Here is a 72,089-nt window from a genome sequence, read left to right as displayed (position 1 = left end):
CAAAGGCCGCTTAAAGACACGGGGCTAAGTTTTGAAAGGGGACATCAAGACACAACTTCTTAGTAAACGGTTTTTAAGACAATACCCTACTTCACAAGAATGCCACCTCCCACCACTCTTATTTGACCTCGATACCAGCAAAGATATTTGTGCAATAGCTAGATCAATGATGGGCCAAAAAAAAAATCACAGGGAAAATGCACCACACATAGGTCACAATCACTGCACCTAGGGGTCCTCAAGTTAGAAACGTCCAGTGGCTTCTATCGGCTGGCTCCATCCCTAACCCCCTAGCCCATTTTGATTCCCCACATCACGCTTAGGGCACATCAAGAGCAAGACATACCTAGGGAAGTTACCCACACCTATGGTTAGACCTATCTCCCTAAGCTACACTCACCACACTAGCCTTATGCACAAACTAGGTCCTCAAGTGTGGAACAACACCCAGGCTTTTAACTGTGGTTCTCGACCCAACTCCCAATTCCACTAACACGAGCACAATGCACCACATGATAAGTAGACACACCCTCACATAGTGCACCTTCTTTTCTTTTCAAGTAAATACAAATGTTGTAACCCACCAACTTTGGAGGCCCCATCATCCAGCCAATTCACTCTCAGCTCTGCCACCTCAACCAGTTCCTCAGTTTCTTACCAAGACCAATCCCCACCACGAGACCCCATCATCATCGACTCACACAACCACCTTTTAAATCAACAAATCTTCATCAACTCAAAATCGCAAAAGTGCCATGGAATTGACACTCGTCTAGGAGGGGGGTAATGTTACATGACATATCACCATGCAGCCAAAATGAATCAGAGGAGGACCAAACCCAAGTCAAAAAGTGAATGAAGAAGCTCATTTTGCCCAGGCAGAAAAAGTGGAGGAGTAGGCAAGCTCAGAAAAAATGAAAGAGAGCACCAAAGATTCTAGAAAGGCACTCTCAAGGACAAAGGAGAGCACCAAATATTCCAGCAAGGTGCTTGGAAAGAATGTGGGGAAGCACCGAATATTATAGCAAGGCTCTCTTAAGGATGAGAGAGAACCTCCAAGGGCTCTCGCAGGAAAGTGTGGGGCACAATGTAATTCATTTTATAAGAGCACCAAGTTCCCTCTTGTGCAAATTGTAAAGTCTAAACAAACAAAGGTAAAGGGATAAGTCAACTTGAAGGGAATAGGGGAAAGCCAGGTTAAGATCACATCATATCAACCTCAAAGGGTAAGAGAAGGGATTTGTCCAACACCATCCTCAATTTCAAATACAGATCCGCCCATCTGCCATTCTCCAACAGGGACCTGTCCAACACCATCTTCAATTTCAAAGGACCAATGTACCCTATCAACATCAGGGAAGGAACCACCCCAACTTCATCTTTAATTTCAAGGGTAGATCCATCCAACACCATCTTCAGCAAGGATTTGTATACAAACTCAAAAAGCCATGTGGCTACACCCATCTTACCTTCCAACTACTACCCACCATCAGTGCCATGGGATTGGCACTCAATTACGAGGGGACTAATGTTAACCTCAACAAAAGAAAAAGTGAAAAAAGTGGAAAAGCACAAGTCATGAGCTGAAAGAGGCAGCCTAGAAGGAAATCAAACACAACGGAAGAAGCATGAATGGAAATGGCTGAAAGCGCAAGGGTGGCCTCAAAAGCTAAGTCAAAGGAAAAAATGCATTTTTAAATGCAAGGCACCCCTGAAACTTTTGTAAAAGAGCACCAAGCTCCCTCTGTGCAAATTGTAAGGGTAGATGGGCAGTAGAAAGGAAGCTAGGAAGATATAAGGACAATAGGAAAGAGGGCCTACGCCACGACCGGCCATGTAAAAAAGGGGATGACCATCCAAAAGGGATTAGGTTTGGCATATAAACCCAAAAAGTGAATGAGAAGCTCATTGTTTGGTGTGTGGCAAAAGTGATCTCTCCTTCTTGCTTGCTTATGTGTGCTTGAGAGAGGGAGCATGAGAGTGTGAGGCAGTGACTGTGTGAGGGTGAGGGATCAAGGAGAAGAAGCTCTCCATCGTCTCCTCTCTTCGTCTTCTCTCTTCTTCTTCTCTCTTCTCACATGCGACTATGGAGGATGGAGCCTGAAGGTGGAGGCTTGAGGTTTCTTGAGCTCGCATCTAGAATTGTGGAGCTATCAGGTTGCTTGAGGGAGGAGGCTACTCATTTGGGCATCAAGGTAAGCTCACTACACCCCGTAGGATCAAACACGCATTGGCTAGTTGAGAGATAGCCATTTGTGCTCACTTGAAACGCTTGAAAGAATAAGCAGTCTGTGGGTCTTGGTGGTTGAGCGTGAGCTCCCATTACACTTCTCCTTGCCCTTGCTCGAGCTTTTCTCTCTTTTTTCTATCTTTTTCCCCAACCTCATAATCTACTCCTCTTCTCTTCTCCTTATATACTCTATAAGGGATTCTTTAATGCCTTATCCTCAAAAGTTTCCCTAAGAGCTTGATAGAGGTCTTTTGTGTACTTAGATTTCTTCTTCTCATAACCTCCTCCTCTTCATACATATTCTGAGGGTTTAATATCCTTATCCATCCCTCTTCCTCTTGTCTCCATATTCATATTCATCACCCTCATTTGAGGTGGCCTAATCCAAGATTTCCTATTCATTTTCTCGGTCTTCATCAACTTGGTTGTGTGTGTTGCATCACCTATTTGATGGGACTAAATTGTGGTTGAACCAATGGGATTAATGGTAGCATCCACTAGGGCATCAAGAGGAGTCCTGATTAGTTTGGTGAGGGTGTAAACATGCACTATTATTCTAGCCTTGTTATCTATGTTGGATTTTTTGCTTGCCACTTGTTTTAGGATGTCTTGGGCTTTGATGATTAATTCAATGAAGGACTCAAGCTAGAGGTCATTCAAGTTTTGTTTTGTGATGGCTCTTGTCTCATCAAATCTTTCATTAGGCTTTTTGGGATCCCGTTGATTGAGGCATTGGGCCAAATGTATATGAACATGTTGTGAAAATCTAAATTATGACCCTTAGATCCTCATCAGTGATGGCAATGAAGAGCAATCATGATTATTCAGATCCTTGCTATCCCTCCTAGGTGTTCATCATTGTTGTGGCTTTTTGAATCTATCATAACCCCTCATTTTGTCTCCTCAAGCCCAAGGCTTGCTTTACTAGTTTTAGGGTGAGCTTGACTTAAGTGATTCTTAGATTACCTTGCTAATGATGCACATCATAGTGGATAGAAGAGGTTGGGTTTGTTCTCTTCTTTTTCTTCGCATTTCCTCTTGTAGATTGAGTGCTTGCAGATTGGGTCAAGAGATATGGAGCAAAGGAGGTGGATTGAGGACCATAATATGTATCATGGAGGTACAATCGAGCTTTCACTTCATGATATCAAGAAGAAGGTAAGGTGGTGAGCTCATTACCTTTTTGATTCATTCGTACTTACTTTAATGTGGTTATGAGATGAACATATAGATTAGTGAGCCTAAGAGATATATCAGCTATGTGAGATAGCCATTACCAAAATAGGGAAGCACTTCAATCAATAAGCATTCTTTCACGTCCGACGTCAAGCTTGCAAAAGCTTCAATATTTTGATTTCGGTTCTAGGACATGATGGAATGGATTGTTACAACATACATTCTCTCCAATGTGTGCCAAAAGAGGAGTGCATTATGTGAAATAGAATAGGGGTTCAGACTCCAAAATGGAAAAGATGTGTGAAATCCAAAATGCACCAAAGTATAGTTTAGGATGAATGGATTAGAAATATACAATTTTTTTAAAAATGTTTGCTAGATTATATGATGGTAGAATATGATTTCATTAATAACCTTAAACCTCAAAAAATGTTGAAAGGAAAAAAAGGGAGAGATAAAAAGAAACCTATGAGTCTTTGTCGTTCCATGTGAGATAGAAATTAAGCCCTTTTGAGTTGTGGTTTTGGGGTTAAAGAAGAGGGTGCAGTGCTAGAGATTGCAAGGGGGAAGAGGAAGACTCTGATTTTAGTATATGCCAAGGCAAACATCTAATATGACCAATTCAAAGGAGTCTATGGTGGAAGCACATTGGATGCATAGCATTGGTACTCATGGTTTTTCTATTGAAGAAATAACGAACTATGTACTAAGGAATCTATCTAAAGTAAAATGCATTTATGGATTGAAAAGAAAAATGAAAAGGAAGAGGAATAGAAGGAAGAACATGATGTATTTTGAATCCTCACCTCATTTGGTTCTCAGCCTACACAACAAGTGCCCCTTGATCGAGAGTGTGAATGATAAGCAAGGGTTTGTGTTTATGATTGATCAAAATGTATACCAACCTAAGTATGTTTGGAAGACAAAAAATTAGGTATAGAGGGAAATGTTGTACCTAATGACTTGAAGGATGAGCTAAGTATATGTGTGCTTGAAAAGCCATTGGGTGGATACACCAAGGATAGCTTGGTTTCAAGCTCCTTGCAATAAAAGTGTTAAGGTGGAGGACATTGTGTCATTGTTTAGAGAGGCATTAGTCCCACCTTGTGCAAAAATGTGCAATGATTATGTAGAAAGGGGTGTGGACCCAATTGTGATTTTAAGTCACAAATTGATATTGATCCTTACACATATGATTTTTATAAACCAGTATACTTGGAATCGAGGAAAAAATGTAAATTTTAGCCAAGAGAATGTATCATGCGAATTGGCACCCTTCTTTATGGAAGTAAAAGCATAGAGGCCCAAGCAGCCTAACCCTTGGTAGAGGGATTGCGCATTAGCAAAGTTTTGTAGGGATCAAGGGAATGGTTTCAGCATTGTGTTGCTAAATGTTGTGCTATATAGATATATTTCCTTTGGCCAAGAGGAATCTTTCATTCCCTTCTTGATGTGGGTGCTTTTAACCAATGGGTTGTTTGTTAGTGTTGTTTTGCAAGTTATTTCATTTGCAGACAAGGAGGGTTCAAGTGTTGTAGTACAAATTCTTCTTAATACTAGATGTCTCTATCACCTTGTCTTTGGTTTGTCTGTTACTATATTTCTTAAGAGGAAGGGGTAGGGATCATATGTATTGTTTTCCATGGATCTGAGGCCAAGACTTGGGCTAAGGATTGAGTGACCTTCATAAGTGGGGTACCTTAATTGCTTGTTTCTTGCTTAAGGGTGCTCATAACTAGATCTTAAGGGTTATTCTTGTCACTTTGATGGTCAATAGGTGGCTATCTTTCTTTCATGAGATAGTTAGTCTAGAAAGGAGTCCCTAGCTTGATTTCCTTTCATGGTAAAGTCCCCTAGTGGGGGAGGGGTTGGGTTTTGAGTGTGGCCTATGGGCTTTAAATGAATTAAGAGTCCCTCATGAAGAAAAATGAAAATATAATTGCTAAAAGATACTTATTTCCTTGCGAGGGCTTGGTAGGTTCCTAGCTTTGAGTCAGGCCTAGAGTCAATGCCCTATCCTCCTTGGGATGAGACCTTGCCATGAGGTTTAAAGCAAATAAAGAAGAGTCATAAGGAAAAGCTATGTGATGCTTGCGAGATTCTCATAGGTTCTTGGGTACGAGTTAGGCCTAAGGCTCCTTGGGTCAGTATAGGCAAAGAAATTGCTGATGAGCCATCCCCATTGAAGAAAAAACCACATGATGATGGACTGCAATAAAAACTTAAAGGGTAGCAGGGGCTTAGTAGTTTATCTTTTGCACTAGAGGTCCTAAGTGGTAGGGAGTCAACTTGGGATTCTTGCTAGTGTTGTAAGCTTTATGTGAGGGAGGATTGTTCCATAACTATCCATCTTGTTTGGATGGGTTGTCCTTAGGGTCACCTCAGGTAGCATAGTTATGGAGTATTATTTCCTTTGGTGGGGGTGGGGGTTGGGGGGGGGGGGGGGGGGGGCGGGGGACCCTCATTTCTTGGTTCTAGTTTTGGTTCTTGGATTTATGTTGTGGGGTTGAGCATTTAATTATTTGTCCATTTCTTTGTAACCATAGTTCCTCTTTTCAATGCACTTTCACTTGGTGCTTTGTTTTGGCGAGTTTAGGGTTGGGTCGCCCTATCCCATGGTTGCCAATAAGAAAAGCATTTAAAGGCATATTTTGTGAGATTTTAGAGATTTTCAGGTGGATCCACCAGAAGTTTAAGTGAAAAATGAAGATTCAAGGCTCAAATGTGGTCCATTTTGTAAAGTGACCAAGGTGTAAGACATGGGACATTTTAAAGCTAAAGGTAAGGTAGAGCACAAAGTCACATTGGAAAGTAGCATTGGAGTCTCTAGCCATCAAATTTGAGCCAAAACTATGTTTTTATATGCAAAGTTGATGTTAACATGATATTTGTTTGTATGGAGAGTGGTGGGATAGCCCATAGGACATTTAAATTTCCCAATAATGGCCAAAATTGAAATTGCATGACTGTAGGACTAAAGGGGGCCAAAAAAAGAGGGAGAGTCGTGTGACAAAGAAGAGAAGACGGAAGGAAAGATAAGCTAGGGTTTTTGTAGAGAAATCACTGAATGTACAAACATGACTCAAAAACAATAACTCAAACAAAAACACAAACATACAAGAAAGATAACATTGAAGTAAATGAATGAATGTATGTATAAGATGCTCAAAGATAGATCCCTATAGCCGACAACTCTCATGGGAGTGGGCTATGGGAGTAGTTGGAGAGTGATGTCCACCAAAGATGGAACTTGAGGACTACAATCACTAAAGTTGGATGTTGAAAATGGAAGAGCAATAGATTAGAAACAAAAACACAATAGTGTGGATGGTTCGAATTGGTAAACACAACAATGTACCACTTGAAAGAGTGCAAAACTAGTCACGTGTAGCAGTATGCAATTGGGTGACAGCTAACAGAGGATAGTCGAATGCTAGGTTGCCTTTGTGGTACCTAGATATAGGTTGGAAACTATTATCTAGTGTGCTAGAAAACATGGCAACTTGCTATATTAGTAAACACAACAATCTAGAGTAGTAGCAAAATGAAGGTATTAGAACTGAAGAAGTGGTCTCCTAATTGTATGACAATAATCAAAGTAGACAATAACAAAAAATCGGGTGCCTTTGGACTAATGATGGTGTGGCAAAAATGGCCTAATGGGCAAAACCCTGCAAAAGAAGGGATGAACAAAGTGGTTGGGTAGCCTCTTATTTATATATGTAGATCCTTCTAAAATTAGGGTTTTGGCTTATGGAACATATAAAATTTAGTAATCCATGAGTTTTGAGGTTTTTTTAAAGAGATAATGAATATTTAATCTGTAACGAATCTTTTTTAGCTTAACACCCTCCTAGGCCCAAAATTGGAACTAGAAAGGGACTACAAGTGTAGCTCACCCCGTGTTTTTGCCCCAAGCTATCCCTCCTAAAGCAACCAAGGAATCCATCGATGGATGCATGTCAATTGCCCTAGAACCTAGCAACATTGATGGTTATCTTACCTTGGAAGTCCAATGGGCCACCCCAAAGAGGCCAAGGCATCATATATAGGTTACTCATGGCATGCTACCCAATGGCCTACGAAGACATCCAAATGCAACTTTAAACCACTTTGAACTTCTTCTTCACAAAACCCCCCCCCCCCCCCCCCTTTTTTTTTGGAATAACTATGCCCATGGGGGAAAATGAAAGGATGATTGGATCCAACATCACAAAATAGAAGACTAGTTGAACCAACCATCTTGGGTGTTGGTGACAAAGTGAAGGGGTAAAGAAGTATGAAAGTGTGGTGGTTATAGAACCATTTGTATTAGATAGCTTAGGATCTACTTGGGGGTGCTCTAGACAATGAGACACATAAATGAATGCTACATAATGAGAATGCACATGCAATAAGGTGTTGGTTGGATAGTATCTCTTGTGGGGAAATTGTTCACTTGCCCCAAGTGCCCTTTACAAGAAGATGATGACCATGTAATACAAAGTGTGACTACACAAGGAAGGGAGGTTGATGTCAAAGACAAATGCCAAAACCTATATGTACCAAGTGAAAGGTTAGGAACCCCCACTCAACCATGGATGTTGATGCCAAAGGAGAAAGAGGAAATGGATGTTGGTCTTTATGTTGTATCAAGAACCCTAAAGAAGGATGAAGATGAAGCACCCTAGCTAGAGCAACTAAGGAGAAGTAGTCATTAGTATGGTAGCATTGAGAGGTGTTGCACATTTTGCCTCAGGAGGGGAATCCTCCATGCTAGTAGAAGAGTAAGTCTCTAGGAATGATGGAACCAGAAAGGAACATCAAGCAACCCTTGTCTCTAGCCCAAGAAGGATCATTGCAAACCTGCATGTGTTATACCTAAGATGAATACAAAGCCCTAAAAAGAGACTAGCATTTGCAAACCAAAGTTTTGTAGTGAGATGCTTCAATGTTGAATAAAACAAAAGTAAACCTAAAATGAATAAAGAACAAAAGTAAGGAAATGTGTGAATGCCTAAATGCTATGGAAGACAAAAGAAGGAGGATCTTAAAGCTTACATAGCCTAATGACAAATTGGCCTATGGGTCCAACTCATTAGCCTAAGGAATTAGGAGTGCTAAGGAAAAGCTAGACTAGCCTAAAGTACCCTAAGGGTGCTAGCCTAAGTGTGTGGCCACCATCTTGTACATCAATCAGTAGGTCTCTGCCAATGAAATGACAGTGAAGTGGGGAAGTTGTATAAGCTAGAGGTAAATGAGGAGACCTCAAAATGATGGCTAGAAGTTATTGTGGTAAAAAGCCTGATGGAGTGGGGTTAGCAAACCACTCACCCAAAACTTAATGAGACTTATAAGGCTGGGGAGGAAGGGGCTGTCCATATGCTATATATCCAATGCATGCAACATAGGTGGTTGTGTATCAAAGGGAGAAGGAGTAATGGGTGCAACAATTGGAGGTGTACCCCTGTTCGATTGTCCAAGGATTGTGCCACATGTGCATGCAATCATAACTTGTTGTGGTATCTTAGTTAGAAGACCTTGGGTCTTAGTTCAATCTCATCTACATGGCCCAAGCATTGACACTATGTGCAAAACCTATTCTCTTTAAGGAATTTCTAGCAAAGGGGTTTAGATTCTTTGGTTTTGTCTAAGGAAGGGTGTCATCCTTGTTTCAGGTTGCCTTCTCATCTTGAGAGTTCTTGCCACCTCTAGATTTCCCCTTTGAAGAAGTGGTTACTAGATCTCCCTCTAAAAGTGAGAACGAAGAAGAGGACTTCTTATGGATTTGATCATGCAACCTTACATAATGCAAGAACTGGCATTTGAACTTGTAGAAGGTTGGCAATTAGGGTTGTAGGAATGGCCTATGTAGTAGCCAAATGCAAATTGGTAACTATCGAGTGTTGGGACAATAGGGTGTCCTATTGCAACAACATACATGTCAACTTAGAGTAGCAACAACGAAGGTGCTAGTTAAAGAAGAGATTGTAGGATTGTAGGTTACTACTAATCGAAGGAGTCAAATGCCAAAAATAACGGCCTTTTGAGAATAAACGTGTTATTATTTAGAAAAGCGCCCATTAAAATTTAGGCCTTAGGAGTGGTGCATGCTTTGATCTAGTTCAAGAAGTAGAAGCATGATGATGCAAAAGTGGATTGAGATTTGAAGAGTATATGGAGGAAGAGTGAGAGAGTCATTCATGATGAAGGAAGGATAGATCAAATTGCATTACTTTGTGCATCTTTATATAGGCAAATAGTTATAGCTGGTACATTGCATGTGGCCACTCTTTGGTGCCAACTCATCCATCCACTTTAAATCGAGTAGGGAAAATGACTTGGCAAATCAAGGATAGATTTACCTCCCCATTACAAACCAACAATGTAGACATGAGAAGGGAAATAAAACGTTGTTTTAGAAAGGAAAGCAAGATTCAGATTGGTTATGCTATTTAAACTTCTTATCATCTCTCTATGGATGTATTGTAACTAACCCCAACTAGACTAGAGGAGGCAACATTTAGTGGTCACATAGACACCTTTCCATGAGCAATACTATCTAAATCCCATAGGATTGACAGACAACTAGTTGGGAAGTCTCCAAGTCTACCTCATAGCAAAGAGTTAAGGGCAAAAGGATTGACTTGAGAGTCCCTATATTGGTAGAGTCTTCCTAAAACAACAATGTAACACCCATCCTAAAGAAACTACTTCCTAGCCTCTCAATGACGAGAGTAGCCAACATTGCACTTCATTTGATAGAGAGTGTGGTAGTCTTTTAATCTTCTAGAGCCTTGAGACTTAGTACTCTACCACACAACATTTGATAGAGAGTGTGGTAGTCTTTTAATCTTCTAGAGCCTTGAGACCTAGTACTCTACCACACACCATTCTCTAAAACAATGTTGGTTTGGGTTTGAACCTATCACTTAAGCACTCATGATCGATTACCTCTAGCCCTAAATAATCTTATAGAAAGCCATTTGACTAATTTCATCCACCCATTCTTAGATAGGATTGCTGAGACCACCATCCATGTACTTTTCACACATGCACTCAATATCTTTTGTTTTCTAATTAAGCATCCTATCGTGTTATGAGAGCATATATAAATAGCTTCCTTAATTAGCCCATTACGTAAGGTTCATTAGACATCCTTTAGGAATGTACAAAACAACACTTGAAAACAATCCTTTTAAAAAGAATTATTAGAAATAAAAAGTGTAGTATCTATAGGCTACCCCTCAAAGATAGATACCTATAGATACTCCAATCCTTTTCAGGCTCATATTCCTATCATCTTTTGATTAACACCCACTTAACTAAAATGAAGTCTTCCAACATCCTTGGGTGTTGGGCCATGAAGATTTTATCCATATTGTAGGACCAATGTGAATGTTTAGAGTGCTCTTGGTTCTCAAGCTACCATAGGTGCAAATCTATGCTCATGGTAGCTTCTTCACTACTCGATTAGTGTCCTAAGTAGTGCCCTCCTAGGATTTATCATTGATACATTGACATCATGGTGATGGGCCTTGAGGGTGAGTCCATCGCCATGCAACCGAGTCCACTCATCTGATCCATTCATAATCTTTTGGCCAAGTAAATATGATCTCTTCAAGGACTCGCTCTAATCATCATAAGTAGCAACCAAGAACAACCAAGCGAATTCGAAAATCAATCCTTTCAAAGTACTTAATCCACATCAAGATATTGCAATTGCACAATTCCAATCATTTCATAACAATGCATTCTTACAAGCACCAGGTGCTATTCAACCAATCAACATCCTTATCATGAAGGAGTAAGTATATGCGTTAATCTTAATGGTCTACCTCTAGAGGGTCTAAAAATAGCATTTAAGATACCCTTCAACAACTTAGTAAGGTCCTCGTTGGGGGTACATTATCCTAGGCTCATTTTGTTAACCTACTAACATGTGTTTCAAACTTCCTAGCTTTTCATTGATCATTTTAGGTTTTGTTATGCTACTCTCAAATTCCTTTTATGCTAACTAGAGTACTTTTCAATATATCAATCGTATTAACTTGGAAACTTAAATCTCCGATTACAAAGAACATGGAATGGCGGGAGGGATTACATGTGTTGTGTTTGATGGCAAGCCAATTGGTGCAAATTCCATGGTTGGCATGTGTTAGTGCCATGATTTCATGGGAAGAGAAGCTAAGTCAAATGCTCCATGTGAACAACCATGGGTGGATTATGATGCTTAGTTTATGGGTTTTGCCTATGTGAAGGTGGCATGGTGAGAAAATGACTTTTCTTGTCTACATATGTGCCTTACTAGAGCGACCCAATGAGGGTGAATAACGATGTTGATGGTGACAATGGTGATGAAGATGTAGAGAGGATACTCATTCACTCACTCTATTATTATTCCTAGGGGGAGTGAGGTGGCAACATGAGAGTGAATGGAGGGTGAGTTGTTGAGTGGGGAATGAGGGGTGAGGTTTTTTTTTGGGGGGGGAGGGGTCGTGAAGGGCAATGGTTGATGGTTTGAATGATTGTTAGTCCTTTTTCCCTCTCTTTTTCAATAAAGGGAGGGGGCACCGCCAGGGGGGGGGGGGGGGGGTGGGGTGGGGGTGGGGGGTGGGATCTTATAGCTATCTAATGATGTGGGTGAGGAGAACTCCTTGTCCTGAATAGTTCATTGTCATTCGATAACAAGAGGTGCAAAGCAAGTTGGTTGTGTTTGTGCTTGGTGCGTAAGCTCATAGTACCTTGACCCTCCATCTAATTGGTTGCTTTTTCCTTCCTTAGAGGTTTACAAGTCAGTGTGCAACAAACCTCATTATAAAATTGAAATAAAACAATAAGGATGGTTAAACACCGAGTGGATAGACATGCAAGAGAAAACAAACCAATTGGATGTGAAGGTGTGGGTGGTAGGGATTCCACAACTTGCGCCTTGCGCATGGACAAAGATGAGCTTATGAAAGTGCATTCGATGCTCTCATTGCCCATCGTTTCTAAGTGGGGCAACCCTCACCCAATATTGGCTTAAGAAGCTCCAACTAATGAAATTTTTTTGAAGGGCCCCACTCCCACTCCAACTCCAACGTCTGTGCAGACTTTGATGCACGTTTGTCAATTGAAGTACACATGTTGCGTTTGCCCTTGTGTATATAGGTGGGTCACGTGCAAGGACGGACGCTATCTAGCAAACACCATTATCCACCACCTAGGCGCAGCTTGGGCGGGCAGTGGCGGTGTGAAACCAGGCTAAGTAAAATGCGTGAATAACAAACAGCAGCGGCGCATCAACTCGCACTCTATGTCGGGAACCAGCTTCACAATCTTCATTTGCGCGTGCGTGTGAAAACCGATTGGAGCTGTATCAAACAGGCAGCCATGGCAGCTGATCAGCCTATGAAGGTGGGGTTCGTTCCTGGAACGGGACGCATGGGTAAGCTGATCGCCAGCCACTTGGCCAAATCCGCCAGCGTCCAGATATTCCTGGGTTCCAGGGATCCTGCCAAGGCCGTTGCCGCTGCTTCTTCTATCTCTTCTAATTCTAAGAATAAGGTCGAAGCTGGTTCCAATGCCGAAGCTGCTGCATGGGCCACTGTAATCTTCTGGAGCCCCAAGGTAAGGATATTCTCTAATTGCCACACAGAGAGAGAGAGAGAGAGAGAGAGAGAGAGAGAGAGAGAGAGAGAGAGAGAGAGAGAGAGAGAGAGAGAGAGAGAGATGTGTGCTTTGGCCATCAACCTTGGGTCTCCATTACTTGCTTTTTCCTTGAAGATAGCAGTATTGTGCATGGAAATACTAAAATACATGGTTCCTCGTGGCATGTGTTCGATGTTGATCAGCCCATTAATATACAATTTTCAGATTTGCTGACTCATTTGGTCTGTTCGTGGAAAGTTGTGCGTCAGAAATCGAGTTGGCATCTAGCAGACAATAGATTGCATGCCAATTCTCCGCAGACTGAAGTGCTTGTGGTTTCTAAGATAGTTTCATGGGAAGGAAAACAAGATGCTTGACCTAGGTTTAATTGGATGGCACGACCTGGATTACTTTCTATTGTTGATGCAACATTGCAGCATGGTGTGTATCGATGTCCTTTGCACAATTTGATGGAATTTTCATGTTTCTTGAGAAAACTATGATCTGTGGGGCACACTTTCCTGGGCGTTGCGTGATTGGCAAGCCTTTTCTGAACTCATTTGGATAATCCCTAGCAAGATTGGAGACTTATGAGGTGGTTGCATTTGGAGTGTGTTTCAGTTAATTAGATTTATCGCTTGCTTATTGGGGATTGTCATTGGTTGGTAGCCAAGGGTAATTTTTTTTGGAGCCTTTGTAAAAGTAGGACATGGTGTCACCATCCACTGGCAGGGGGTGGGCAGAAGGGGAGGCTATGGTGCTCACCATGGCAAGGAACTCGATAAGCATTCTTTGTCTATGTGGGTCTGCATATGCTTCTCTCCTATCTAGGGAGGGTCCCTTTGGGGCATTGAAGCTTGAGTAAGAACCAGGATATGCTGCTCTCCTCTCTCTCAAAAGGGTCTCTCCATAGTATTAAAGCTCAAGTAAGGGTTCTTCTCCATGATCTAGCATAGTTGTTTGAAGTCCTCTTAAAAGAAGCAATGGCATGCTCTCTAATCTCATAGGACAATGTGTAATGGCATGTGTAATGCTCCTCTATCTCTACCTCCATTCTACATAGCTAGTAGATGTGATCTTCTAGTACAATACCCTTGTATCTCATTGTCTCTGTTCATAGCTCATTTGATGAGGTGCATATTTGGCCAATGGCACCTTTAGTTCTATTTAAGAGACTTTGTCTATGTATGCTAGGCGTGTGACAAATCCATCATGAAGGAGGTATAAGATGTTGAGAAATGGTAGGGTTTATGAGGAGGAACACAAAGTGTGTATGTCAAACACTTTGATAAAGAACTCAGTAACATAAAAGAAGAATGAAAATAAATGCTGGACATTGAATCATGTTGAATGAATTTGCTAATACAATGGAGCGAGAGTGAGTGAACCTCAGGTTGTGGTTGTGTCTCTAGGACCTGTATTGAGGTAAGTCAATCTCAAAGATGTTTGCATTGCCTTGGCTAATCAGACGGCAGTACCTATGGTGGAAGATGCTTTTTGTAGGGAGCAAAATGTAGTCCTTTAGGCAACGGGTGTTAATAGTGTACATCTCTTGGGTGATAAGAGTCTATTGTCAAAGTGCATTTCATTTTCGAGTGAGGAACATTTTAGTTGGGCAGCCTGTATTTTTGGCCTCTACAAATGCTGGCTGACTGGTCATTCTTTGTTGTATTGTATCATTCTTGCCTGCCCCTCTCCCACTACTGATCACGTATCCTAATACTCATCCATTTAGCACACCTACTTCCTGTTGGAGAGAGGGAGACTACAGCACATTGCTAGTTGCCCACAGCTTGTGCCATTGCACTACTCTTGAGCTTTGGTATATGGATCATTTCTCAAGTCTATTCATTGCGTTCTTGTTGTTCCTTTGTGTTCTTTGTGTTTGTAGTAGTTTCTATCAGCAATGTCTCTTTGCTTCCATTGCTCCACAGTTTTCTAACATGGTACTAGAGCCTATGTCCCTTGGTTCTAGATGGCTACTATGTTTGACTAGTGCTTTTAGGTTTGATTGTTTGTAAACTGCTTCAGATTTTTTCCTTTATTGCTATCCTGATTCGGGCAGGCTTGGGTGACAGTCTTCAGCCGTAAGGCGGCCTATTCCAGCTTGCACTTTTTGCTGCCATTCGTCTGTTTTGACTGTTTATGCTTGCGTTTTGCCTGTCCAGCTGCCGTTTCAGCATTAAGTGTCGACATTTTCACCTTTTTTTTTCCACAGGCTTGATCATCTTTAGCTTGCATTTTGCTCTAGTTTGCATGTCATCTTGATTTGGACACACTTAGAGGAAGGATCACACATGTAAGTTGTTGTCTTTGTCACTACACTCTCTTCATGTCTTTTCCTCTCTTTGTTCTAGACTGTTTTTTGCTTGAACTGTTGAACTTGTGGTGTTGGGATGTGCATCGGAAAGTGCCTCTCTCTCTCTCTCTCTCTCTCTCTCTCTCTCTCTCTCTCTCTCTCTCTCATACCCCTTACCTTTCTTTATCTTCTTTGTATCTCATCCAAAGGGCTCTTACATGTGGCAATATTTTTGAAAAGCTCAAGAGACCTAATTATCTCACCTAGAGTGTGATGCACTAGGAGTGTGTAGAGTACTTTCCCCAACTTTGTGTTCATCACCGATGGTTGGCACCGTGATCCCCTGCAGTCAAACCACCACCTTTGCTTGCAAGAAGGCACTTTGCTAGAAAAGAGAATAGAATGTAAGAGAGCTTTGAGAGTGAAAGAGAGTAGTTGTATTATGTTGGCGCAAAGCCTGGGTGGAGGGAGGAACACCCAGACGTTTGCAAGATGATAGCTTGTTACAATGCTTGTTTGCGCACTCTTGAGCTTCCTCATACACTCCTATCTCATCCAAATGGCTCTTACATGTGGCAATATTGATGAAAAGCTCAAGAGACCTAACTATGTCACCTAGAGTGTAGTTTTGAAAGCTTGGTTTGTACAGAAGCAACTTTGGTACATTGTTTTAGGATTGGTCTTGTGTCATTGGAAGGCCTCTCCTCTTATAGATGATAGTGATGATGACAACTGCGAGGAAGTAGTCCTTGATGGGGACAATGACCGGACAATGACGATGCCAAGGTATATTCCACTCTTCTTTGGGGCATCTCAAAAGCTATGCTTCCTATGGTTACCTTTTGTAGGACATCTCTAGAGGTGTGGGAGAAGTTATAGCTTATTTATAAGGCTTTGTTTGACTATGCGAGGTGTGATCCTCTATGGGCAGTTATAGAATATCAGGTTTTAGGCGACTTATATGATTCTATCATTTCCTCTTAGGATGATATAGATCCCGGATTAGCTTCATGACATGTGGTCTACCCTTCTCGAAGCTCATCTTGTGGGGGTTGTGCTCTACAAGCTACCTCGAGAGTTTGATGGTGTGGCTAATGTCTTATGACCTTAGATATTAACAACACTTGTTAGCTTTGATCATATGACCTCAATGTTGCTCAAGAATGAGGCCACTTTGCATTTATAGGGGAGGGGTTTGGCAGCAAGACCAATGCTTTTACTGCTTTAGAGAGACGATAAGTAGCAAAAGAAAAAAGTTAGTGCTACCATTGTGGTAAGAAGGGGCATCTCCACAAGGATTGCAAGAAACTAGTGGCATTGTAAAATGAGGAGAAAAACAAGTAGAGGATAAGGACTCATCTGATGAGTCATTGTTCTTAGGTTCTGACTCTGACTTAGGCCAAGTAGCAAAGGCCATGCCAGTCTTTGTAGCTTTCAAGCTCTAGTGGTGCTATCATTCCTCACAGACTCTCTAGTGCCAAAGAGAGTGTGAGAGGGTGGTGTGTCAGAGTGCAGCGGTGCGGAAGCGTAGGACTGAGAGAGAGAGAACGCAGAGAGAAAAGGGAGAGAAAGAGACAGTGTACAATGAAGATCTGCTGTATAAAGAATGCTGAATACAAAGATATACACGGGCGCAGTGCGCTGGACTGCGTGTCTCCACCTCGACGATGCGACCTGCTGTCCACCTCGAAGTCTGCTGCAGTCTGCACTGTCTGCTGTCTGAAATCTGTGAACAGAGACAGAAATCTGCACGGCACCGGTCTGTAATCTGCGACAGAGAAGAATGGGCAGACTGCTGGAAATGTCGGCAATAAATAGCCGAAAAACTGCCTGGAATGGGGCGCCAAAAATAGGGCGCAGCCTGGAGTAAGTCGGCTGCAGGCAGTCGGACTGCCACGTGGCAGTCCGACTGCACAGTCCGACTGTGCAGCAGCCTGCTGGTCTGACTGTGCAGGCCTGCCTGCCCACCAAACAGGCTATGATCTCTAACACCCCCTTTCAGAGCCTGGACAGGGCAGAAGCCTGAGGGATCTGGAATGTTGCCGAAGTAGAGCCTGAGGAAGCGCCTTCGTAAACAAATCCGCAAGATTATCCTCCGTCTTGCAATACTCCACAGTGATGGTCTCATCCAGAAGCTTTTCGCGGATGAAATGGTACTGAATCTCAATGTGCTTCGTCCGGGCATGAAAAACAGGGTTCCTCGCCAAGGCAATGCAACTCTCATTGTCACATCGCAGCAATGTAGGACGAGTCTGGGGGCACCCAAGCTCCTCCAACAATCTCCGAAGCCACACAACCTCGCATGTGGTGGAAGACGCGGCCCGATACTCCGCCTCAGTAGACGAAAGGGCTACCGTGGGCTGCTTCTTGCTACTCCATGAAATAACACCTGCACCCAAAGTAAAACAGTAACCTGTTGTAGACCGCCTGTGGTCCACGTCACCGGCCCAATCCGAGTCGCTCCAACCTGCAAGTACAAGATCTGACCCATCGGTCCCTGCGGGGTAATGAATCCCCAAATCAGACGTCCCCCTCAGATACCGAAGTATCCTCTGAGCAGCCTGCCAATGCACCGTCTTAGGTTCACTCATGAACCCTGCCAAGAGCCCAACAGCAAAACATAGATCAACCCTGGTGTTGAGAAGCCAAATCAAAGACCCTATCAACTGTCGATAGCAGGACGCATCCGCCAAAGGAGAAGCTGAATGGGAAGTGGCCTTCCAGTTCGAATCCATAGGAGTAGAGAGGGCCCGACAATCTTCCATCTCAAAAGACACCAAGAGCTCCTGTACATATCTCTGTTGGGAGAGAAAAATCCCCCTCTGAGACTGATAAATCTCATGTCCTAAAAAGAAATGGAGTAGCCCCAAATCCGTCATCTCGAACGTCCGATGTAAAGCTGACTTTGTCTCCTGGACCTTCTGTGCATCATCACCTGTGACAATCAAATCATCAACATATAAGACAAACAGCACACAACCATCCTCGGAAGTGTGAACATACAGCTGCGGATCGGCCTTTGACCGCCGATATCCCAACTGAGTCTGGAGGAACGAATCAATCTTCTCGTTCCAAGCTCGCGGGGCCTGCTTGAGGCCATACAGGGCCTTCTTCAACCTGTAGACTTTCCCATCCGAAGAACCAAAGCCAGGAGGCTGCTCAACGTAGATCTCCTCCTTCAAATCACCATTCAGAAAGGCCGACTTCACATCCAACTGATAAACAGGCCATCTCCTATGGCCAGCCAAAGCAAGAACAGCTCTAATGGTTGCCATACGAGCTGTAGGGGCAAAGGTGTCATGACAGTCAATCCCTGGGCGCTGGGCAAAACCCTTAGCAACAAGGCGAGCCTTGTGCTTATCCAAAGTACCATCACTGAGATATTTGGTCTTGAAGACCCACTTGACTCCAATCACCTTCTTCGTCGGGGGGTGTGGCACAAGTGACCAAGTGCCATTCCTCTCAATAGCCTCCAACTCAGCTTCCATAGCTTTCTTCCATGGGGCGGACTGTAAAGCCTCCTTCACGGAGGTGGGCTCTCGATCCTGCATAACACGGGACATCAAACAATAATTGGAGCAAACAAGCTCCGAAGAATGCGCCTGGTGCCTCCGTGACCGCCGCGGACCATCCTGCGGTCCCCACTCCTCAGGAACCCCCTCGATCCCTGAATCACGGAGTGTGTCACGGGCCCAGCGAGGAGGAGGCCGAACCTCCCCTCGTCGTTCTCCATCAGTAGAAGACTCTGGAATGTCCACCGGTGGTAACTCCGCAGAAGGATCCGGTGGAACAGTAGACTCTGTGTCAGAAACAGAATCATAATCAAACGGCACAGGCTCCAGTGGAACTGTAGAAGGAGCCAAACTCTCCCCTGGATCTCCAAGAACGGGGTGCTCCTCACCCGTTGAAGAAGCCGGAACCTCCACAAACCGCACATCACGGCTAGTATATACATTCCGCTTGACGGGATCATACAGTCGGTAGCCTTGGGACTGGGAGCTGTAGCCAACAAATACCTGTTTGCGGGAAGCCGCTTCAAATTTGTCACGGTGAGCCTTGGGAATGTGAACATAGGCATCACACCCAAAGACCCGAAAGTAAGAAACATCTGGCTTCGTCCCAAAATAAGCCTCAAATGGAGTCATCCCTTCCACGGCCGAAGTAGGGGATCGATTAAGGATGTGGACTGCAGTAGCCACAGCCTCGGCCCACAGAACCTGAGGGGTCTGTCGGTGCTCCATCATGGTGCGCGCCATCTCGATCACACTGCGGTTCTTCCGTTCTAGAATACCATTTTCTTGAGGAGTATTGGTATTGGCAAACTCCTGGTGAATTCCTCTATCTGCACAAAACCGAGCAAATTCATTAGACACAAATTCACCTCCCTTGTCGGATCGCAAGGTCTTCAACTTCCGGCCTGATCGGTTCTCCTCAAAGAGAAGCCAATCCTTGAAGTGCGAGAAAGCTTCTGACTTTAGTGCCAAAAAGTAGGCCCATGTCATCCTGCTGTAGTCATCCACGATCAGCATGAAGTACGAGCTCCCACGCAGGGACTCATTCCTCATAGGGCCACATAGATCCGTAGATACTAGCTCCATCAGTGAAGTAGACCGCCGCGAAGCTGTGTGGGGAATGACATCCCTATGCTGCTTCCCCCGTATGCAGGAGACACATGGCTGCTGGCTCACCACTATATCCGGCAACCCTCGAACAAGCTGTCCACGTGACGCCCTCCGAAGATAGTCATAGTTCAGGTGACCAAACCGAGCATGCCATAATTCAGACTGTGACTGTGAGGTAAGAAGAAGAGTAGAGAGGGCAGTGGAAGACTTCAGTTTGTAAATGCCGTTCTCCTCATATCCAGATGATAGAACCTTCCTCGATTCACGATCAAGGACTCGCACAGTAGAACTGTCAAACTCCACCAAAAGACCAAGGGAGCAAATCTTATGAACTGAAAGGAGATGGTACCCTAATCCTGGTATATGCAAAACCTCTGAGGTATGGGTGCCACCTCGTCCATCCGGAATAAGCTGCATCTTACCCCGACCTGCAATAGAAACTGAAGAGCTGTCTCCAATGAGAACCTGCCCAGGCGAAGGGCACAGCTGGGCAACACCATCTGATAAAGGAGTCATGTGCCGTGAGGCACCACTGTCAACAATCCACTCTCGAGCTTGGGGAGCCGTCATCGCAGCATCAGAAGCATTCGGTGAAGCGTCCTCAATGACAACTAGATGTAGAAATGCAGCTGATGAGGGTGCAGCCACCGCTCCAGAATCCTTGGTTTCCTTCTTCTTGGTGTCCTTCGAGTCTTTGTCAGGGCAATCCTTCTTCCAATGGCCAGTCTTTCCACAAATATGACATGTGGAGTCTTTGTCCTTGTCCTTCTCCTTGTCCTTCTTGGACTTGTTATCCCCCTTCTTCTTCTTTTGGTCCTTCCCCTTCTTCTGAGAGGCTTGACCTGTCAACGCCTCCGTCTTGGAAGCATTCTGTCCCTTTAACTGTTCCTCTTGGTCCAAGACCATAGGAACCAACTCTTCCCACCGAAGAGTAGACTCTCGCCCCGAAGCAATAAGGACAGAGTAAAATGTACCGAATCGTGGCGGCAACTGGGACAATAGTGTGATCGCCATGTCTTCGGAGGAAATCGGCTTCCCCGCATTCTGAACCTGCATCTGTAGCTGCCTTAGCTTGTTAATGTGTTCCCTTAGCGAAGAAGACTTATTGACGGACAAAGTCCGCATCTGGACCTCCAAAGAAACCCTCTTCATCAGGGTCATCCGATTGTACATTTGATCAAGCTCCAGCCATATCTCACGAGCCACCGTCAAGTGCTCGATGTGAGCGATCACGGCTGTAGTGCATGATAGAAAGAGAAAGGATCGAATCCTGGCATTCAGTTTGTCCCAATGAGACTGAGCCCTGGCCAACTCCGCACGAGCATCGGAAGAGAGTTTGGACTCATCTCTTACCGAAGGCCGGTCAATATCTTCCTGTACCAACTCCGCCAAATCATAGGACTCAAGAATGGCCAACATCATAACGCGCCAAATGCGGTAGTTGTCGCCGTCGAGCTTCTGATCTGTAGGAAGAGCCGGTAAAACAGGCACCTTCCGGTCCATAATCGCCTGGAACTCCAAGTCCATCTCTGTAGACATCTTCACCTGCAATGCCTTCTCAAACGCAAAAGCAGCCCCCTCTGACTGAGTAAACTCAGCCTGCTAAGGCTCTTCTGCGTCCCGAAGCTTCTTCACCCGCCGGAGGCGATGAAAAAGCAAAACCTGCACTTTTAGGTTGAAAACTCAAACTTTCTCCGCGTCAAACAGCAGTAAACAGCAGCAAATCCACCACCTGTACTCCTTTCCTGTGCGCCCACACTCGTTTCAGCCTTGTTCCAAGGCGCAGCCCTCCTGTCTGCCCTTAAACGCAAAAAACGCAAATTTGTGTCGCGATGGAAACTCCTCTTCAGGTTGATTCTGCGCTCAGTCAGCCCTCAAACACTGCTCTGATACCATGTCAGAGTGCAGCGGTGCGGAAGCGTAGGACTGAGAGAGAGAGAACGCAAAGAGAAAAGGGAGAGAAAGACAATGAAGATCTGCTGTATAAAGAATGCTGAATACAAAGATATACACGGGCGCAGTGCGCTGGACTGCGTGTCTCCACCTCGACGATGCGACCTGCTGTCCACCTCGAAGTCTGCTGCAGTCTGCACTGTCTGCTGTCTGAAATCTGTGAACTGAGACAGAAATCTGCACGGCACCGGTCTGTAATCTGCGACAGAGAAGAATGGGCAGACTGCTGGAAACGTCGGCAATAAATAGCCGAAAAACTGCCTGGAATGGGGCGCCAGAAATAGGGCGCAGCCTGGAGTAAGTCGGCTGCAGGCAGTCGGACTGCCACGTGGCAGTCCGACTGCACAGTCCGACTGTGCAGCAGCCTGCTGGTCCGACTGTGCAGGCCTGCCTGCCCACCAAACAGGCTATGATCTCTAACATGGTGGTGGTGGGGTATTTGAGCCTCATCCATATGTAGGTGTGATGAACCCTAATTGTGGCTTTCCATAGCATTGACCAAGTCTAATAGATTCAAATCTTGGAAATCTGCAGTGAAGAATGCTGTATAAGGATGTAGAATTATACACAGGTGCAGAGAGAATATCTGCGTGTGTCTCCGCCTTGAGGACCTTGATCTCCGTCAGCCCCGAGTGCCGTCTCTGTCACCAGCAGGCTGAAATCTATCAAATACAAGTATGGATGTCTATTGGAAACTGAACCTTAAAAAGGTCGAAAAAGAATGCGTGAAAAATACCCGAAATAACCAGGTCGGCTGCATTTAATGCAGCCGACTGCAGTCGGTAGATAGTCTCCGATTGCAGCCACATAGCAAAACTACCACGTGGCAGGATATGACTCTCAATACCCCCTCCTAAATCTTGGACAAGGCAGCAGATGTAGGGATTTGGAATGTCAATGAAGTAAAGCCTAGTGTAGTGCCTTTGTAAACAAATCTGCAAGATTGTCTTCAATCTTACAGTACTCCACATCAATGGTCGCATCGAAAAGCTTCTCCTTGATGAAGTGATACTGGATCTCTATATGCTTCGTCCGGGCATGGAATATGGGATTCCAAGCCAAAGCAATGCAACTCTCATTGTCGCACTGCAAGATAGTAGGATGAGTCTGGGGGCAACCAAGCTCCTTCAACAACCGCCAAAGCCACACAGTCTCACATGTGGTAGAAGATGTAGCTCGATACTTTGCCTCATTCGAAGATAGGGCTACCATGGGCTGCTTCTTACTACTCCAAGAGATAGCACCAACACCCAAGGTAAAACAATAACTTGTAGTAGACCGCCGTTGATCTATATCGCCAGCCCAATCTAAATCACTCCAACCTGCAAGAATAAGATCAGAAGCACCTGTACCTGACTGCAAGATAGCAAAGCCCAAGGTTGGAGGTCCCCCCAAGAAATCGAAGTATCCTCTGAGTAGCCTACCAATGCACCTGTTGAGGGGCACTCATGAACCCAACCAAGAGACCTACAACAAAAATAGATCAACCCGTGTGTTGAGGAGCCAAATCAATCTAATCAGGTGACGGTAGCGAGTAGCATCGGCCAAAGGAGAATCTACATGTGAAATGGCCTTCTAGTTTGGATCCATAAGAGTAGAAATGGACCGACAATTCTCCATCTCAAAAGTCATCAAGAGCTCCTGTACATATCTCTACTAAGAGATGAAAATCCCCCTCTGAGATTGATAAATCTCATGGCCCAAAAAGAAATGGAGAATCTTAAATCTGTAACCTCGAACTTCTGGTGTAGAGTTGCCTTCGTCTCTTCGACCTTGTAGGTATGAGCACCTGCAATAATCAAGTCATCAATATACAAAACAAACAATACACGACCTCCCTTGGAAGTGTGTACATAAAGCTGCGGATCGGCCCTGGAGCGCCGATATCCCAACTTGGCCTAGAGAAACGAATCAATCTTCTCGTTCCAAGCACGTGGAGCCTGCTTTAGGCCATACAAGGCTTTCTTTAACCTGTAAACCTATTCATCTGAGGAACCAAAGTTAGGAGGTTGCTCTATATAGATCTCCTCCTGCAAATCACCATTTAAGAAGGCCAACTTCACATCCAATTGAAAAACAAGCCATCTCCTATGACTAGCCAAGGCAAGAATAGCACGGATAGTTGCCATGCGAGCTGTAGGGGCAAAAGTATCATGGAAGTCAACACCTAGGCACTATGCAAAACCTTTAGCAACAAGGTGAGCCTTGTGCTTGTCCAACGAGCCATCGCTATGGTACTTGGACATGAAGACCCATTTGACACCAATCACCTTATGAGAGGGACAAGGCACAAGAAACCAAGTGCCATTCCGCTCAATAGCCTCCAACTCAGCTTCCATCGCCTTCCGCTAATAATTAGACTGTAAAGCCTCCTTCATTGATGTAGGCTCTCTATCCTGTGTAACACGGGACATTAAACAGTAGTTAGAGCAAACAAGCTCCGTAGAATGTGCCTGGTGCCTCTGTGACCTCCGCGGTCCATCCTGCGGTTTCTACTCCTCAGGGAACCCCTCGATCCCTGAATCACGGAGTGTGTTACGGGCCCAATGAGGAGGAGGTCGGATCTCTCCTCGGCGCTCCCCATCTATTGAAGGCTCGGGTACATCCACCGGTGGGATCTCCACTGGGGTAGCCGGTGGAAGGGAAGACTCGGAATTTGAAGAAGAATCTCCATTAAGAGGCTCGGCTCCAAAGGAACTGTCTCAGGAGCCCAACTCTCCTGTGGATCTCCAAGTACGGGGTGCTCCTCATTCTCCTTTGTGGCTGCAACTTCCACGAACCACACATCTCAGCTCGTGTAGACATCCCACTTTATGGGATCATACAAGCAATAACCTTGGGATTGAGAGTTGTAGCCAACAAAGGCCTATTGTCAGGAAGCCGCCTCAAATTTGTCACGATGCGTCTTCGGGATGTGCACATAGGTGTGACACCCAAAGATCCTGAAATAAGAGACATCAGGCTTAGTCCCAAAGTAAGCCTCAAAAGGTGTCATCCTATCAACGACCAAAGTGGGGGATTGATTTAGGATGTGGACTGTAGTAGCCACCACTGCCTCGGCCCACAAAGACTGAGGTATCTGCACAAAAACGAGCAAACTCATTAGAAACAAATTCACCACCCTTGTTTGATTGCAAGGTCTTCAATCACCGGCCCGATCAGTCCTCCTCGAAGAGAAGCCAATCCTTGAAGTGGAAGAAAGCCTCCGACTTCCGCGTCAAGAAGTAGGCCCATGTCATCCTATTGTAGTCATCTACGATCAACATGAAGTACAAGCTCCCCTTCAAGGACTCATTCCTCATTGAGCCACAAAGATCTGTAGATACAAGCTCCATAGGTGAAGTAGACCACCTCGAAGCTTTGTGGGGAATCGCATCGCTATGCTGCTTTCCACGAATGCAGGAGACACATGGTTGCTGGCTCACCACTACGTCTAGCAAATCTCGAAAAAGTGATCCTCGCGACGCCTTCTGAAGATACTCATAGTTCAGGTGGCCAAACCAAGCATGCCATAGCTCGGAGTGTGTCTGAGAGGTAAGAAGAAGAGAGGTAAGAGCGGAAGAAGACTTCAATTTGTAGATGCCATTCTTCTCGTACCCTAAAGAGAGAACCCTCCTCGACTCACGATCAAGAACTCGAATAGCATCATTGTCAAACTCCACCAAGAGACCAAGAGAACAAAACTTATGTACCGAAAGCAAATGATAAACCTGGTACATGCAACACCTTGGAAGTGTGGGTATCACCACGTCCATCTGGAATCAGCTGCATCTTACCCTGTGCAGCAATAGACACAGAAGAGCTATCTCCTATGAGAATCTGCCCACGCGAGGGTCACAAATGGGCAATGCCAGCTGTCGATGGAGTCATGTGCTATGAGGCACCACTGTCCACGATCCACTCTCAAGCCTGGGGAGATGCCATCGTAGCATAAGAAGTCTTGTGTAGAGTCCTCAATGACTGCTAAGTGAAGAAAAGCAGTTGATGAGGGTGCAACTACCACTTCAGAATCCTTTGTGTCCTTCTTGGTGTCTTCTTGTCCTTGTTACGGCAATCCTTCTTTCAATGGCCGGTCTTACCATAAGTATGGCATGTCGATTCTTTCTATTTGTCCTTCTTGGATTTGTTGTTCTCCTTCTTCTTTTGGTCCTTCCCCTTCTTCTGAGAGGCTTGACCAAGCAATTCCTCCGATTTGGAAGTATTCTGTCCCTTCAACTGTTCCTCTTGGTCCAAGACCATAGGAACTAACTCTTCCCAACAAAGAGTCGACTCCCGCCCTGAAGCAATGAGAGTGGAATAAAAAGTACTGAATCATGATGGCAACTGGGACAATAAAGTGATCGCCTTGTTTTCGGAGGAGACGGGCTTCCCCGCATTTTGAACTTGCATCTAAAGCTGCTGAAGCTTGTTGATGCGTTCCTGAAGCGAAAAAGACTTATTCATGGATAGAGTCTGCATCTACACCTCCAAAGAAACCCTCTTCATAAGGGTCATCCTGTTGTACATCTGGTTAAGATCCACTGTCAAGTGCTCTATATGGGTTATCACGGCTGTTGTACAAGACAAAAAAAGAAAAAGAACGAATCATGGCATTCAGCTTGTCCCAATGAGATTGGGCCTTGGTAAACTCCGCACGAGCATTTGAGGAGAGTTTGGACTCATCTCTCATCGAGGGCCGGTTGATCTCCATTACAAGCTCCGCCAAATCGTAAGACTCCAACATTATCATACACCAAATGCGGTAATTGTCACCATCGAGCTTTTGATTTGATGGAAGAGCCGGTAAGACAGTCGCGTGGAACTCTATGTCAATCTCTGTAGACGTCTTCATCTGCAATGCCTACACAAACGCAAATAAATCCCCTCTGGCTATGAAAACGCAGCCTGCTATGGCTCTTGTCTCCGTGTCCCGAACCTTATTCAGCTGCCGGAGGTGATGAAAATGTAAAATATGCACTTGAAGGCCAAAAAATGCAGCCTTCTTCCTTCTCTAACAGCAGAAAAACAACAACAGCTTCAGCAAATCTTCTCTTTTCTCGCACACCCACACTTCCCTCAGCCTTTTTCTAATTCGCAGCCCACCTGCTCGCACTTAAATGCTGAAAACGCAGAAAGAGACAATGAAATGCAGAAAATTTGTAGTGAAGAATGTTGTATAAGGATGTAGAATTATACACGGGTTTAAAGAGAATATCAAATACAAGTATGGAAGTCTGTTGGAAACTTAGCCTTAAAAAGGTTGAAAAGAATGCTTAAAAAATACTTGAAATAACCAGGTCGGCTGGACAATCCTATTGCAGCCACATGGCACTACTGACGTGGCAGAAGATGACTCTCAACACATAGCCCTGCCTATCAAGCATATGCTTTCCCTTGTAACATGATTTGTATTTGCTCGATATGTTGAGCGTCATTGAATCGATACAAATAAAAATGCGCCGTCCATTTGGCTAGCTATGAAAAAATGTTTGTCTCATCACATTCCTTCTCCTGTTTTAAGGGATCATGTTGGAACTGAAGGGGCAATGTTCTCATGGTTGCGGGCACAAATGGAAAATGGGGAGTGCGTTGCTCAGTCAACTACTGTTGCATGTCCTTGACTTGAGCTTGGAGAATCACTACAAGTGATGAATCTCCATCAGATTTGAAGGAAGAAGAAGCTTCGAGATATTACATAGCAGGAAGCCATGACCGTAAGGGAGAATGTATAATCTGAGAGAAAATAAAAAGATTGAAAGAGTGGGCGAGAATGTGCACTGAGATTAAAATTGAGAGAGAGACAAGGTATTGTAGAGAGTAGGACTGCAAACAGAATGCATTTAATGTAGATTTGTTTAGTCCCCTTTTTTTTGGGACAAGCAAGGGGGGTAGGTTAAGGGCCAAATAAATACAAAATCCGTTTCGAGGCTGTAAATGGAGACCAAAATTAGGAATTAATACAATGCAATTATTTGTTAATGCACTTGATGACTTTGGTTACTCAACACCCTTCTCAGGCCCAAATAGGTGTCTGAAGAGGGGGGAGCTAGTCAAGGATGAAGAAAACACTGGTAATCCAAGTACTCCACCTGAAAGGAAACATGTAAAGAAGAACAAAAGACAAGGTGATCTCATGGTGCTTGATGCATGTGTTCAGGATTGGACAGGCATTCTACATGTGTTGAGGTTCAGAAGGAACATGTGCATTGAAAGGAGAGAGAGAAGACACTATCCTTGTCACTATGCTAGGCAAGTTCCGAATGCAGAGCCACCAAGTCATGGCTAAAACATCCAAGCTCGGATTTGGGTAGAATCTTTAGATTGTGGGTGATCTATGAGAGTGTGCAACGGAAGAGGAATACAAACATGGAGAGAACAGGAGAAGAGAAAAGACAGCAGAAAGAGAAGAGAGATCTGCACTGAATCTGAAATGAATGCTGAATACAAGGGTGGACTGATCAGTCTCTACACGCAGCCCAAAGCGTTAGTGAGGGCATTGGATCAGGCTGGAATTGATGACAGCACCGGAGATAGTGACAGTGACAGGGATGGAGAGTGTGCTGCCAGTAGTCTTCGAAGGAGTCAGAGAAGAATGTTACAACCCGTCAAAGCACTTGTAGAAGATAGAAAAGAATAAATCTGTCCATGCCTGATAGTGGCTATAAATAGCCACAAAATGCTGAATCTGGTCGAGTGCAGCCTGGCTGTGCAGTTCAACTGCATTTAATGCAGTGCACAATGATGGTTTGGCAGATCAAGGGCTGATCACAGCCACGTGGGACAAAATCATTGATAGATAGGCTACATAGCCTTTGGTAGGGCATAGGGAATGGCTGCAAACAGCGTGTGAACACACTTGGCACTGTTTGGGAAAAGAAATGCACACAAAGCTGAATGGGAAACACACCCAGAGCTCCAATGTTTCTGTTAGACTTTGCATGTAGCATGGTTGGACAACAGTGCACAATGTTGTGATTGTGATGCCTTGTGGAAATTCCAGTGTACTATGCTTTTCTTTTGGCACAATGCAGTGCAATCAAGGATGATTGTAGGGATTTCAAGAGGAAGGTCTTTCATAGGGACATGAAATTTTTAGATGCTTTAATCTTGTCAATAACATTTGATAATGTTATTAATTAAATGTTATCAATCAAATGTGCAAGGTTGTCTAGCACATGTGATGCACACGACTGTTATTTCATGGTAATAGGCCAAGGATCGTGAGGATGCAGTGGGTGCCAAAGGCAACATTTGTAATAAGTTATGTGTGATAGTAGGTACGTCGTGATACCCGATGTCAAATTTGGGCATAGACCAATTTATTAGCCACTAATGTTAGTGGTGATATTCGAGACTAAACATTAATTAATTAATTAATTAATTCATGTCTAAGGGCTAATAATTGCTCAGGGTTACTTGGAAGACAAATTGGTCTAGCCAATTTAATTATTGATTGGTGAAATTAATTTTTTGAGTACTAGAATAATTATTAAATTAATTTTCAAAATTAATATTTTAAAAATTAACTTAATAAGCTAGATAATGTTGGAAAATGGGATTAGAAGGCTGCCACTTGGCAAAACTTATCCATGCAAGTGGGAAAAACTTTTTTAGGGGCTGGTGGAGTTTATTCCAACCATTGCGAGAGAGAATGAAGCTGTTAGAGCAAGGAGATGTTGGTGATGTGGTTTGCAGCCACCATGGACTAGTCCTACGACAAGTGAATAATTTGGAGCCCTCCAAGAGTAAGTGGCAGTAGGCCAAGGTCCTTCTAGTGTAGATGACAACATACAGGAGGAGGCAACAGTCTTTCTGGTGGTTCTAAGCTGTAGGTGACAGCTTCCATGGTTGTTTGAGTAGGGCAACGGTAGTTTTTTAGTGTTTCTCGCAATAAAACTCTGAAATTTCTCTCTCAATAGCATTCTCTCGCATCCCTCAACCATCTCTCAAGTTATCTCAGCATTTTCTAGCAGTTTGAGCCATCAGAGGAAGAGATTTCAGTAAATCTATGTTGTAAACCCTAATTTACAGCAAAAATTAGGGTTTTGACAGCCTCCTCGAGATGAATGCTCAGAATTGAGGACCTAAGACTTGAATTTCAATAGCTGAAATTAGGCAATTTTAGGGAGATTCAAGAGGCCAGCCAGCCAATATCAGATTTGGGGCTGAATTTGTCTTTCAAGGAACAGGGTAAAGGCCGATCCCCAAGCAAACCAAGGGGCAAATTGGTTTGAAGGCTTGTTGATCATTTGTGGTAGCAAGGGGCATTTGGATCAGCGGAGGAGATTAAGGAATCTCAGTTGTACTTCATTCAATTTCAATATAAGTTAAAGAAATACTGAAAGGGACGCCGGTTTTGGGGCTTGAAGTTGTCCAATGTCCAAGATTGTATGGTAAAGTGTGCATTTCAGTTTTGTGAATTTGTTAATTGCTGTAATTAGTGCTTAATTAGATTATTTACCACCCTATCGGAGGAGGAAGGCTGGTTACACATAGACTACTTCCAAAGTTTGTAGCATACGAGCAGATCATGGCGGCGAGTTTACTTCTAACCTTTTTTCTCAATTTTGCAAGGATCACGACATTCAGATGGAGTATACCTATTGAAACGCACCTTCGGAGAATGGTGTGGTGGAGCATGCAAATTGGACCATGCTAGTGATGACATGATAGATGTTGGAGCATTGGGGTCTTCCTTGTACCCTTTGGGGTGAGGCGGTGGTTGTTGCGGTACACATCCACAACCGCTCTCCAACTTCTGTACTACTGGACATGACTCCTTATGAGGCTTTCTTCGGTCAAAATCCTTTCATGTCTCATTTTCGCATCTTTGGTTGTGATGCATTTGTCCATATGGACAAGAAAAAGAGGAAGACAAAGCTTGACTTGAAGTCAAGGAAACTCATCTTTGTGGGCTACAATACTACTATGAAGGGCTATCGACTCTATGACCTAACGACACGGAAGCTTAAGGTGAGCAGGGATGTAATCTTTGATGAGGCTTTGGCCTTCATGGATCCGATTAATGGTTCTATTGTAGGTGATTCTTTGTCATCGAGACCGACTCCCCTCCACCCTCAGTTTTGTTTTTGCCTTTTAAGTTGCCTCTTCGCACCTCTTCTTTGTCTTCAGCTCCTTCCCCTTCTCCTTCCTCTGCTCTGGCTTCCCTACCACCATTGACAGATGCGACTACTTCGTCGCATACTTCCAACCCTATTGCTTCCCCTCTGGAGTCTTCTAGGGGTGCTCAACTGTCGGAGGGGGAGCCTTCTTTAGATGAGGAGCATTTTTCTTCCCTAGTTGAGGGGGAGTCCCTTCCCTAGATAGGTGCATTACAGGTGTCGGAGAGCCTCCCTTCAATAGGATGAGTCTCTTCGGATTCCTTGTTTATACCGACAGCTCATGCAGGATTCAGGTGTTTCTCACTTTCGTGCTTCTCCTTCAAGTCCACGTAGATCAACTCGCTTACTGGCCCAGTAGAATAGTTAACTTTGTGTGAACTATGCTCTTATGTCAGATTCTTCATGATAGTGAGCCTAGTGTTAGCAGAGTGTGTGAGGATTGAGACACATGATGTTGTGATTCGGACAGTGAGAAAGAGTGAGTGTAGAGTAGAGAGTGAGAGAGAGAGAGAGAGCACAAGACTTGATGTGGATATAATCTCCAAAGTACCACTTATATGTGTGTGTGTGTGTGTGTGTGTGTGTGTGTGTGTGTGTGTATGTGTGTGTGCGTAAGAGTGCATGCACACGTGAACACCGTAAAAGGCACAATGACCCTTTATTTCCAACAACCTCCCACCTTAAGGCAACATGCCTGAAGGTAGAGGAAAGAATTAGCCATTCTCTATGTATATACAAAGCTGAAATACACATATACTATCCAACCCCCATCATCTGGCGGCAATGAGCAAACCGCTCTGCTGGAAGACCCTTCGTGAGAAGGTCTGCAGGGTTATCATCGGCCAAAGCAGCTCAAGCTCGTGAGAAGTCTATGCAACAAGGGCAAATCTTGAGTACCTATCCAAAGAATAGAACTTGTGGAAAAATCCTCAATGGTCACAACATCCTGAGTAAAGACTACATGAGTACCCAGTTGTGTCAAACTATGGACAAAAAGAACGTTAAAGTTCAAATCCAGTACATAAAGGACTTTGGCTATGGAAACCTAACGATTCGGTAAAAGGGGAATAGTCCCCACTTCACAAACTGGCACGTAAGAGTTGTCACCAATGGTGACAGAACCCCCTTTGGAATAAAGATTCTGAAGCCAATCCTATTGAAAGGGCATGTGAAAAGTGGCTCCATTGTCAATGAGCCATGGCTTCTCCTCAATGAAGGAGGCAAGGGTTATATCCTCAACCTCAAATAGATACACAAAAATAGACTTGGTTGTATGGCAAGGGTAGCCTTTGAGTTTTTCGAACCATCCTGTTAATAGTATGTTGCGAATGATAAAGTCAAAGAAGGTCAAAGCAAGTCAAAGTACAAGTGCTAGATTTATTTGATGGTGGATTATTATTTTGCGGAGTTTTAGTATATTATTTTGGGCACTTGTATATTATTGTTGTATTCACGGACACCAGATTATCATGGATGCATTATTTTGTGAGAGCCTGTGCACATTGTATTTATCACTTATAGTTGTGTTTATTGCATTTGCAACCGTTGTGTGAGTTGCGCACATGTATTTATCATAGTATTAGCATAGGCTTGGTCTATTTAGACTAAGGTTCAAGCATGCTATGAGGATTGACTAGCCTAGATCTCACAAAGTAGGTAGAACACCCAAAAGAGGGCGCAAGCCCTAATTCACAGTGGTGGAAACCCTAAAACGCAAAGTGGGACGCAAACCCTAACCCTAAAAAGGTGTACTGTCCTAAAGAGGTGACCTAAGCCTAACCCTAATTTGTGTCTATATAAGGGTGGGAGGTCTCAGTTTTATTTAACTCTTTTGGTGTATCCATGCTATGGAAGCTCTATCAGTGCAACTATTGAAGCTTTCTATTCTATTATCTTACCTCCATTGTTGAGAGTGAATGAGAGAGAGAGTGTAAGAGGTGTGTTCAGTGGGAGGGACTAAGGGAAGGTGAAGCTCTTCGTTGTCTTCTTTCTCTTATTCTTTTTCTCTACTAGCTTCTCGACTTGGTGGTGTGCTTGGTGTTGGATGCGAAGGAGCGATGGTATTGGATCGTGTTGATCATGATCGCGGAACCATCTTTGAGCCTTCAAGCTTTTGGACTACAACGTGGAAAGGTAGGTTGGTGAGTTCACTACACCTCGAAGCTAGTCTTGTGTTCTTGCTTTCTTGGTTTGGAGAGAAGGATGCTTGGTTAGTTAGAGCCGAGTGTTGAGAGACAAGGTGAGAGATTGTCGCCAAAGTGAGTTGCAGCTTCTGAAACAATGGAGGTCCATTCAAAGTCCTGATTGCTGTGCATTTGGCTCAACACATCCTTTGGCTTCAAATAGGGGTACTTTTGTCAACACTTTTTGAGAAGAGCCCCCTTTCCACAGTGTAGGCACTTGGGCTTGGACTTCTTCTCATCCTTCTTGTTTTCCTGTTTCTTGTTGTTGTTTGCCTTCTTATTCCCCTTCTTGTTTTCCCCTCCTGCACTTGTAGTAAAAGCTTTGGTTGAGTCGAATCCACTGGCTCCTAACTCTTTGAGATGCTTGTTATGCTCCAAGACATGCAGGGCTAACTCTTCCCAAAGAAGAGTCTCACGTATTGTTGATGTCGGAAGACTAGTATAGAAAACATCATATTTAAGAGATGGCAATTGGGTAAGAAGAACCATTGCCATATCCTCCAAAGATATCATCTATTCAAGGGAAGCAAGCTTATCCCTCATATCCTCCATTTTGTTGACGTAGTCCTTCATAGAAGGAGAGTCATCAACCAAGAGCATGTGAAGCTTCTTCTCCAAGGTGATACGGTGGGCAAAAGTCTTTTAATGGTAGAGAGAAGAGAGCTTTGTCCACACTTTTGTGATCGTCTTTAACCTGTGCAGGTGAGCAAGGACACAGTCCTATAGGCTCATAAAGGGAAAGGACCGGACTTGAGAGTTGAACCTATCCCAAAGGGCTGCACAATCCATAGATGAACCAATAGTGGCCTCCATAGGCCAAGGAATAGGGGTAGTCACAAAACCCCAAAGATCAAATGTATCAAGAATACACTCCACTTTGTAGGACCAAGGGAGTAATTAGATCCATCTAAACGATCTTCTTTGAGTAGTGAAGGAACAATGGACACTTGTACAAATGGTGTCATCATAGTCATCCTAGAGACAGAAGGACGGATCCTATGGGAGGAGAGAGGGGGGAGGAGATGGCTACTCCGATCTTTGTGACCTATCAAGTGATGGCTTCCATGTAGAATGAGATTTCGACCTCCAATCTTCGCAATGATCACACCACCTATCAAAGGGAGTATGAATAGACTCCTCATTTGAGTCAGCAAAGCCTTAGAATTGGAGGAATTTCATGTCTCTAGACTTGCAAACAGAGAAAATATTGTGTGTTTTATTTTTAGAAGAGACCAAACGGAGAGAATAAACAGCAACACTTGCAAAAGATCAATTGTAGATGTCCCATCTTTGTCAAAAGCACCTCTTGAATGCAGAAAATCTGTGTTTTTATGCAGCAAACAGCAGGCTGAAAATTTGCATTTCCAGCAGTAGGATGATCTTCTCGATAGGAAACCTACGTGTTTTCACTTAGATGATGATACCATGTGAGCGTGTGCAATGGAAGATGAACACAAACACGAAGAGAAAAGGAGAAGAGAAAGACAGCATGAATGGAAGAGAAATCTGCACTTAATCTAGGAAGAAAGCTGAATACAGTGATAGAATGATCAGTCCCTGCACACAGTCAAGGCACCGGATCAGGTTGAAGATGATGGCAGCATCAGAGACGGAGACCGGATGTGCAACCTATAGCAAATCAATTGGAGTGGGAATATTGTTAGAGTGATGTGATTCTTCACAGGGGATGTCTTCATCTTTTTTAGGTATGGTAAGATTTGGAGTAAGCCCATGAGTAGACATTTAGTGGATGGTTTTGGGAGATATTGTAATACCATAGTACATATTTCTAGAGATGTCTAGACTCTTATGAGATATTTAGATGTGCCTTTTGGAGTTTATTTATGGATGGAGCTTGTTAATCTTAGCATAGAAACATGAGACGGGGGATGGGACGAGAGACATGAGGATGTGAAACATTAAAATAACATGTAAAAATGTAAAATTTATCAAAATTTCCACAATTTATGTACAATACTAAACACAACGTATAATACACAAGGACAATGCGTTTTAACTTAAAAGATATTACTATAAACTAAATTACAAGGTAAGTAATTGTCAAACACATATGCCATAAATAGTAAATAGGGAACTAAGCTAAAATAACATGCGAAAAAGGCTACAAGTGTCATGAGGACATGTATTTTTGAAACCTCACTTAACATGTGGATTAATTTTTAATCACATAGTTAAGTAAATGTTGCACATGTGAGATGTAATTAGGGTTAGAGTAAATTTACGAGCTCGGGACCCGAGGAAATCGCGGGATGTCAAAGGCAAAAGTTGCTATAAGCTATGTTGCAGAGGTACTTGGTGGTATTTGTTGTCAATTGTTGGCTTGGGTCATTGACTTGGCCATAAGTGTCAGTTTGGTGACACTAGAGAAGCAGCATTTAATGGTATCTAATGTCAATTTGATGGTCAAAGATGGCACAAAGATACTCAGGAATGGAAGTTGCCTAGTCAATTTAATTATTGGCCAATCAGATTATTTTTTTAGATACCAAAATATATTATTAGATTAATTTTTAATATTTAAAGACTGAAAATTAATATTTAATTATGAATAATGTTGAAAAAACCATTTGGAAAGGTTGCCACTTGTCAAAAATGCCCATGCAAGACTAAAAAATGACTTTAGAGACTGGAGATAGGTATTTTAGTGCATGCAGCTTGCAAAAGAGAGAGGAGATGCTGTTGGTTTGATTTGTCTCCATTGGAGGACTTTTTGAGGTAGCCAAGGGTAGGAGAAGACCAATTTGTAGCAGGCAATAGTATCTACAAGCTGTTGAGATAGGGCAACAGCAATAAATGACTGATTTTCTTTAGTTCTTCCCGAAAAAAGTCTGAAATTTCTCTCTCCTTCACATTCTCTCTCATCTCTCGACTTTACAGCCATGCTTTGAAGATCACAACATTGAGATCACTAGAGGATGTGAAATTTCAAATTTCTCTGTTGTAAATCCTAATTTGTAGCAAAAATAGGGTTTAGTAGCAGCCTCGGGAAGTGTACCAAAAATTAGGGTTTAGTAGTAGCCTCGGGAAGCATGCCAGAAATTTCAGATTTCTTGCTGGAAACCCTAATCTGCAGCAGAAATTGGGATTTAGCAATAGCCTCAGGAAACATGCCAAAAATTAGAAACTCCAAGACTTAGATTCAACAGGGCTGAAGCCGTTTTTAGTCAAATTCTAGTGGAGGGACTAGCAAATCAATGAATTTGGGGCATTTTTCATCTCCATCAAAGTGGGTGAAGGTCAATTGACTACCGGAATTAAGGAGCAAATCCGATTGAAGATTGGCTGGTCATTTTGGACAACAAGGGGAGTTAGCAGCTCATGTTGAGCTTGACATCTCACCATTGAGAAGTTTCTTTAGCTATCTCTACTCCTTTAACCCAAGCTTTAAAGGTTCTCTAAAGAGCTAGATGCATGTTAGCAACATGCCTAATGATACAATGATATTGGTTTGAAGATAGGGTTGCAGATATATTTCTTGAAATTGGAAGTTCGTGATCCTTGTGTTGTGGTTATGGGATTGTAATAATATACACTAAAACTCTTCTTGAGTGAGAAGTTTAGAAGTGACTTTCTAAAAGGTACGGGGATAAATGGGGGCTATGTGAGATATTGTGCTAAATAAGCCAAGCACACTCATACCATCCACTACTTTCTCTCCTTGTAACTCTACTTGCACGTTCTTGAACCGATGCTTCACCTTGTGGATCACTTCTAGTTATCACTCTAGGTCAAGATATTCACGTAGCTTTGCTCTCATAGTCTTTTCTTTGTGGCAACTAGTAGTGGCTCTTTGTAGTTGAAGAGACCATTTCTCCTAGTAATGCATATAGTTAGCTCTTCACTCTTGAACTTGATTTCAATATGCACTTTTTTTGCTTTTTGAAATCATTTTATCTATCACTAATCTATCGAAAGTGGAGAAAAACCAAAAATAAAACAATGAAAATCAAGCAATGCTAGAAATGAGTGTATTAAAAGAAAAGCAACAAGATTCTGAATTAGGGTAAAAAATGCTTCAAAAATTATACCAAAAGGGATTGGGAAAATCCCATTGTACATCAACTTCTTCTTCAATTAAGTTAAAGAAATACCGAAAGGGACGGCAATTTTGAAGCCAACAAAGGTCCATTGTCCAAGATTGTGAGTTAATTTGCATTTCTCAATTTTGCAATAAATGTTGCTGCTGTAACTAAGTTGTAATCAGGGAATTACCACCCATCCACAGAAGGAAGGCTGGTCGCATGGTTCCATTGCTAGGATTACCATCTAATTCTTTTTATCGGTGGGCCCATGGCACTTGATTGCAACTTGCAACTATTGCATTAGTGCTGAAATTGCTCTCAGCAGTGAATTACAGCAAACATGTCTTCACATGGTGATATGGGATTAAGTGAAGAGGATGCATCGCTCTTTGGTCAATTACATAGTGAAGGGAGAAATGCAATGACCGATGTTGGGCATGGTTCTCAACATGGACAATGAGCTGAAAATGTGGGAAATGACCCAAATGTTAGCACTTTAATGCATAAAGAGATTGATGACCAGCAAGGGGTTGAAGAATTTGATGATAGCTTCAAGGATCGAATGCATACAATAGGAAATCTTGAAGGAAGGACAACAAAGGCAAAGAGAAAAAGACACCTTCTATAGCTTCGGGACAGCCACAAGAACTGAAGTAAATGCCTAAGCCTTCTTTGGAAGAGCCTAAAATGCCTAATGAGTACAAACAATTGGTACCCGTGGGGTAGCAAGTGCAAATGCATGGCCAACTTGGTATTGCTAATCCATGGGAACATGGGCAGCAAGGTCATTGCGCACATGCAAGCATGGGATAGCAAGGATACTTTGGTGGTGGTACCATTTTTCATGCTATGGTTGGACAGGCATCGCATACGAGAATGTATAGCTCAAATCCCTATGATATGCAACAGCCAATGCATGGCTCACAACACCCAATATATCTGGGTAATGCAAGTGGAATGCCTAATCCCATGTATGATAGCATAGGCATGATGCCTGGGGCACAAAGTGGGCCATATGGATATGTATCTGCACCTCCAGGGATTGTTGGAGCATAAGGATTTCGTGCGATCATGTAGGAGCATATGATAGTGTTGGTTATCATGTAAATATAGCAAATGCACCCTTTTTTGCAGCAGCCTATTTATGATAACTTGACTTCCATAGGTCCGCCGAAGGACTATGATGAAGGTGGCAAAAGTGTGAAGTTTGAGCCTTTTAGTGGTGCACAAGATAGGTTGAAAGCACTTGTTTTTATTCAGCAATTTGATGCGGTCTACTCTGAAGGTAACTTCACAAAAGTATCTAAGATACGAAAGGCAGCCACATTTTTTAAGGAAAATGTATTGCAATGGTGGTCTACACTTCTTATTCAAGGAGAGTCACCTACCACTTAGGTCCAGTTCAAGCAAATGTTTGCTTCAAATTGATTGACAAGTACCTTTGAAGTAGGCATTATGATAGCTTGGAATCAGTTGGATTCCAAAGATTGCAAGAACTTGGATCAGTATAATAAGAAGTTTTGGGATGCATTGCTACTAGTTACTTCTTATCGCACAGTACCCTCCATGAGTAGGTGGAGAAGTATATTTGTGGTTTGCCAAAGGGTACTCGGTATTTTTGCATTAAGTTCGTTGTTTCTTGCATGTCTCAGCTTATAGAAACTGCTACTATAGTCAACACATTGCTGCGTGGATGTAAGATTCCAAGATAGTGATGCTAAGCCACATATCACTGAGGCCAAGGCTAAGAAGAAGGGTAAATCTCAAAATAAAGCTGAAAATTAGAGCAGGTTTTGCCACATAAGGAAAGAGAAACATATCCAGTATACAGTCAAGGTACTATAGCTGACAATATGTCTGCTAGGAGATCACTATTCAATGTACTAATCACTATGTTTGATATGCAGATGGGTATGTTTTCACTACAGCTTTGAAACTGTACATTTACATTGATTAATGATGATCGAGGACTGATTAACGAATGTTGGTTTTTGGTATAGGATAATTAATATTCAATGATATTCAACTGGTTTTGTAGACAGCAGTATATGTTATGATGCCATTGATGTTTTAGCCATGGTTTATGCTATGCTATAGTTTGGTTTTTCCAGATGAGTTGAGCTCATGAGAAATAGACATGTCACTTGATAATCTATTAATGTTTTTGAGATTCTTTATGAGTTTTATGCTATGCAATGTTTGCTGGTAATTGTCAGCATGTGTTGGACATATGGAATGGTTGAGCAGCAGTACGTAATGTTATATTAACTATGATACCTTGTGAAAATTCGAGTCCACTATTTTACTTTTGATGCATCTGGTAGTGCAATCGAGGATGATTGCAAGGATTTTAAGGGAGAGGGCTTTCATGAGGACATGTATTTTTGAAACCTTACTTAATATATGGATTAATTTTTAATCACAAGGCTAAGTAAATGTTGCACATGTGAGATATGACTAGGGTTAGAGTAAATTTATGAGCTCGTGACCCGAGGAAATCACAAGATGTCAAAGGCAAAAGTTACTATAAGTTACGTACCAAAGGTACTTGGTGGTATTTGGTGTCAGTTGTTAGCTTGGGTCATTCATTTGGCCATAAGTGTCAGTTTGGTGACGCTAGGAAAGTGGCATTTAATGGTACCTAACACCAATATGATGGTTAAAGATTGCGCAAAGACACTCGGGAATGGAAGTTGCCTAGCCAATTTAATTATTGGCCAATCAGATTATTTTTTTGGGTACCGAAATAATTATTAGATTAATTTTTAATATTTAAAGATTTAAAATTAATATTTAATTATAAATAATGCTGAAAAAACCATTTGGGAGGGGTTGTTACTTGTCAAAAATACCCATGCAAGATTGGAAAACGACTTTAGAGGCTAGAGACAGGCATTTTAGTACATTCAGTTTGCAAAAGAAAGAGGAGATGCTGTTGGTCTGATCTGCAGCCATTGGAGGACCTTTTGAGATAGCCAAGGGCAGGAAAAGACCAATCTGTAGTAAGCGACAGCATCTAGAAGCTGTTGAGATAGGGCGACAGCAGCAAATGACCGATTTTCTTCAGTTTTTTGCGAAGAAAGTTTGAATTTTCTCTCTCCTTCACATTCTCTCTCATCTCCCAACCTTTCTACAGCCTTGCTCTGAAGATTACAATATTGAGATTACGAGAGATTGAGAAATTTCAGATTTCTTTGTTGTAAATCCTAATCTGCAACCGAAATTAAGGTTTACTAATAGCCTTGGGAAGTGTGCCAAAAATTGGAAGGTCCAAGACTTGGATTTAATAGTGTTGAAGCCGTTTTTTCAGTCAAATCCAAGTGGAGGGGCCAGCAAATCCATCAAAGTGGGTGAAGGCCAATTGACTGCTCGAATCAAGGGGCAAATCAGATTGAAGACTTGTTGGTCATTTCTGACAGCAAGGGAAGTTGGATTATTGAAAAAGGTTGGGAAAATCCTATTGTACATCAACTTCTTCTTCAATTAAGTTAAAGAAATACCGAAAGGGGCACCAATTTTGTGGCCAATAGGGTGTCCATTGTTCAAGATTGTGAGTTAATTTGCATTTCTCAGTTTTGTAATAAATTTTGCTGCTGTAACTAATTTGTAATTAGGGAATTACCACCCTTCCATGGAAGGAATGTTGGTTTCAATAAGAATGAACTCTACTAATCTCAAGAATCAAGCAAAAAGAAACCTTGAAAGGTCTTATAAGTTGAAAGTTGGTATTTGATCTTCATGCTAGTTATCTTTCAATGGTTTAGTGCTGGGGATGATGTCCTCTCGAGCCCCACTTCTCTCCTTGTGCATTCATTTGTCTTTTATTAGGATTTCTCTACAACTACTTGCATCAGGGATCTTTCTTAGAGCCCTCTGTGGTGGAGTCATTGACTCTACAGATGCGGCCTACAGGACTTCTTCGGGAGTTTTACAGATAGTGTTCCCAGCTTTTACTCCAGAGTTGGCGTGTTCAGCACCCCATCCAGGATTTGAGAGAGGGTGTTAGCAGTTTATGGTGTATGCCATCTCAGGATATCATGGAGCTCTGACATTTATTGTCTGTTTGTAGTCGGTTTGTTCATTTTTGTCCATTGTGGCCGGACACTGTTAGTCCACACTTAGGGTTTTCTATATATAGACCCTTGTGTTCCTTCTTACTTGCCTTTTTGGCCAAGACACCACATAGTGGGTCTGTCCCTCTCTCTCAGCAGCCCCTTCACTTGTGCATCTCGCCCTTGCTTGGGGCTGCCATCTTGTATCTTGTTGATTGCTTCTGCAATCTATGGAGATTCTTCAGCTTCTGAGTCATATATTCATTTCTTCTTCGATTGCCATTTGGACATATCTCATAGTAGGCAGGGCATTTGGTCTAGTGCTCCTCTATCACTAGCTCCACCCAGCACCTCTAACATATCTTGTTCTCCTGTGCTTCTCCAAAGTATCTCCCTTGCTCAACTCAAAGCTGGTACAAGGCAGTCAGCATTTGGCCTGTAGCAGATCTCATCCTTAATGACATGTGGCATGCTTCTAAAGTTGGAAAAGGCAGTCTTTATAGAAGGCCGTGTCACTTCCTAACCTATGGGCTTTCTGACATATGTCTAATGATAGCGTTATTAAGTAGTGTGGGTTGTAGGCTCTTCCATTCCTGCCTCCAGTATGCCCAGTCACTGATGTCATATGTTTAGTGTGCTGCTAAATCTTCCTCTTCTTTTTCCACAACTGGAATTGGTTTATTTAGTGTGAAGTTGCTTTCTGATGTCAGTGGAGTAAATCTGGATGATTCAGACAGTGGGAAGGTGTTGGCTGATGGGCTTTCTCAACTGATGGGCTTTTAATGGTGAACCTAGTGAGTCTGGTCCTATATGTAATGTGCTCCCCTGCTTTTATGTGGCCATGTGGCTGATTCTACGACTGATTCTTTGTTGATGCAACAATCATTGTGGAAAAAGGGGACACACACAGAGATACATACATGTGTGTATGCGCAACATATGCGCATGCACATGCATGCATGTGTACATAGAGACCTGTGGGGGGGGGGGGGGTGCGCAAGGTCAGGGCTTCTTGGATGTGCATGTAGTTATTCTGAGTGAGAGCAGCATGCCGTATGCAGGGCTCTCTGGAGGAACGCGAAGCTTTTCTCAAATCACTAGCTTCACATCTAGAAAACAAGATAATTATTGATGTCACCAATGTTGGATATCTTCTTGATGAAACTCAGTGGGGTCAAACTTCATCCACTTTACTGAATCAAAAGGCATTAGGGGTGCCCGCAAGATGGACCACAGCTTTCAAGTCCACCTTTTGGGTGAGCTTTTCAACAGCTACTCAGTCCAAATTTCGTGCTCGTTTTCTTCCATTTTGATGTTTGATCCTGTATTAATGTGCAGAAACTCCTTGAAGAACTCCCTGATCCTGCAAATCCTCATCATACCTTTGTTGCTGGAGATGACGAGGAGGCTATTGCTGCCACTATTACTTTGGTCGAGTTAATTCCAGGTTTTAAGGCTGTCAGAGCTGGAGGTCTAATGAACTCTAAGATAGTAGAGCTGCTTGGTCCAAGATGGATAGTTGAACTAGACAAACTAAATGCAGGAGGTAGATTTAGGGGTGGATGGCGATTTGGTGTTTGACATGTTTGTTTGGGTAATTTGCTAATATGGAGACCCGTGCTTTAGGTTGGCAATTGGTGAACTGAGAGAGAACTTTGGAATGCTGTTTGCTGTACTTGTAGCTTTACTTGTGAACATCTGTAGTGATAAAAGGGTTTGTTGCCAATGGGTCTAAATAAACAACAAATGGGTGTCATGAAATAACAGATATGTATTCAACTTCCTGTGTGTACTGTAACTGTGCACTTTTGTAGCTAGGTTCCAAAGCTGCTGGTGAGACTAATTTTATTTCAAACTATGTTTTAGGAGCTGTGATGTCTAAGCTCACTTATTGGCAGAACTCTTATTAGTAGAATACAACAGAAAGGGTTCAAAGCGGGTGTCTGGAATCTAGCACAGTTAAAACCATGCAGTTTCTGCTGATCTTTTTTCGTTGTCACCATTAAATCTCACAAAAACATTGGAAAGCTGGACATGGTCAAGGTTGAGCTGTTTGAAATGATTGCTAGAGACTGCTGTAGGATAGCTCATGTGCATTTAGGATAATATCCTGAAAGAGCTTCTACACATGGTGAAAGAAAATATGAAGATCATCAAGTTCAATTTAAAGGCCAATGGTGCAAGAGAGGTTAATTATATTGCTAAACAAACAAAGAAAAAGGCAAGGCAGTGAAGCAAGCAAGAAAGAAATATTTACTTGTAGTAAAGGCCAAACTAGCCCGTAAGATAAATCAACATGGCTTGAGTATCATGGAAAGACTGAAAAGAAATAAGTCCTAGTCCAATGCATCTCATGCATAGTCCCTATGATGCATGCTATAAGAGTACAATTATGATGAATAATCTACCACTAACACTATCCAAAGGGTATGTGATACATGGGGCACGAGGCGAGGAGGGTGACTCTCATGGCTGTTGTGCTCCAATATAGGTTTTTCACCGCTTGAACTAGACAGTTGACACCTCTTGTGGCTGCCTGATGAAATGGGATTGAGAAGCTAAGCAATAGGACCACAGATCGTGGATTCTCACCATCCTATAAAGTACAACTATCCATTTCCAATGTCTTCCAATGTACAGTTCTTAATGTCCACTATGAAGCTGACTTCAACGAGTGCATGAGATAATGACAGTGCCCCTAAGCTTTGGCAAAAGTAGGACACTGCCTGATAAAAACAATTGATAGTAGGAATTTCTACTGTTCTTATCAACAGAAGTGCTCACTCTAATGAATCCAGCACTTGTATGTTGTAAATAATAGCTGTACCTGGATGACATATGTCTAGCCACAGTAGATGTTAGAACTGATACTCTGCTTCTAGAAGAAAGACTGATAGTAGGTCGTTGCTTGTTGCTTGAAGCTATAGCACCTAATCTTGTAGTAGTGAATCTCCAAGTGTCTATCACATGCCCAATCTGAATTTGTCCAACTTGTGAATGAGACCCCCGAGGCTGTATGAGTACTTTGATAATCACAATGTGGCTTGCCAATGAGGATGGAACGACCTTTGCATGAATGAGCTCAAGATGGCAATTGAAACAAACACCCGATTAGGTGTAAATGAACTAGGTTCATGACTAATTTGTCTCTTGCACCTAGTGACATTAGATACTACAATTTGCATATGCTAGGAAAATTGGGACCATGGATCCACAGTGAGGAATAGCCCAAAGAATTATAAACAACTTAGCCACATACCTATGCTTTGTGATGAATATGACCTCCAGTACTTGAAACATCTTTAACCTAAGGAAGAAATGAAGTATGCAATGATGTGTCATCTCAAACTCCTTGCTTGGCATCTCCCTTGTATGAGCATTATGCTCACTTTAACTCTCTATAATGATCAACTCATCCCCATAAAGATCACCAAATCATTTGCTCATTTATAGTGGATTTTGAAGTTGAGATCTAACCTTGAGAAGCCATGTTAGTGGTAGCTTTTTATTGGATTTGCTTGATTTGTTTAAAAGATATGAAAGGACATCATGGATACTAAGAAATGCCTTACAGCATATTATAAGACTCTTGTTATGTTGCTAGTCCTAGCTCAAGATAAACACATGCCCATTTGGCTTTTTGGGTGTAGTGAGTGTTAGGATATATTGGGGTTTATAGAGAAAACACAGAATGTGCGGACATGAATAACACAATGAACTAAGACAAACTATAAATGAAGGAATGAATAAATAATGCTGAATGGGAACTCAATGGGCGAGCCTAGTAGGGCAAGCATGATATAACGGATGCTCAAGGAGCGAATAATTGCCCAACAACCATGTCTCTCATAAGAGCGATTTGTGCAAGTAACAAAGAGTGTTGTCCTTTAGAAACAAAACACCAATGGTTGATGGCATATAATGATTTAAGAATGAGTGACCAATAACATGATAGTTTGAGAAGACCAAAACACAACTCTGCTAAAGAAGATAAAAATCACATCAAAACGATGCTAGTCATGGGAAAAATAAGGTTGGTGATGGTTGCAAAGGATGCAAACAGACAATAGGGCGGCATCTAGCTTGATGGATAGGAGTTGAAAGAGGAGGTAGATGATAACAAAGATGTGACAATGATGATAATGATAGCAAGGAGAGGTTGGAGAGCTAGCATTGAAGTCAAATGAACATGGATGAAAGTGGCAATATTGGTGATTCTCTTTTTTAAAAACTTTGTGTCAATTGTCTTACCAAAGTTTTTGAGAATTATATTAAGTAAAATAATTCTTTTTGGTACCATTCTAAGGGGTAGAAAAATGTGATAAATTTGTGGTGATTTCTAGGTCACTTAACACCCCCTCTCAAGCCCAAAAAGGGTGAAGGAAATAAATGAGAATGATACCTTCGTTTGACCCAAAAGGTTTCACTCAAAAGAGACAAAGATATCAGACCATGAGTGCCATAATGTGTGATTTGGATTGCAAGTAGGTGGATATCTTTGTTTGAGTCACCAAAGTGGTCTACCCTAGTGAGATCGGACTAAGGATGCAACAAAGGATTGCCCAAGAGTCTACAATGATCATGAAGGTGTTGGAACAATCCTATGGAAAGATGTTGGTTTTAGTTTTGTTTTTCTAAATGTGTGACTTAGCTCATTAGTTCATACAAAAATGAAACCAACATACAAAACCATTGTCAAGGGTGTCTCCCTATAAAGGGTACCATAGGGTGGAGGATAAATGTTGCAAGGAGCAGGGTAGCTCCTCAAGATCTTGGGATGAGCAATGAAAGTTTATTATTATTCACTTGATGAGATAAAGGGGAAACACATTATATAATATATGACCTTTCAAGGGACCTTTTAGGTTTTTATCCTTCCAAAATTTCAGCATGCACGTGCTCACACACACACACACACACAAACAAATCTAATGCAAGGGGTATTGCAAGGTGGAACATAAAAAGCTATTATAGTAGGTGTCACTTGAGTAGCACCCTTACAAGGAGAATTACTCCCTTGCTCAAGCATATTTTTACAATATATAGCGAGAAATGATATCGATGTCAAAGAAAAAGAAGACAAGTTGAAAATTGAATGTTCCATATGGGAAAGCAATCCCCTTTGAACCCATGGTTGCCAATGCTAAAGGAGGAGGAATTGATATAGGCTAAGGTGGCAAGAACCTAATGTAGAAGATGCCAGGTATCTCAATTGGAAGAGAAAGAAGAAGTAGCCATGGTGCAATCAATGGCTACTTGAAGCTTGGGCAGCTCTGCTCAATCTACAACCCAACATTTAGTGGAATTTCAGTCCCATATCTCAACTTCTGCCGCTAAAAGTTTGAAGCTTGTACCCGATTTGAGTTTCCATGCACAAATCTTCGCCGACAATGTCTACATTGCACAATTTTTTTACGATTCGCGTAAAAATTTTTGGGGCTTTTGGCCTAGAGACTTTAGCACACTTCCAAGCCGGATTTCAATTATTTTTCACCATTGATGAACATCCCAAGGTGACATTTAACAGAAATTTGAATTGTAAGGTAAAACTTTCTTTAATTTCTTTGAAATTTAGGAAAAAAATTGGGTTTTTTTCATTGCACGCACTCCAAGGCAAGAAATAATCTGTACAACATTTAATTGCTTCTACAATTAGATTGAGCAAAAAAATTTGAAAACTTTTAAACTTTTTGGTGAACATCGACATTAAATTCCTGGAATTTGTACATTTGTGGACACGCATTACAATGCAAGTGTAGTACAGTAGTGTATAGCAATGCATTGATGTTATTCTTTTGGTTGAGTGTTGATTTGGGTGACATTATGTACACTTTGACATTTGTGTGACAGTTTTGGTACTCGTTTGATAATCCCATGGATTTCTTAGTACTCTAAGCAGTACAAACTCTATACTTTGGCATTGAGGTATTTTGCTATAGATTTTTTTTCATTACTTACAACATGGCATTCCACGAAAATAATGATTAGAGCAACATTCTTGGCGTTCTCACTCAGGAATACAAACTTAATGGCTCCAACTACCCGTTGTGGAGTTTCATGCTCCGCAATGCTCTTATTGCAAAGGACTTGTAGGACTATGTTACATGTGACTTGCAGCTAGGAGGTCTCACACCTTAGACACCTCAATGTCAAGCTCAAGGACAGGTTGCTGGTGGTGGTGGTACAAGATGAGTATACTTGGAAGAACATTGCATTGTGTTTTTCAGGTGATGAAGTTATGCTTTCCAAGATTAAAGACAAGGGTAAAGCTAGGCCAAATGCAAAAAATCAACAAAAGGTTGATGCTAGATAGCCATCAAACAAGGCTATCCAAGACTTGTATGAGTCTAAAAAAAAGGAAAATTTGCATTATTGCAAGAAGCCTAGTCACTATATTGATGAATGCAAAAAGAGATTGGCCAAGGAGAACAAGAAAGACTTCGATTTGGCTATCCAAGAGGCATCATCTAGCACATCGGTAGATGGTGATGCTTCAGTCAACTTGGTAGAGGAGAATTATGCATTTCTCACTTGTAGTTATGATTCTTCTTTGGTTGATTCAACATGTAATGCTGTTGAAATGTAACAAACATGGTATTTTGATAGTGATGCATCAAAGCATATCACTTGCAAGAAGTGCTTATTTACATCTTTGCATTCAACCCCTCCAAAGGTGTCACATAGTAGATGCATTGCCTCCAGTGGATACTCCACCCCTCATGCATGCAAGGGATGTATTTTGGGCAAGATGCACAAGTTTGCCTTCAAAAAGGATGGTGTAATACGTGTTGTCCAAAAAATGTAGCTTATTCACTTTAATGTTTGTAGTGGTGACTGGTCCGATGAGGACATGTACACTTAGGGGTTATGTTTACTTTGTTACATTTATTGATGACTACTCACGATATACATGGGTGCATGGATTGAAGGCCAAATCTGATATATTAAGCATTGTAAACATCTTGTGGTAAAGCTTGAGACTGAAACTGGTTTAAAAGTACATACACTTTGCACAAATAGAGGGGAAGAGTACATGTCTCGTGCATTTGAGACATATTTGTTGGATCGTGGCATTATACATCAAGCCACAGTTAGAATGGCGACTCAACAAAATAAAGTTGCTAAAAGAAAGAATCTCATTTCATGGAAATCACTCATTCTATGTTGAAAAGCAAGGGGTTGGTTCATTAATTTTGGTTAGAATGCCTTCAATGTGCAAATCATGTATTGAATCGTGCACCCACAAAGGATTTGAAGATGATCGCACCATTCAAAGCTTGGCATGGCCAAAAACCCAAAGTTGACTACATATTTGGTTGCATAGCCTATATGCATGTTTCGAAAGAGCTTAGTGTGGAAAGGTTGATGATAAGGATATAAAATGTATTTTTATTGGCTATAGTTCGAAAATCAAGGGGTATTGGCTAAACGAGAGAGTATATTGAAAAAAAAATAGATGAAAGTACAACTAAGGTTTAGGACCTAACCACACTTCCACCAACTAACCTAATTAAAGTTAGGTTTATGTATTCTCAAGCCTAGTGTCACTACTTCAATATCTTGAGACAGTAGGTGTACACACCCTATACACTTAACAATTGTCTACACCACACAAATTACATTGGGCATTGTCTAGAATTGGCAAATTCTAACACCTCCTTCTAGTGCCAATGTGATGAAGTACAAGGAAGATCAATCACCGAAGGGTAGTAAGTACAAGGACTTTCGAAAAGCCTCAAACTTCTCACATGGTAATACTTTAGTGAAAATGTCTATAATATTTCCTATGTAGAAACATACATCAAGTTGATCTCTCTTGCATAAAATCTTTCTCTAACATAATGATAGTGAACCTCAATGTGCTTCGTGTGAGCATGAAACATAGGATTTCATGCTACTACAATAGCACTCTGATTATTATAAAAACTAGGCGTAGGACCCTCTAATGAGATCTATAGATCAACCAACAATCTATGTAGCCATACACATTCAATTCATAGCTACCTTGTACTTAGCCTCACAAGACAAGTAGCCACTGTAGAGTTGTTTCTTGTTAAGCCATAAAATGCATGAACGACTGAGAAAGAAACTGTGTCCACTAGTAGGCTGACAAGTGTTTGAGTTATGTTCCATTCTAAGGAGAAATTAGGGCTTCAAGCCCTAATTTAAATGCATTAAATTGTGACCCATACCTCCTGCATATATAGCAAGAGGTGTATGCATAACATATCGTTCGACCAGCCTATGGGACCAAGATAACAAAGGCAAATGGGTCTCTACTACTTTTTGCATTATCCACACTAACCATCGCAGCCATATAGGGCATGTTCTGATAAAACCCCCCACAATCAATCGGGTCCTATCTCATCATTAATAGAGATATCCAAACTGGGACTACAATTGAAGAAAATGTCTTCTTCATAAGCGAAGTTTGCTAATGAGTCCTCAAACTGATTCCAAGAACATGGAACCAACTGAAGAGGCACTCTCTCAAACCTGTCGAGCAAGGTCATAGCAGTGCGATAATACATAGAAAGAATGGGATTTCGTACTGTGTATGTCCCATTTAATTGGTTCAATACCAATTGGGAATCCCCTTTTACTAATAATTGACGAATACCATCTCTCTTAGCGATGTAAGATATAAATTTCCACACTTGATCATTTTCCAAAGGAGTTACCATGTGATATGCATAATGCAATTGTGGATGTCACACCTCATGCTCAAAAATTTTATGATAAAATAACAGCAATGTGAGGTGCAAAAACAATCCTTTAATGATTTCCAAGCTACTCGCAATTGCCGAGTTTCCTTGTGCTACCAGTCTCTCTTAAATTTAAATAGTGATCGATCTATATGCTATGCATGATCAAATAAATCAAAATTTAAAATATTTTCAGTGACCACTCACTTTTGCAACCCCTCTTCCCTCCTACTGTTTAGGTTTTGCATTCGTTGGATAGGTGTAACATTCATTTTTATGTAGTTTTTCATGTAAAAATCTATAAAAACATACTCTAATATAGAAACAAGGCTTGACTGAGGCTTATCCCTCATGCTCTAGCCTTGTTATACATTCATGAACATAAAATATATATTTTTCTAAATTTTTAGGTACAAAAACTAAATTTTTTTCTTATTTTTTTATTTTTCTCATTTATTTGTTCATTATAATGTGTTATTTTCTTATTTATGTGTCTTATATGAGCACATTGATTGAATACTGGATTTTATCAGTTTTTTATCCCATATGAACTTCATTCGCCAACCCGAAATGGAAGAAACCCTCATTTTTCCTCTCAAAAGACGTATTTTGGGTTTTTAATTATTTATTACAACTATGTATGACTATGAGTTTTGCATTTTATCATGTGTAGCCCTCAAACATACTTCAAACATGATTCATACAAATTTTATTTCCATGTGCACATCATTAAAGCCATCAAATATTAAAAAAAATGAAAATTTCTTTGTAAAAATTGAGCATACTGCTTATTTGCGTGTTGCATGTAATTAAAAATGGTTTCAAGGTAGCCCATGGACCCATCTTCAATTCTCCAACAACGATGGACATTGCCTCTCAATATCCTTTTGATCTTGGAGCAATCCGGTCCATGCCGGACAAGCATACTTCATCCCCCTTCCTTCTCGATTCTCTGCGTGTGATCAGCCTCTTAGAGGAGAGAGAAGGAGGAGAGAGAAAGACTCATTTCTGATCTCTGCATCCGGGCAGCCATTTCACGAACAAAGATCGATGATCAGAGGCAAAAAATTGGAGAAATCCATGGCTGAGATCTGTTCGGGGGGTTGCTTACAGCTCTACAATGGCTCTCCCCTCCAAATCATCACGTGAAGGAGGGGGATAGTGACTGTAGCACCACACCATTTCAAAATGCCCCCTCCCCCTCCACCCACAAATCAAAAATTTTAAAGGGGCCCAAGCCCCCAAAGAGCCATGCCCGACCTTCTTCCTTCAAAACTTTGGCCCTTTTGCCTTTGGCACTGGTCGACTTGTGAATCTTGCCCGTCCGTCGTCCAAATCGAGTGGCAAAAATTTCTACCAGTTCGTCTTGAGGTTTCGAACTGCCAACCAATTTCTCTGACTCAATTTGGCATCTAGAAAAATTATGAAAAATCTCCAATTGCTCTTCGAAAGCGCTTTCAAATCCCATCTTCTACGGCTTGTAAAAATTGGTGAATCTGTCTCTGTTGCTTCCAACGAGGTTCAATTCCTACCTTGAATTTGCACTTCTCGGCTTCTTTTCCACACTTTAACGGGCTTTAAAATCTACTCTCAATTGCCTTGGGATATGCACAGCTAATAATTAGCCAAATAGACTTCACCTCAAGTGCATGTTGAATCCAAAAATTAGAAAAGTTCCAAATTTTCCACACAAATGTCAAAAAAAATTGTGCAATTTAGCAATTTCTATGAAGATCTGTGTAGGGAGCTCAAATCAAGCAAAAGTTCCAAATTTTTGGATGCTTGAGAAGCATGTGCAAACTCCAAATGTGTGTTAACTGTTGGGTAGGCTTCAAGTGGCACTTGAGTACTCTTTGGCAGCTCTGTAGAGGCAACATCAAACAGGGGTGCACTATGTACAAGTTGGCAATGGCATTGTGTGTAGGCTAGTGGTAAAGTTATAGAATGGTGGTGGGGGTGCAAGCAACACTAGTAACATAATTGGCATGGGGGTTGGAGTAGCTAGTCAAAGGCATTGCTGGTGACATATAGTTGTTGGTGACCGAGGTGTGGAGACATTGCTTGTGCAGCACTCAGTGCAAACTAGTGATGGTACATAGGATATCAAGGGAAAGTAGTTGTTGGTACTAGCTAAGGCATAGGGCTTCAAAGTCGAACATGGACAAGAAACACAGTACATCAACACATCTAGTTGAGTTGGCAACACTGGCTAAGCTCCTCCTTCTTATGTAGTTAGATAGTTCCAACTTCTCCATAGCTAACGAAGCCGGTGGTGGTATAGGAACCTTTCTCTAATACCAAATGTGAGAACCGAATGGCTATGGAGGAGAGAGAAACAAGAGACAGTTATAATGATAGTGTGTGAGCTAAACGAAAGAGTGTACTTGCTCGTTGAATTGAAAAAAAAATAGATGAAATTAATGAAGGGAGGTGAGCCCTGAAGTGGAAGCACGAAAGGGAGCAAGAGCTATGATGGAAGGAGTAGGAGAGAGAGAGAGAGAGAGAGAGAGAGAGAGAGAGAGAGAGAGTCCAAATGTTGGAACTCCAATGGTCACAGTGTGTGACTAGCCTTCCCTTTATTCAAATGTCACTGAAAGAATAAAGAATGAAGTGACAATGATGGGCACCCGCTGCCTACAGTGTGCAAGCGACGGTACTGTCAATGTAGTAATACACGGGTGGCTAGACAAAGGTGCCTTGATCCCCAACAACCTCCCACTTAAAGGCAAATCTGCCTTAGTGAGGAGGGAAAAAAGAAAAAACTACAAGTGTACATAGGTACAACAGGATGAGGAAAGGCATTATCTCATCCTATGCCCATTATCTTCCTAAGGCAAAATGCTCCATTGAGAAACTTTTTGTGAGTAAGTTTGCAGGATTCTGGTCTGTCTCGAGATCTTGCCAAGATCAACAGTCATATCCTCAACGACGTCATGAATGAAGTGATATCTCACCTCAATGTGTTTTGTGTTCTCATGGAAGACCAAATTCTTGGCTAACTGGATAGCACTCAGAGAATCCGAATGCAATGTAGAGATAGCATCTGTCATACCAAGGTTAGCAACCAAATACCATATGGCCTCCTTGCAAGCCTCAGTGGTGGCTACAAAATACTCAGACTCTGTAGTAGATAGGGCCTTACATTTTTGCACCATGGACATCCATGAAACAACACCTCCAACAAAGTCAACACATAACTAGAAGTGGACTTCCTGATATTTGCATGTCTTGCATAGTTAGAGTCAGTGTATCCACGACTCCTGTATCCTGGTTGTCATAACAAATGCACATATCAGCAGTGCCCTTCAGGTATCTCATGATACCTTTTACGGTATCCCAATGCATCTTGCCAAGTGTAGCCATATAATGTGCTGCAACATCAACTGCAAAAGCAATACTGGACAGATGGCTATCATAGTATATATAAGACTACCCACTGTGGATGCATAGGGAATCTTGGCCATCTCGACATTCTACTCATTTGTTTGCAGACAATCGACTTGTGATACCTTAACATAAGAAGGAAATGGACAGCCAATAGGCTTCACATCTTGCATACGGAAACGCTCAAGGACTTTATGGATATGCTCCTTCTGTGATAGATAGAGTAGTCCCTGAGACCTGTCGCATGTAATGCGCATACCAAGTATATGAGAGGCATGCCCTAAATCTTTCATCTCAAAGATCTTTTTGAGCTCAGCCTTGAGAGCATCTAGCTCATCATGAGCTTTTCCTGCTAAAAGCATGTCATCCACATAGAGTACCAAAATCAATAATAAATCATCATGAGCTTTCTTCCTGTACAAGCACAGATCCATAGCACTATGGCTATAGCCCTATGACTACATAAAAGCATCGAATTTGCGGTACCATTCCCTAGGTGCCTGCTTTAGACCATAAAGGCTCTTCCTCGGTCTACACACTAGGTATTCCTTATTACCAAGCTTTGTAAAACCCGTAGACTGCTCCATATATATCTCATCATGCAAGTCCTCATGTAAGAAAACCATCTTGACATCCAATTGATAAAGATCCAAGTCAAGTTGGGAAACCAAAGCCAAGACAAAGCATAGGGTAGTCATCTTGACCACAGGAGAAAAGACTTTATCAAAGTCAACACCATATTCCTACTTAAAGCCCTTGGCAACCAATTTGGCCTTGTATGTTGGCTTGGGATGGCCAGGGGTACTTTTCAACAAGGCAAAGCCTTCTTGCCACTAGGCAAGGAAACCAAGACCCACGTATGATTCTTATGCAATGAGTCAATCTCAAGCTGCATACCCCTCTCCCAAGAGTGACAGACACCCCTGCACATAGCCTCATCATAGGTGAGAGGCTCTCTTACATCTGTAACCATAGGACATAATCCATGGAGGGTGTATAAAAGTCAAGAGGTCATCTATCTCTAGTAGAATGCCTCAAGGCAGACTATGCTGCCTGTCCAACATCCTAGCCACCATGAGCATCAGCTACTGTTGGTGTAGACTATCTAGCTGGCTATGCGGGAGCAAGGGGGCTACTCCTAAAAGATAACCCTACGTATCTCAACCACTTTCTTAGGCTATCTATGCATCTTGTCTTCATTGAGGAGTACATCATAGCTATGGATGACTTTCCATGCTTGCGGGTCCCAAAGACGGTAACCCATCTCACCTGCATCTCCATAGCCAAGGAAAATGCATTTCACACTTTTTAGATCCAGCTTATTGCATTGTTCCTTGGGGACATGGCAAAATACCTCACATCCAAAGACATGCAAATGAGCATATGAGAAAGGCTTTCCTGTCCATACCTCCTCTGCAACCTAGAAGTCAATACCACTACAAGGTGACTTGTCCATGAGATGCATGGCAGTAGAGACTGCCTCAACCCAAAAATGTTGTGGTAAGCCTGCCTGGCTAAGCATACTACAAACTATCTCTTGGATAGTCCTATTCATGCGCTCAGCCATACCATTATGGAAAGGGATGTAAGGGGCAATCAATTGATGCTTAATATCCTTCTCATCACAAAACTGCTCAAAGGCATGTGAGATGTACTCACCCCCATTATCTGTCCTTGGGCATTTCAACCTATGCCCAAACTGATTCTCTATGAGATTAAGCCAACATTGAAAGACAACCAAGAAATCATATTTTTACTTTATGGGATAAGCCCAAACATTACATGAACAATCATCAATAAATGTAACAAAGTACTTTGCACCCCCAAATGACTGACAAGGCATGGGTCCACATACATCTGAATGCACAAGAGCCAAAGGCTCACCCACGCATTGAATACTAAACTTTTTATGCAAATTCCTAGATGCCTACCATATAAATAGTGATCACACAACTCAAAATGCAAGTAGTCAAAAGGGGGAAGATACTGCAAAGCACTAAGCATTTTCTTTCCCTTAAGCGACATATGCCCAAGATGAGCATGCCAGAGAGATACATGTGGGATAGAACCCACTGACAAAACATGGTCAATAGTACCAAATACACCCAAGGGGTAGAGGCTACCAGAATTGGCACCTCTTACAAGAACAAGCCTGCCATGAGTTATCTTCCATGTAGAATCACCAAAGCATATATGATAATCTGCATCATCAAGCTGCCCAGCAGACATAAGGCTTTTAGTCAGTGTGGATACATGATGTACATTATGCATAACAAAAGTGCTATCAAAGGGAAACTGTAGAGTGGCATCACCAATGCCAACAATAGCAAATGACCGATCATCACCTAAGCACATAGAACCAGATACACTGCAATATGTATGAAACCACTCACGATAGGGGGTCACATGAAAAGACACACCTGAATCCAAGAGCCAACACTGTGCATGCATAGATTGAGCCTCAATCGGTTGCCGAGAGGCATCACATGAAGACGCTGCTAATATGTAGTCACCATTGTACTCCTCAGGCTACATGACATTTATCTCCTCAATCTTTACGCTAGAATTTCTAGGTATAATACTATGATCATTGGATTTCTCCTACACTTTCTCTTTCCCCTTTTCTTTGCACTAGTCATTGTGCATCTTCTGGCACTGCGGCCGTATGTGTCCTACTTTTCCACAATAATGGCATGTAAGATCAGATCTACATCCACGGGACTTGCTCTATTCACGTGACTTAGATTGGGACTTCTAAGAGTCCTTTCCATGACGATCATCTTTCTTGCCATTTCTGCCACCTCTAACGGATAAAGCATGTGAAATGCGAGAAGCATCATTATTTTTCTTGTTAATTTCTTTAGTCAAAAGAGCACTCTCTACATCTTTCAATTTCAGCCCATCAAGTTTGTTGGTCCAGATCGCAGTGCGAAATACATCCCAATACTCAAATAAAGTGCCAAGAAAAAACAAAGGATGCAAATTATCCTGAAACTCAATACCTTGTTGAAAAAGATTCTTCCTGATAAAATGGAACTGGCTAAAGTGAGCAAACAATGGGGTCCCCTCCATGTGAAGATCCATCAACTATTTAAGCCAATACATTTGTGAAGCAGGGCTCTGCTTTGCATAGTTTCAGAATCTTTCCCCATAGATTCCATGCACTCTAATCTTCATCTTCAACAACATTATTATGGACCTCTTTAGAGAGTGATAAAATGATAGTGGAAGTGGACTTGCATAGTGCATCTAAATCAGCCCAATCATCATCATTCATGTTCTCGGGTTTAATACCCTTGTTTCTTAGTGGCTTGATTTGAAATTTCTACACCAAAACTTGCCATATTTGAGACTTCCAATAGCCATAGTTAGTGCCATCCAACTTGGCAATGTTAAACAAAACGGTATCTTTAAGATGACCAACCATAATGAGTCAAATAGAGGCAAATGATGCAAAAAACAGGTTGCTGTAATCAGTAGAAAATAGGCCAAAACCACTGCCAAAACAAGCTAAAAATAAGATAAATTGCTAAAATGATCAGTTGTCCACCAAGTATGACCAAAAGGGTGTCAAATAGTAATTATTGCCCTTAGTAAATGCTCACAATCTGTAATTTACAACTTGTTGTAATAAATCACAACAATAAGTAAACGAAGCCAAAACACAGCTATCACTGATACATGACCAATTGCAACTACCAAGAAGCAAATACATCTAATGTTGAGTGGAAAAGAGCAATGGGCACCAAGATCTATCAACAAGTAGCATGTCAGACAAGATACATCTCATAAACATAAAAGTCATGCATGTAACAAGTCTCGGGGTAACAAAAGAGACCAAGCACAGGCACAACTGATAGAGCCGTGTAAGTAAAGCTCAATATAGAGCTATTCAAGATATATACATAAGTGACAACACCATGACAATGATAAGTGCCTGCCCAAGAGTAGGGTCAAATCAGCCCACTAAGCATGAACTACATACATGAAGCACAAAGAGAGCAAATGCATGTCAATGTCCCATAAAGATCAACTGCAAAGTGAAAGCTCTATGTGCATCCAAATAGGGTAGAATCTCCCATTGGAAGGAAAGTTAGATATGTAGACTTAGCAAGCACTGCCCAAATACATCAAGTACAAATCATCAGACATCCGACATCCAAGTAGGATACATCCGGAGCATAAATCCCAAAGTAGCTCAAGCCCATAAAGCATAAAGCACTAAAGCTTCCATATCAGGTAGCAGGCAACCAAACAGAGTGTCCAAGCTCTCTAAAATACTCAAATGCAATCATCGATGAAGCCCCAAATGTTGGTCAGACATAGACATTCCAAGTAGCATCCATTTCTGACATAAGCATCAAAGCATGAAGCCTAGATGTCAATCATAGACAATAGGCATAAATTGTCACAAGAAATGCCAACTCTAGTCCAATGCCAGTTAGTGTAGACCAAAATAGAGCTTAATCACTACTCAAAAGCATTTTGGAACCAAAACAAAGCATTTTCCAACCTCCATACACATTTGTATGGTCAAATGAATCACCTGGGAAGCACCCGTAAGCAATAGGTAGAGCATACACTGACCAAATAGGCTTCAGCCCTTGTTATTATAGGAGTAAATTTACTATCAAAACTGAGTAAATCAATCCTCAAATCAAGCTCAAAGCCACCTCAAATCACGGGTGTAGGATATACCAGTGTATTAGCATCAATGGCACACATTAGTAGTGCATATAGAATACATGAATCATAGCCAGGAGCAATAGGCATATAAAATCCCTATTAAAAGAGGTTCACACATGTTGTATACAATAGTGAATACACTATCAAACCAAGCTATTTGAGTACTAAAATCAGCTCTAAATCCAACCCATAGCATTCCCTCACATGTAGACATCACCCTAGCATAATCGAGCATCATAAGACCAACAAAGTTGACCATGGAAGCATCAAATAGGGTGCTACCCTATTTTATGACAATCTATGGACTATTATAATAGCCCAAAATTGAAGGTTAACACTCAAATCGAATTCAAAGAGTGGAAGGATCAATGCCAAGCATCAAAATCAAGTGTATAAGTGCTTGTATAGCTACCCAATGAAGAAGATATGATGTAGGAGATGAAAAATGTGAGTTGCTACTAAAAAAAGGGCCTATTCCATGCAATGTGATGCTGCACCAGGAGGGCAAGGGCTATGGGGGTTTCTCCAAGACTTGTTCGAGAAGGCTCAAAGAGTTCCCAATAAGAATGCAATTGATAGGAAGCTCGAACGAAGTGGCTATGGCTACCAACAAAGAGATGACTGCTGTAGGTATTTGAATGGAAGCTGAGAGTGTGTTGGACCAAGCTCAAGTTCATAAAGAAGAAGTCTCTAATACTAGTTGAAGGGAGGTGAGCCGCCTTGAATTGGAAGCATGAGCGGGAGCAAGAGCTATGGTGGAAGGAGCAAGAGCAAGAGAGAGAGAGACTCCAAATGTGGGAACTCCAATAGTGACAATGTGTGACCAGCCTTCCCTTTATTCAAATGTCACTAAAAGAATAAAGAATGAAGTGACAGCGATGGGAGCCGATTGCATGCAATGTGCAGGCGGTGCGGATATTGTCAGTGTAGTAATACACAGGCGGCTAGGTAGAGGCACCTTTATCCCCAACAAGTACAACTAAGGTTTAGGTCTAAGGTTGACCTAACTACACTTCCACCAACTAACTAGAGTTAAGCTTATTTACTCTAGAGCCTAGTGTCACTATGTTAATATCCTAAGACACTAGGTGTACACACCCTACATCGACACTTTAATAAGTGTCCACACCACACAAATTACACTATGCACTACCCAAAATTGGCAAAGTCTAACAAGATGAAAATGCAGATTGGGTAGTTTTCTCTATGTGGGTGGTCAGTTGGGTGATAACTAGCGAGCTTGGGTAGACCACCAACTAAGCAAGCAATAGTACCAAGTCAGCTTCAAAAGATGGCAACAACATTAGTAGCTACAATATGCAACATCCACCAAGTGTTGAAGATGAGAGATTACAAAGCACAAGGTGGGAGGTGAAAGCATGTAATACAAGTGCTTCATATTGAGATGCATTGGTACTAAAGCTAAAGATGCAAAACTTAGCTAAAGGGATCTGCACCAAAAGAAGAGAGAGATGAAGTTCTAAAAGGCACTAAGGACAATTAGCCTATGGGCTCAACTCAATTAGCCTAAAGAGCTATGAGAAGAAAGAGCTAGATTGGCCTAAGGATGTACTAACGTAACTTACTCAAGAGGACCTAGAGTAATCTAGTGACCACCACACTACATGTTCTTCAACAACTCTTTGCCAAAGGACATCATGTTGAAAGTCATACATATTGTAGGTGCATCATGAATCCTTATAATGGTTACTGGATGGCCTTGAGGACTAAAGGTCCATATGAGGTGTGACAACCAATCATCTATAGCTTTGGGAGTCATGAAAGGCATGACTGAGGGGGCTATCCACAAACCACATTACTAGCAAGTCACCATTGCACTATGTTGGCACTTATGCGAGAGTAGGTGATATGGGAGAAGGTGTGGGAGTAGGACCCCTTCTGAATTGCACCTGGATATTATTTTAGCCACTCTTGGGTGCTCCTAAGTCATAATATTTGAGAGGAGGCTTAGGGGGACTACCTTGGGCCTTGAAATGATACTCCTCATCCACATGACTCAATTTTTCCAAGTTGGTTTAGAGGATTTTCTTCTACTTAAGAAAGGGGAATTTCCCTTTTAAGGACTTGCCTTCCCATCTTTTACATTCTTGCCACCCCTTAATTCCCTCTTCAAAGATATGGGAACTAGCCTAAAGCTCCTCCTAAAGATAATAAATGAAAGGAGTGGTCTTCTTGTGGACTTTGTTAGGTATTTGTGTGCAATGCGGTAACCAGCACTAACTTGCATATTGTTATACAAAGTCAAAGTAGATTGGGGGTAGGTTGTTTAGAAATAAGGTGATGTGATTGTGGTTTGACTTGTGTAAGCTAGCATGTCTAACTTGACAAGTAGTCGCCTATATTTAGCCAATGTAACATTTAAAGCATTCCCTTAATGGAAAACTCTTAGAGATGGGGATTGATACATCAATTTTGGTCTTTGGTCACACACGGATTGATGACTATGGCACTAATGGTTAGATACAAGGGGAAGTGTTGTATTGAGAGTGAAATTTAGGTAAGAAGCCTTGCATCAACTTGACACTAGTTGTAGCATTTTGAGCCTTCCATTGATGCACAAGATCAAGGTGGCCATGTAGAGGATTGAGCATAAGCTCTAGACCAATGACTAGCTCCCAAAAACCATGGGAATCAAGCACTTATTGCATGACCTTTGACCAATTCGTGGTGTTCAACTTGTTGAAAAGAGTCTTATCACTTAATAAATTCTTTGATGTTTCAATTGTGTAGTGTGAGTGTTGAGTGCAGGATAGGGCGATAGGAGAGGGAAGCAAAGTGCACTTGGGGTTTTCTACCCAAGAACACACTAGGCATTGGTATAATGGCACAATGGATCCCAAGGTGGTGTAGAGAGACTAACAAGACTAGTGTTTGTGAAGGAAATAGAGGGGTGCTCAATTGCAGGTAGATGGGAGGTGTATATTGTGTGGGTGGCATTCTTAGCAATGGAGCACCATGGCGCAAAGTGATACTTACATAATGATAAGTAGAGAAAGGTAAAGAAGGCATAACACCTATAAAGTAAGGGTTTATGCTAACCTAAGGGAAAGAGAGAAACCTAAAGTTAGAGGACCTAAACCATACTTACTAGCACATGGTTCATCATGCTTAGTGAATTGGGTACTCTTTCTCTTTAGGTTTATCTTATTAGATGCTATTTATTTAGGTATTTTGTGTTATTTTTCTCTATAATTAATCCATGTATCATTGAGATTTCTAGCTAGCTAATTTGTACCTTCTTACTTTATGCTCTCATGATGGCAATGAGGGTGATGTTTTCCATGTTCAATGGATATGACCTTTAGTCCTATTCATCCGGTCGTGTCCAGCTAGTCCAATCTAGTTCAATGTCCTAATTATTGGGCAAAAAGTGGTCATTGAACTAAATGTTTCGGAAACCATTTCCAGATGTTTAGGAGTTGTTTTTGGAGTGTTTTGGTAGCTCATTGAGGACTCCCTCTCCCTCTATAGACACACACACACTCTCTCTCTCTCATTCTCTCTCCTACTCCACAACACACACACACACACACTCTCTCTCTCTCTCTCTCTCTCTCTCTCTCTCTCTCTCTCTCTCTCTCTCTCTCTCTCTCTCTCTCTCTCCCTCTCTCTCTCTCTCTCTCTCTCTCTCTCTCTCTCTCTCTCTCTCTCTCTCTCTCTCTCTCTCTCTCTCTCTCTCTCTCTCTCTCTCTCTCTCTCTCTCAAGTGGGCATCACTATTGGAGTAGAACAACAACTCTAAATGATTGATGGTGTAGTTATTATTGGTCATTTGTGAGGTGCTTTGTGGGGCACCATCATCTCTCTCTCCCTCGTATACTATTTAGCATAGTGCGCTCCTCAAGCCCTCAAGAGTGAAGCTCTTTTTCACTACCTCCTCAAGTTCTCCATGAACTTTCAAAGTCTCTAGTTCCAAGCACTCTCCTATTCATTAGGCAATACTATTTGAAGAGCATTGGATGTGACAACCTTGATTGAGGGGTATCATGTGGCGAGGTTCATCCATGATTGTTTCTAGCTCAAAAGAATTCTATGGCGTTGAGGGTACTTTTAGCTTTTCTTATTGATTCCTTCTACACAAGTAGTCATCAAGACATATGTGTGTGATGCCATACTCAAGACATCTCTAATCCACTTCTCTACTTCCTGCCATTTAGAGCACCTTTAGGATATGTGGCTAGGTTGACCATAACCCTAAGAAGCAATTTCTTTCTGAGATTGTCTATGCCTCCCCCTAGTTCTCCTCCTAGTACCATGATCAAGAAGGAGCAATGGTCCATCGAGACTATGCTACCATCTTTGTCATATGAGACATAGGGATTGATGTAAGGCTCATCATCAATTGATTGTTCTATGTAATGGCATGAGAGTAAAGTAAGAAACCTATGGATCATACTTGGAACTTCTCTCAATTTGTTCAATATTAACATTTTCTGACTAAGAATTTTCTAATGTGATGATTGTGGTTGTAGAGTCCATGCAAAATGCATGTACAAGACTATTAATTTCTCAACAATCGTATACAAGCCTTGCATCATGGAGATATGGACTCTCAACTGCCGCCTTCTAGTTCTTCTAATTAAGCACATTTGCACAGATGCAATTTGTACATGGGCTCCTAGAGTCGACGCCTTGAACATACACTTCAGAGTTTTTATATCACTTGTTAAATGCCAATCCAGTTTATATTGTCCAAAGCTTTTCACCTCTAAGATTCTTCCATTTCTCTAATGATTAATGATTTGCGATATGTGTGTCCTATGAAAAACCTAATGTAGAGGATCACAAATTTTCCAAAATTTTTGAATGCATGAATGCAACCTACATGCCCACATATTATGAACATGCAACACTCTTTGTTTGACACAACAAAATCTTTATAATAACAAGATACCTAAGAATTAGACTTTATCGCAAAGGATCCCTGAGAACATATGTTTTTTTCACATTCGGTACCAAGTGCCATGTTCATCAACATGATGGTACCTTGTTCTAGCTTGTCTCCTTCATGTTGTAACAAAGACATTTACTCATTTACTTTTGCATTCTTCTACATGATATTGGAATCAACAATATCAATCCATGGGTCATATATTCCTTCATCCTTGATTGTCAATATTTGTAGATAATTCCATATTGATATATTGCCTCACCCTTTCATGTGAATTGAGTTGGTTCTCTTTAACAAAGCCCTCAATCTCCTATTTTATAAACCAATTATATTGCTCATCCTTTGTTATTTCTTTGATAGCTTTCCTTTTGAAAAGCATTTTGATATATGCATTTGATTGTACTATGCTTAAATATGCTTGTTGATTAGGGTGTAGGTCCTAGGATAAATCTATTTTGAAATCCATATGGTTAGTTACCATAAAGTAAATGATAGTAGCAATATTTTTTGAAATAGAGAAATAATGAACGTCAAGATATGTTAGAAAAGAGCTTGCTTTGCTACATGTATCCTATGCTTTATGCCAAAAACCACAACTTTATACCTTAAATACTCCAAGGCTTTTGATTACATTTGTGAACCCTAATACTATTTCTTTTAGCCTTAATTGATCCTTTTATTTTCTCAAGCCCTAAGATAGTCTCCATGTTTTCTAATAGTTTTATGCACATTAAATCATACTTTACTTTACATGGTTATTCCCTTTCTTAAGAAAATCTATTTCTAACTTATACACATTACTAATTATATCTAGATGTCGTGTGTATCCTAGGAGGCCATCATGCCCATCGTCAACAAATTTAACTAGGGATGTTATATCCTTACATGGAGATGAAAGGTTTTGTAGAGGACCCTTTGGACACAATCTCCTATCAATTTCAACTCCATAATTATCTCCCTTGTCACTCCACATTTCTTTAGAAGAAGAAGATAAAAGACAAGGTTTATTTTTCTTACTTAATGGTTCAAAATCATGATCAGGCTCAATACAGAGGCGATATGCATCTCTCATATGTCTCCTTCATGTTGATTCAACCGTCTCCTTAAGTTTCTCCATATTTTTCTCCTCTTGAGTTTGTTCTTGAATGTCCCTTTCAAAAAATGAGAACGTGTCAAAATGTAGCTTATGCCTTTGTGCAATTTTTTGCTCAACTTTTGATGGAGAGGGAGTGCATTATTAATCAATATTAATTGGGATATAATCCATTTGATTCTAATGACTGACCATTCTAGTATTAACGAAAGGTAATTGAAAACTTAAAGTATTTCATGCTATGTATATATATTTTTTAAAAGGAGACAAAAACAAGAATAAATGTTAAGTTATCTTAATGCTTTTTGAACCTATTTGTTGGGATAGAACTTCTTAGAGGGCCCAAAAGTGGCTCCAAGTTTTTCCTAACAAAGATCTTCCTCTCTCAAGAGTTTAGGGTTGCCTAATCCAATTGAGTGTTCGAATTGCATGCACTATGCCTAGCTAGTGTTTTGAGTCATTTGCATACTTAGTCTACATACTTCTGATCCATTGAGATGAATATTGATACCAAGGGTTGAGAATGGGCCTTGTTTGTATCATTTCTAAGCAATAAATTGATGCTTTGAACCATGGACTATCATGCATTTCATGCAATATATGCCTCTATGTATTGATAGTGTGGCCAGCCATGATAGTGGCATTTTGGCTCAGTTTAACGATTGTTTTAATGCTACTTTTGTGTTGAAAATATCAAATACTTTTCCACATTGTGTCATGTACTAAATAGATATATCTCTTATATTAAGATTGTCAACTTATACTAGATTTCAATTAGCATTTTAAAGCATCATTATGGCTTTGACATCAAATAATTTACTCTTCAACATTGAGAAGCTTGATGGAATGAACCTCCCAATTTAGAATGGGTAGAAATATAATGGCTTGGTGTAAAATAAGAAAATAGAGCTTATTTTAAAGGGTGTAAATCCTACAACTATGGATGGAGATGATTTGTTGGAGCTAGATGAGCTCACCAAGTCCACAATCTTGCTTGCCTTGTCAAAGTCAATTTACTTCAATGTCAAGGATGAAATTGGTAGTTCTTATGAAGTATGGAAAGCACTATGTGATCTCTATCAGAAAAAGAGTATTACGAGTCAAGTCTATTGGCTCAAGAAGCTCATTGATTTGAGGATGAAGGAAGACACTCCCATGTCTAGTCATCTAAATGAGTTCAACATTATTCTTAGTTAGTCGAATACACAGAGATTGAGTTTTGAGCTTTTGTAAAAGCTATATTCCTGTGTTTTACATTGCTTGAGAGTTGGTATAGTTTTTGTATTGCCATTAACAATCTCGCACCACCAATTGGACTATCAAGTCCAAATATTGAGATCACCTTTGCTCATGTAAGAGGTTAATTGTAAGAATGTGGATGCTAGCAAGAGCTCTAATGCTTTGACAATGAGAGGAAGGCATCAATCAAGGGAAAATTCTAAATGTCAAAGGGAAATCTCATGAAAAAAGGAAGGCTTGTAGTAAGTCTCAACCTCATAGGGGCATTGAATGCTATCATTGTGGCAAAAAAGGCATGTAAAGAGCTATTGTGACAAGAAAAGAAGGGCAAGAAGGTAAATCAAGAAGAAAGATAGCCAAAATAGACAAAGGGATGACCAAAATTGAAGAAGTCAATGCAATCACCCATGCTAGCGATGATAGGACTCTTTATACATCTACATTTAGTTATAACTTTGTTGTTGCTACTAGTGATCAATCTATTCCTCAAGACTCGATCATTGATTTAGGTGTATCCTTTCATGCGACCTCACAGGGAGTGGTTTGCATCAAATGATCCTATAGTAAGGGAGGATTTATTTATTTTTAAATGATTATGCATGTCAAGTTGCAAGAGCAAGAAGCATTAAATTAGCTTTTTCAAATATTTCTACCTTTCTATTGGAGAATGTATGTCATACACTAGAGCTCTTTAAGAGTTTGATTTCTACTAGACAAATAAATGATTATGGTTATTGATTAGTCGGAGCATTGTGGCCTAGCTTTGATCCCATCTTCCTCGACCCTCAAACTTGTAGAGAGAGAGAGAGGGACAGAGAAATGATGAATGAATGGGCATAAGAGAGAAGAGTTGACAACTAGATTGCCCCTTAATTGACCATCATGCATATGTTAATATAGGATAAGGCACCCTTTAGCATCACAATAAGGTGAGTTTACATTGACAAATGTGATGCCCCCTTTTAATCCCTAACAACTGGCACGCATGGAGAGCCAATTGTGAAACAATTGAGAATCCATCCATGTAACCAAGTGCTTTACAAGCTATCAAATGCCTTGCCCTTTATGTTTTTTACAATCATCTTACAAGTTTGAAAGAATTTGTGAACATGGAATCATGCATTTCAAGTATTGGGCATTCTAGTAATCCCTTCTCAAGTAGGTGTACTATGTCATTGGCCCAATAAGATGTGATATTAGCTTTAAAGCATTATGTCTCTTGATTGATTCTAAACATGTGGGCATCCAAAAGATTGCCATTGATTCCCATTACTTGCTCACCACTTTGTTGTGCGTGATGTGTGATCGGCCATATAGTGTTGTTTCTATTTCCATGTAGCCATAGTGAATTCAAATTCTACTAGAACTAGTAGCCTTCTCATAGCATGTCCTATAGCACATAGTTCTTTAACTACCAAAGTAGAGGTTGATGGTCAAAGGTGGATTGCAAGCAAGTACTATCGATACTTCTTGATTGCATATACTATGCCTAATCCTTTTTTTTTAGTCATGGAGTAGTTAATTTTAACATCAATGAGCTATCTACTGGCAAAGCTCATAGGGAAGTCCATATCATGTTCACCAAGTTGGCACTATACTATTCCAATTGTGCTAATTTAGATGCATCAACATGTACATGGAATATTATCAATCAATCTAAAGCTCGTAGGATAGGTGTTATTGTGAGAGCACTTTTTAAGCAACTAGTATTTAGCTTAACATTCTTCAATCAAATCCCAAGTTATTGTGAGAGCATTTTTTAAGTGGCTCATATGTAGGTTAACATTCTTTAGTCCAATCCCAAGTTATCAAACACTTGTGTATTGGTCTCACAATGGCAATGTAGTTCAGCACAAAGCACCTATAGTAAAATGTGTGGCCCAAGTATCAAATCCCCTTCAAATTAGTTGATGGTCATAAATCCATGATGTCCAAATCTTCTTTATGTCTATTGCAATAGCATTTATACCACATGGCCCAACCTAGAATCGATGCTTCAAGGGATTCAAAGATATTGCCAATATCCTTAAAAGACTAATCTTAATTTCTCAAAGAGTTTTTCTCAATTTTGAGTTGACAGAAAGTAGCTTTGCTTGTGCTTCCTTAATCTAGTCTTTAATTTTATCAATCACTTTTAGTTTGAAACACTAGATCAAGGTATCCATCTACTTTAGCAGTTGACTCTTTTAGTCTTCAATGTTGTAGGAGCACTTTCAACACTTGAAATGGCTACTTCTTTGGGTGTGGTAGCACTATCACTTTTCAAAGAATGATAATCTCACTACATCCTTGTGCGAGAGGATGCATGGCTATGTGAGAGGTAGCCATTGCTACTCGCTTGAAACACTTGACTCAATAAGTAGTTCATAGGATCTCAAAACGGTTACTAGTGATAGCGATGACATTTTAGTTTCGTTGCCGGGACCAATAGATTCAAGATTGAGTGCTCGCATGCTCCAAATCGAGCGATGGAGTGGGAGTTCATCTTCAAAACTATGCTTGGTTTAAGTAGAAAGTGAGGGAGTCAGAAGGTGTTTGATCTCCTTTTCCTGATAGTTTAGGTGTTAGAAGATTTAGGAACATTGGTTAGATCAATGGTAGGAAGTTTTTCATCAGTAGGATGCACTAAGGTTGGGAAATAAGGAAAAAAGAAAGAAAATATAAGTTTCTGTCAAACAACAAGGAAATAGGGGAGTTGGGAATGAAAGGAAAAGAGATTTTCAATATCTTGAAAGGAAAAACAAAGAGTAAGGGAAGAAAGAGAGAGCATTAAAAGGGGAAAAAAGGGGAGGAAGGGCTCATTTGAGCTTGTGAGAGATTGAGAGAGAGAGTAGCAGGTCAAGAGAGAGCAGCAAAAATCCGTGCGCTATCACCCTCAGTGGTTCCAAGTATGCTCATAACCCTCCTTGTTGAAACTAGTGAATAAGGAAAGGATCATAGTTAGTCACATGTGTGATTAAGCGATTCAATGTCATCGATTTTTTGTCATTTGGCATGTTTTTCCGTCACTCAAACAGCATCCCTAGACCTCGGATGGTCGAATCCTTCACTAGCCCTCGGTCGTTTAAGTCCACTCACACACACATAGTTTGACTTGAACAATCCCACTTAGATGGCCAAGTCAGTCCACTCAAACAACAACAAGTCCATTGAGACAACCCCTCGAATGGCCTCAGATGGCCAAATTGTCCAGATGGGCACCCCTCTCTAAGTCCCAAACCTGACCATTCCAACATGCCAAATCCACCACTCAGACGAAAAAGTCTGGGACTCGGACAGTCAAGGACTTGCAACTTGGACATCCGAATTAGAAGACTACTTGAACCAGAACATATTCTTAGGGACCATCCAAATCCTCCAAACATACCAAAGGTTGTGAGGAGCTAAATACTGAGTAATCCTAGCTAGATCCCAGACCTACAAGTGTCACCATAGAGCTAACCAACACTGGAATTTACCTTGGTAGGCCCAAGAATTGACCAAATTAGCCACACTTAGATGCATGAGAAAAGTTAAAAGCCTAATTGTGCATAGCCCACCTTGCATTGCACCATTCGAGTGTGTGAGTAAGCATAAACCTGTGAAGTAATTTCATTAACAAAGAAACACACTAAAAGGGGAATTAAGCTGAGAAAAAAACTCATCAGTAGGACTTGCAACATCCCTGGGAGCATGGGGACAAACCAAGACACCTAACACCAAGAGGTGAACAACCTTAATCCACCTGATAAAATCAAGTGACGAAAGGAACAAACAACAATTAGAGACATGTCCTTAGCCAACCTAATCACCCTCATTGACACCTTAGTGTTTCAAGAGACCGCCAACATAGCAGCCACTAGTGCGGACATAGGTAGCCAAGTCCTCAACCTAGGTGATTTCCTAGTTGACATACAGCAACTCATATCACGATACAACCATCAAGAAAATAGCACACCATTGGAGATATGCATATGAAATCATAGTTAGCTAATCTCGAGGAGGAGAGGAGACTAGGAAGAGTTTCCCTGCAATGCTTAGCTAACTACAACCAAGAGGGGCAACGTGCTCAGAGGAGGCTATGCCAAGAAATAGAGCTTAACGAGGTCCAATAGGTTCTAGTCATCACAGGCAAGAACAGAGCTAGAGGACATGTCGATAGGGAGAGAGCATTGAACGTTGATCTTACATTGAGTGAGTGTCTCACAAATGGGTTGTTAGATAACACTACCACAGAGCAAAGCAGTGTAGCCTTCCTTGCCAGCTGGACTGGGAATCAACCCAAATACTAGAAGCTAGACCAATATACCTATAATTGCAAAGCAACTTGATAAATAGACATGTAATGATCCTTATAGATTCATTGAGCAGTTTGAGCAAGTATGCGAGGCAAATAGCCTCATGGACCCCGCTCAGTGTGCTTAAGCTTTTGGACTTTGCCTAGGGGACAAGGGATGAACTTGGTTTACTAGCCTAGACAATGTTGAACACAATAACTTCAATAATATAAATGATATTTTCATTAAAAGATTTTTTGAGGCCAGATACTCAAACAACCTCATTGTCAAATTGATGAATGTCAAAGAAGAGGAAGAAATCTGAGACTATGTCACTCACATGAGAAGTCTCTAAACAAGGATTCTAGTGACGGAGCGACCCAATGAGAGAGCAATCTCCATTGTGTTTATCAACGGAATCTGAAATGAAGAGATCTATAAGGCCTTAGCTACTAACTCAAATCTGAAATGACAATCTATAAGGCCAAGCTCTTTGAAGAGGCAATATGTGTGGATGACTTGCTGAGAGAGAGAAGCTCAAGAGTCACACCGCAAGAGAACATCACCTCTAGGAATGCGAAGAGGACCACAATCCTTAGTGATTGGTCAAATCATGGCATGCAAGATAAGGGAAAAAACAAGAGGGGATGTTTTTACCAGTGGGGAAGCATTGACCGCCAACTCCGATGGCAAGAGGTCTCCCAGCAAGGATCATATTAAGTAGGAGGTGGTTAAGGTGCCAAGGGGGCTCTGGCTAGGAAATCCTTTACGCATCTAGGAACTACTTGGTCCCCTGTATGGCCCAAGTTCTACTTGGGACACCTAAAAACCCTAGCTATAGGTGGATTTGATCTTGGTGATGTGCAGATGCACCAAATGAGGCGGCACATGAAATTATAAATTTTCTCCTGTGTGGGAGGGAAAACACACATTATGGAACATAATCAATGAATTTGTTTTATTATAATTGTATGTCTATGAGTAAATTACGCAAACAAACAAATGTGCATAGTAGGATTCTGTTTAATTAATGAAGCTATTTTTATATGTTTCACGTAATGTGGTAGGTAATTAGATAACTAAGAACTTCCATAGAGGGAAGCGGGTGGATGGATTCCCGAAAAATCCAGTCCTATGGCAAGGTGGTCTCGGTTAGCCGAGAGGTTACCTCAAAAACAAACGCTAGGAAGAAACTCTAGGAAGGGCCAATTCACTAACTTACCTACGGTTTGGTCTCAAAACCCGAATTGTAAATTATCTTAGGGGAAAGGTACGACAGCTGTGCTAGAGCACTGCGAGGGATTTCATAAATCCTTAGTCTGCTATTGGAAGAAAGTGTTGTACTCCATGATGAAGGGGATGCAATGGTAGTGGAGAAGGAGAAGAGGAAGATACAGGAGAGAAGAGCACACACAATATAGGTGTTGTCCAATTGAACTGACAATCTCATTGCACTATCATATTATATATGAATAAAGAATGGGTGATCACAGTGTACACGGGCAGGCCCAGAGGCCTTTTACCCCAACAACCTCCTACTAAAAGGCCAATGTGGCTGGGGAGTGAAAACAAAGAAAAGAAAAAAAAAGACAAGGTGAGGAATCATGACATTTCACCCAACGCCCAATCAGAAAGCGAGTTGTGCAAGAAGTATTGGGAACCTCTGCCGAAGAAGAGTCAAGCATCCCTGAGTCCATGACATCCAAGAGATAAGCAATTCCGCAGCTCCATATAATGGAGCAATCCAAGAATGCTTCTCATGAAGCAAGCACGACTCATCACTGCATGGTTGCAAAGCATCAGAGTCACGCATAGCATCAGCGTGGTGCATACAAGACAGTGGAGAGCAATCAAACTCTCTAGAGTCAATCACTGAAAGAGAGCCAACATCCCAGACACTCGTCCAATAGGGTCTCAAGACTATATGTGGCCTCAGCGAAGCGGAAGACTGACATATGGCTGGTTGTCCAACTTGCAAAACTACAAGAAAACAACTCTCATGAACCTGCAAGGGGTTTAGCAACTGACCACCAACATCCTGACCCTAACTGTATGCATAACTATGCCATCTAGGCCAATAAGTGCCTCATTTTTTGCATAAACGACTTGCTGTAATGGCATTATAGCTACTGTGAAATCGGCCATAAAGCATATTGAACGCTCATCAAGAGGCTTGAAAGGTGTCTGCGTCTCATAGAAGACAGCATGATGGCTGCATATGACCTGCTGGGCATCCAAATCCCATAATCTGTAGGCCTTAAAGTCACCATCTCCATAACCAAGGAGGATACATCTATGTGACATAGGCTCATGTGGCATACGTACAAATGCCTGGTAGCCAAACATCCTCAAGTAATCATAGGATGGCTGCATGCCACTCCATGCCTCATGGGGTGTACTACCATCCAAGGTTAAGCACGGCGTCCTATTAACCAAATAGACTATCGTCATAAGGGCCTCATCCCAAAAGCCATAAGACAACGCAGTTGTGGTAAGCATAGAAGCAACCTTTGGCTGTAAGGTCAGGCACATGCCATGAGCAAT

The 72,089-nt window shown here is 41.6% G+C and overlaps 1 protein-coding gene across 1 annotated transcript; it reads left to right on the top strand.

The window, feature by feature from the left end:
• Positions 1-12,596: 12,596 nt before the first annotated feature.
• On the top strand, positions 12,597-43,053 carry LOC148030533 (uncharacterized). Its single transcript, XM_087687264.1, has 3 exons — positions 12,597-12,997; positions 42,333-42,527; positions 42,610-43,053. Exons 1-3 carry the CDS (start codon positions 12,761-12,763, stop codon positions 42,850-42,852), a joined length of 675 nt encoding a protein of 224 aa, XP_087543390.1. The 5' UTR covers positions 12,597-12,760; the 3' UTR covers positions 42,853-43,053.
• The last annotated feature ends 29,036 nt before the right edge of the window (positions 43,054-72,089 follow it).

The sequence above is a fragment of the Lygodium microphyllum genome, chromosome 10 (genome assembly GCF_053477565.2).
Source record: "Lygodium microphyllum isolate KBCC chromosome 10, Lygodium_microphyllum_v1.1.10, whole genome shotgun sequence".
Taxonomy (NCBI): domain Eukaryota; kingdom Viridiplantae; phylum Streptophyta; class Polypodiopsida; order Schizaeales; family Lygodiaceae; genus Lygodium; species Lygodium microphyllum.
This window is presented reverse-complemented; position numbering and strand designations above follow the sequence as displayed.

Coding starts and splice junctions, on each gene's coding strand:
- LOC148030533 (XM_087687264.1), top strand. CDS start 12,761: ATGGCAGCTGATCAGCCTATGAAGGTGGGGTTCGTTCCTGGAACGGGA. Junction 12,998..42,332: donor TAATCTTCTGGAGCCCCAAG/GTAAGGATATTC, acceptor TGCCGTATGCAG/GGCTCTCTGGAGGAACGCGA. Junction 42,528..42,609: donor CTTTCAAGTCCACCTTTTGG/GTGAGCTTTTCA, acceptor ATTAATGTGCAG/AAACTCCTTGAAGAACTCCC.